This window comes from Amborella trichopoda, chromosome 2 (genome assembly GCF_054954075.1).
Source record: "Amborella trichopoda isolate Santa Cruz 75 chromosome 2, AtrichopodaSantaCruz75HAP2 v2.0, whole genome shotgun sequence".
Classification (NCBI taxonomy): Eukaryota; Viridiplantae; Streptophyta; class Magnoliopsida; order Amborellales; family Amborellaceae; genus Amborella; species Amborella trichopoda.
In genome coordinates, this window is record NC_142337.1 from 8,041,659 (window position 1) to 8,113,747 (window position 72,089).

Genomic DNA, 72,089 nt, shown 5'->3' on the forward strand with positions numbered 1-72,089 from the left:
AAGCATCGATGTGAATCGAACCCAAACATTATTTTGAATCTTTTCGATATGGGGTCAAAGAAAAAATATTAATAAATAGTTATAATAAAGATCCTGTGTGTTGTATTTGGAAGTTGATGCAGCAACTTGGCTCTGACACCATTGTTAGTCCCAATAGAAAAAAATAACACCAAAAATAATATTTAAAAATAAATAAATAATCAATGAACAACTTACTCGGATATGGTTTTAAATCACATAAGGGACATAAGGTTCCATACCAAATCCTATAAAATCGTGCCATCCAATGACATGCAACCTTGAGAGTTCCCTTTTTAATAGGTCTCAGTCACCTTACATATCTCTTTTATCCTTCATTTTCTCTTGTGGATTTCTTGAGGGGTTAACCTCTTTTTATAGAGAACACATTTCTTTTGTAACTCTCACATTCATGGTTTATAGGAGTTGAGATCCAAATGTAACTCTCACAATAATTCTCTTAAGTGCGCTAATTAGGCTTAACAAATTGTCACCAAATTGTTAATCCTATGTAATAAGTTAAATTTATCATTAGTCCACAAATAACTTACATAATAGGATGTCATCCAAAAACTTGTACAATTTGATAAAAAGATATTTAAAAATTAAATATACTAAAACAACAATTTTTACAAGGAACGTAAACATACCATTGAGTTTTTTCAAGTGACATTAAGTTTTCCCTTCGATGTTGCATCCTATTAAAGCTCCTAATATATGACATTGCCTCGTGTTATCATTAGCGGCCTTGGGATTGGGGCGTTGAGGTGGTAGCCTGTAAACTGTCAATGAAGTGTAAGTTGTGATGATGGTTTTGCAGTTTTCGCAGATTTATATCATTCATAGAAAGGAAGAATCCATGAATGCATGTTCTCTCATATGTGGTTGGGAGCTGCTTTACCTTTATACTGCCAGGCTTCTTTGACCATTAACCAATCTTCTTCTTCATCGTATTCCTTTTTTCTATTTGTTGTCTTATTCCTCATATTCAGGGGAAATTCATTGGTTTTCATGAGAAGGGCATCATGGATTTCAGTAAGGGAGAAACACAATATGAGAAATAACTGATCTTTTCTTCTTTGTTAAATTCATTCAAAGGAAATTAACTGGTTTTCAGGACAAGGCCATCCATGGAACTGCGGTTTGAGAGAGAGACCACGTGAGGAGGAATGGCGAAGAGAGAGAGAATTCAATATCTTGTAATAGACCGAAATATCAAGCTATTAGGATACCATGAAATGGAGATCATGAATATGAAAAAATAAATAATAATTAAAAATAATAATTATATTAAAAAAACATTTGGACTGCTAGTTTCAAATATTTTTAGATGGAGCACCTATTTGTATACATCTTTAATATAGATGATTTATACTTCTGGACTACATAAAATAATTATGCGGTCCACATTTAGACCATTAGTTTCGAATGTTCCAAGTGATTTATGCGGTCCAGCCCACATGAAACAATTAGCCAATGCATACTTTTATATTTTCCCTTCTTTTTAGATTATTTTTAAAATATCCCTGTCACAAATTTGATTTTTTCAAAATCCATTTTGACCTCATTTAGATGTGTTTTGTTTAATTTTATTTTAAACATATTATTCCTTCTTTTGAATTTTTTATTTTTTTAAATACTTTTTTGCTTGATAGGGACTTGGTTCGTACATGAGCGGAGTCCCAGCGCTGAAAACCACACACCGTGGTGATAAGGTATGGGGGTGCTACCACAATGACCTTAGTCGACTTTCCTATTGCTGGCACCACTGTCACATGGTCAAATAACTCGCTCACAATCGAGTTTTGGTAATGCCAACATGGGAATCCCGGTTCCCTAGGGCTATAGGAAGAGCGCTCCAAAAGTGGCTTCAGGTCATGTTCCCCTGTTAATGGATGTTGAAGGAGCAAACTTTGCTCACATTCATCATTTACAGGTAAATTTAAAGGAAAATATTTATATAAGGGTGAAGCTCTAAACAATCAAATTAAGGTGCGCATCAAAAATTCAGTAGAAAAAGTTGTTTCGATGCTACAAAATTATCAAATCAATCTTCTCGACCTTAAGATATATGGACATGAGAAACGATGCATTTCATGCCTTGAAAATAGTGTATATCATAATGTATTTTTTGGACTGTTAATTTTTAAAATTTTGAAGTCTTCATAAATCTGCTTGATCTACACTAGTTTTAAAGCTTTAAATTTTATAATTAGATATTAAAATAAATTTCCATGCCATCCCAAAGATTTCCAATACTGAAACCACATGTTTGGATACCATTTGAAGGTGCACCTTACTTTGATTGTTAGGGCTTTAGCCTTATACAAACCACACCCAAACTTAAAATATAGAAAAGTATACATTGCGGCCATTTACGTTTGGTACAAAGTGGTTACAATTAATCTTGACCATTGGATGTGAAATTGAGTGCCTGCATTTATTCTATTTACCAAGCTCAAAGTTCAAAAGAAAAGTTCTCGAACTTTGTGAAACGCCCTAGCTATAAGATTTTACATCATATAGTTATAAGTAATTGTGACTTTCTTGTATTAAAGGTAAATGGTCTTGTTATATACAATCCCTTAAAATATATTATTAATTTCTATTTATCTTAGGATATTTATTTATAATTCTATATATGAAATGTACATAAATCTACTAACAAAATAATTTTAAATAAGGGAAAAGTTTATATGTGGTTGAGGATGTAGCCTTATCAACCGTCCAATATTTCAGATGGTTCACATTACGCCTGGAACGTAAGACATCAATATTGTCAATTGGAAGTACCGTTTCCTCAAACTCTGCCATCTTGTACCTTTCTCTCTCTCCTCTCCCTCTCTCTTTCTCTCTCCTCCCTTCTCCACCCCTAGCTACTCTCTCTCTCGTCCCCTCTCCACCCATCACCATTCTCTATCTCTCTATCAGCCATCTTGTGCATCACTCTCTCTCCCCCCTTCTCCACCTCGTAGAAATATCAGCCATTGCCAAAAGAGAACTACTTAATTCTGCATCCCATATATTCAACATATTTGTAACATTTGCAACAACTTGGATTGAAGTGACAACAATTTGTGATAAATTTTCATGAGCCAAACCAGCACTTTGGAATATTTCTGATTCTTGCCGCTTGCATACGATACTCAAAGGCTTTTGTCTCAGATTATAGGCTACAATGGTAGCAGCCTGCGTTCTTGCCTAAGAAGTCGTGGCTAGGGCTTGCAGATGTGCTACACTTCTCCCTTTGTATTCAAAATCTGGCAATTATTTCCCTGCTCCATCCAATTGGGAAGAGAGTGAAGACTTCACCTTTGAACATTCAATCAAAGGAAAGAGGAAAGGAACTCCGCATATACGTGGTTCAGGTATTCACAACCTATATCCACAAGAAAGGGAAAATACGGTTTTTATTATGTTTATCTCTGATAGCCTCCTTACAATTTATAAGTTGATGAAAAGATCTCAAATATCTCAAAAATAAAATAAAATAAAAAATACCTAGGCACACGGTATTCTCAATATATCAGCTCTACACGGTATGCCAATTGTATACTATGTTAACACTCCCCCTCAAGTTGGTGCAAATAGATTCAAAGCACCCAACTTTTCAAGAATCTGTTTAAGCTTCCATTTTCCTACAGCTTTGGTAAAGATATATGTAAGTTGACTGTCACTGTTGATATATGGAGTTTGAATTACTTTAGCTTGAGCTTTGTCCCTGACGAAATGACAGTCAACTTTGATATGTTTCGTTTTTTTGTGAAAATTTGGATTGGAAGCGATGTGTATTGCAGCTTGATTGTCTCAATACATTGTGACTGGAGAACCACGTATAAAACCAAGTTCTTGGAGGAGAGCTTTAAGCCATATACTTTCACATACAGTGGAAGCCATAGCTCGATATTCTGCTTCATCACTAAAAAGAGCCACAACATTTTATTTCTTGCTTTTCCAAGTAACAATATTTTCACCAACAAATATGCAGAAACCAGTTGTCGATTTTCTATTTGATGGATTCCCAGCCCAATCAGCATCGCAATACCCAAGAATATCAACTTGACGATTTTTATGGATCCAAATTCCATTACCAAGAGAACCCTTGAAATATCTTAATATCATGTCGATATCTTCCATATAAGAAGTACGAAGAGCATGCATGAATTGATTCACCACACTTACAGCATAACTTATATCCTGTCTTGTGATGGTTAAATATATTAATTTTCCTACCAACCGTTGATACCTTCCAATATCTTTAAGAGGTTGACCGTCTTCAATAGTTAACTTAGAAGTTATTTCAATAGGGGTCTCACGAGGTTTAACTCCTAATTTTCCAATTTCTTTCAAAAGGTCAAGAGTATATTTCCTTTGGGAGAGAAAAACACCTTTTTTTTAATAAGCCACTTCAACTCCCAAAAGATACCTTAATTTGCCTAAATCCTTTAGGTCGAATACATGGTGGAGGTAATTTTTAAGATGAGTAAAACCTTGGGCATTATCCCCAGTGACAATGATATCAACGACATAGACAAGAACCACAACACTTTTATTTTCCCCTTTTCTTTTATAAACATAGACGAATCTGTAATACATCTTTTAAAAGTATATTTTTCCAAGGAAGAGCTTAATTTTGCGTACCAGACCCTAGGGGATTGCTTTAGGCCGTAAATAGCCTTTTTTAACTTGCACACAAGATTAGAATTTTCATGAGGAAGTCCTTGAGGAATTTTCAGATAAACTTCCTCCTCAAGGTCGCCTTGCAAGAATGCATTTTTAATGTCAAGTTGATATAGAGGTCAATCATAATTAGCAGCAATTGACAACAAAACCCTGACGGTATTCATTTTAACAACATGAGCAAATGTCTCCTTATAATATTCGTCGTAGGTTTAGGTGAACCCTTCAGCAACAAGTCGTGCCTTGTATCTCTCTATAGTTCCATTGCTATTGTATTTTATTTTATAAATCCATTTTTCCCAACCACTTTTTTCCCTTTGGATAATTCGATTAGTTCCCAAGTCTTATTTTTGTCGAGGGCCCAAAGCTCTTCTTCCATAGCTTTTTTCCAGACAGGATAGGAAGGCAGGTTCTTGAATGGCAGGTTCTTGAATGGTAGATATACAACAAAGATACGAACTATTCTTGAGAGATATTGGAATAGTTAACAAACTTTTGAATTGAGTAAATGGTGGAAGCATTAAAAATGTGAAAATCACGATACTTACTTGGGAGTTGAACGTTTCTTCGAGAATGACTAAGTCTTGCTGGGGGATCAGATGGTGAGGGATTGGTTTGAATGTTATGATTGAATTTGCTCTCCACAAAGTCTTCACTTGAAATCAAAGACATCACGTGATTCTCTCCCTGAACCTTAATTTCTTCATACATGGGAAGTTGAAGAAAATAAGGTTTATTCTCTTGAAAAATAACATCACGAGAGATAATAATAGTTTTTGAAAAATTATCATAGCATTTATATGCCTTTTGAGTGGGACTATATCCAAGAAACATGCATTTATTTGCCTTTGGACTTAACTTATCATAATTTTGATTGTGAACATAACATATACTACCAAAAATCTTCAAATGTGAGAGATAACCTTTCTTACCCTTCATCATTTCAATTCTCTTTTTTCTTGCAAAAATTTATTTGGCTATCTATTTATGAGATAGCAAGCAGTTAAAACAGCATCACTCCAAAACCGTTTAGGGACATTTCTTTTGAAATAAAAGAGACCTCGCAACTTCAAGTAAATGTCTATTATTGTGTTCTGCTATGCCATTTTGTTGAGGGGTACTAACACATGAGGTTTGGTGAATTATTCCATTCTCTTTGAAAAATTTAGAAAAGGAATTTTTGACATATTAAGTTCCATTATCAAACTGTAAATCTTAATTTTGACGTCATACTGAGTTTCACCATTTAAAAAAATTCTCTAAAGGTAAGAAACACTTGATCTTTAGAATGAAGTAAATAAACCCAAGTATATCTAGAAAAATCATCAATGAAGGTCAAGAAATATCGATGCCTGTGATATGAGTTAACAGGAGTAGAACCTCAAACATCAGAATGAATCAAATTAAAAATAGATGATGATTTTATGTTTGAAATTTTAAAAGGCAATCTGCTTTGCTTTGCATAACGGCAAATATCACAGTCTTTAGAATCCAAGTGTAAACTAGGAAATAATAAACCAAGAACTATGTTTGATGGGTGACCAAAATGGCGATGCCACATTTGACAATCAGTTACCTTCTCCTTTGAAGTCACCAAAGCCTTGTCATTTGTATTCAAAATATATAGACTTTGTTCCAACCGTCCCTCACCAATCTTTCTCCCCGTGGCTCGGTCCTGAAAAGTAACATTGGTCGGGGTAAAGATGACATCACAATTATGAGTATGAGTAATTTTACTAACTGAAAAAAGATTTGATGAAAATTTTGGTAAAAACAAAACATCTGAGTTGGAAGAATTCGTGAAAATTTGTATTTTTCCATGTCCTTTCACATCTACAGTAGAGCCATTGGCAATGGTGACAGAACCATCTTTTCGTGATTTATCAAAATTGAATAAAATTGTATCAGTACCATCCATGTGGTAGGTGGCACCTGAGTCAACAAATCCAAGAATCGAAAGACTGAGAAAGCAATGATGTATTGCCTAGAACATTGATGAAATCTTGTGAATTTGAAGCAACCGAAGCCTTGCCAAAATTTTGAACAAGTTGTGATTTTCAAGAATTTGTTGGGCATTATTTTCAACAATGTTGGAAACATTCGTTTTTCCAACAAATTGTTTTTTCTTTGAAGGGTGGAGTTTCCAACAATTATCTTTAGAGTGTCATTCTTTTCTGCATTCAGGACAGTAGGGATGATTTGAATTACGTCCCATACCACGAGTAATAAAAACCTTGGAACCATAAAAATTTTCAGCATCCTCATTAGCTTCAGATTTCAAGGCAGATCTGTCAAGATTATCTTTTGGAGTTTCAATCATAACTTCTCTTCGAGTTTCTACTCTTGACACAATATTGCAAACCGTGTTGAAATCAGGCATGGTGGATGTGAGGAGAATTTGACTCCTAAGATTTTCATATTCAGAACTAAGAGCTAACAAAAGAGAAAATGTCATCTCTTGATCTTTTCTTGTAGTAAGGGTTGCAAGGTCAGTAGTAGTAGGCAAATAGTATTTAAGTTGATCAAATAAACCATGCACAGTACCAATTAATTCTTCAAATGTTTGTTCACCCTTTTTTTAAAATTCATTATTTCTTGCCTAATTTGATAGATTTTGGAGGCATTATTTATCCTTGGCTTTATTCCAAACTGCAACAACCATAAGAAGAAATTGAAGTCCTGTGGCAATTTTTCTATCCATAGAATTTAATAACTAAGATTTGACTAAGTTATTATTGGTTTGCCAGTCTTCATATGATAATTCATTTTTTTCCGAGGGTTTTTTAGAGCCGGCCAAATACGCAACTTCCCTTTTCCACTTATAAATAATTGAGCTGAGTTTGACCAAAAAAGATAATTTATCCCTCTTTTTAAGACCTCAATAGTAATTCTGAGGTTTGGATTTGAGTCATTTTGATTTGAGTTTTCAGCCATGATGAAAAACTAAATAAAATCAAAATAAAGTCACTGACCTTCAAAGAGGAGCACAAAAAATAAGGTTAAGAGAATACCAGTTGCCGATCTCGTTAAACCTCCAATCAAATATGAAAGCTTTGCTCTAGTATACCTTTGATATAATATGGTCCCTACGAACCACTTTTTGCCGTTTAGTTTGTTTTCGAAAAAGCAGCCCTCTGAGTGTTTTGATGTATACATAAAGTAACACTGGAAACAAAACAAAGAACTTTTAGCGAGAGACAATATCCCGCCCTTCTCAACCCTAAAACCCTCCACTTAAGCATTTTCTACCCAGGAAAATCATGCTCGATAAGAAGGCCAGAGATAGGGCTTCGATTGAAAATAGTGCTCTAGGAAATGGAACGGGACCTTCATCGATGGAGGGAGGTCAGAAAACCCTAGATTCGAACCAGAAGGGCCTGCGCCAGATGATAGCTTCGTATTTGAAGAAACATGGATTCTCTAAGACGCTCTCTGCATTTCAATCGGAATCTCAGTAAGCAGCACGCATTGGACTCGTTATATTTCTCTGTTTCCTTTCGGACTCTCTGAACATGCAGAGCACTGCTCCTAGAGAGAGAAACAGAAGGTGAACATATAGAAGCTGAAATTTTAGTCTCTCTTTAAAGCAGACAGATGAGTGAATGCAGATGAGCGAAAGAGGTTAAACACTAGGTTGAGCGAAAACAGAGAATCAGGACGAAAATTGTAAAACCCTAGCCACCGCCTTCACAGATCTGCTTGCGTTCCGATCTGCCGTGATACCATGTTGAACATTCAATCACAAGAAAGAGGAAAGGAACTTTTCATATAGGAGTTCGGTTATTCACATACTACATCTATAAGAAAGAAAAAATACGGTTTTTATTATATTTATGTCTGATAGCTTCTTTCAAATTTATAAGTTAAACGATAAGATCTCAAAACTTATCCCAGGCACACAATGTTCACTTGGTATTATCAATATATTAGCTCTACACAGTATGCCAATTGTACAGGGCGTTAACATCACCTATGCACATATGCAACTTTAAAAGCATCAAACCGTCATTTTGCTTCATTGACACTTGGATCTGAAGTTGAAATCAGATAGCTCATCTCTTTTTCACACTAAAATTGACGAACCAAAAACCCTATGTTGGAATAATAAACGGTCGAAGAGCTCAAAATTTCTCTAAATTCAACCGCACATATATGCAACTTGAGATGAACCAAACCCTCTGTTTTGTTCACTGCATCTGAATTTGAGATCAAATGACTTCTCTCTCTCTCTAGAATTAAGGAACCAAACCCCAAGATTAAATCAAGCTCAAATTTGAACAACTCAAATTTGCCCTGATTTCAAAATTCAAGATGAAACAAACCCTCAATTCACTTCACTGAGGCAACAGAGATGAGATCAATCATCCCTAATTAGCAGCAGAGAAAACCCCAAATAAAATTCCAGCGAAAACCATGAGGATATGATTTCATAGCCAGCCCAATGCAACACTGTTTTTCCCGCAAAAACCATAAGGATATGATTTCATAACCAGCCCAATACAACACTGTTTTGAAGAAGAATGGCACCCCAACCACATTTGCACTCTGAATTTCAGATCTTCTCCACCTCTTCTCTCTCTTCTCACGTAAGTTCCTCGTATCTCTCTGAGCACATCTTCTCTCTGAGCCCATCGCACTATCTTGGGTACAGGGAAAGAAACCAGGGCATCAGTAAGTGCCGGTCTCCCCTTGGTCTTAGTGCGCAATTTGCACTGTTGAAATGCTTGAACGGAGACGATTGCTTGAACTTTAACTCCACGTCTAGGGATGCATCCGTATGCAAACCACACCATTTTAAAAATATTGCCCCTTTGAAGTGATTTATTTTTAAGGAAATTATTTTAACAATAAGTAAAGTCTCCCCCCCCCCCACTTGAAAATTCTCTTAAAATATAGTCCACCCCCCTCCCCACTTGAAAATTCTCTTAAATTATAGTCCCCCCCCCCCCCCCCCCAACCCCCACTTGAAAATTCTCTTAAATTATAGTCCACCCCCCTCCCCACTTGAAAATTCTCTTAAATTATAGTCCCCCCCCCCCCCCCCCCCCCCTCCCCACTTGAAAATTCTCTTAAATTATAGTTTTGACGTTGGAAAACCTTCAAATCGATTGTCTTAGCCTTGATCATGTGATTTTGAAAAAAAAAAAAAAGATTTCAAGCTCTAAAAATAATTTATATTAATTATAATACATTATTTAAATCATCTATTTCGCCAAGTGTAAAAAAAATCGAACTGAAACAGTTAACCAGACCTAGGGCCGGAAACAGTTCAACCAGTTGAGCCGATCTAACCAAGCAAGTCCACGGCGGCTAAAAAAGTGTTTAGTATATATATATATATGGGATTTTTTAGAGTTAACAAACCCCCAAATTAAATAGTTTCAAGTTAGAGACCAATGTGAACCCTATTTTTACTTTTACTGCCTCTATATTACTTAAAGACCAAATGATACAGAAGGACATTTTGAACTTTTTACTTCCAAACTTGAAAAATTTTGAATTTTGAAATTTAAAGGTCTTCTCCCTCTCGGATGCATTCCTATTCTTTCTTTCTCCTTGTTGTCCCCCATCTTCTCTCTTTATCTCTCTCCTTATTGTCACCCATCGTCTCTCTCCTTGTTGTCCCTCTTCCTATTATTTCTCTTTTCGTGCTATCATCCTTCCTATTATTTATCTTTTTCTCTCTCCTTGTGGTTTCTCATTTTCTCTCCTTATTGTCCCTTTTCCTATTCTCTTACTCTCTCTTGATCCCAAATGAGAGATTTCCGACTAAAAGAGAGCAGGGATGGGGGAGGGAAATGAGAGAGATAAAGAGAGAGAGGATGTGGACAGCAAGGAGAGAGAAAGAATAGGAATGCGTGTAAGAGATGAGCTTTAAATTTCAAGTAAAAAATCCAAAATGCCTTTTTATGTCCTTTGGTCCTAAGTAGTAACCTTAGAAAATCCATATATATATATATATATATAATGTAATAAAATATAAAAAATATATTTAAAGCATGATTAAACAAACATACTTTCAACAAAACTCATCCAAATGAAGTTGAAAATTAATAAAAAAAATGGATTTTAAAAAATCGATTTCTGCCCATGGGTATTTTTGAAAATTACCAAAAATGATGGAAAAATGTAAAAATAAGTATTAATGGCCAAAAAAATTTTCAATTTTTGCCAAAATGATGAAAAACATTAAAAAATACATTACAAACAAAATCACTTATTTTTTTGGATTATATATATATATATGATTTTTTCTAAAGTTAACAACCCCTCAAAATACAAAGGTTTAAGTTAGAAGGGGTTGTGATGGGTGTATTTATCAAAACAATCATTACTTTTTTATAAAAATTGGTAACTTTACCATCAAATAAGGACAAATTTGAAATTTTCACGAAAATACAATGGTATTTTGAAAATTAGTGTCTTGGAACTTTATTTGTAATTTCAACTTTATCCCTTATAGAAATGATAAAATTACTATTTGTCTTATAGTAATATTTACAAAATTACCCTACAAAAATAATTTTTTAAAAAAAATAGACTAAAAAATTAATAAATCCACCCTTCACAACTCTCTCTATCTTGAACCTTTTGTAATTTGAAAGGTTGCGAAGTTTAGATTATCCCTATATATATATATATATATATATATATATATATATATATATATATATATATATGGGGGAGGAAAATGAGAGAGATAAAGAGAGAGAAGATGGGAGACAACAAGGAGAGAGAAAGAATAGGAAGGCATGTGAGAGATGAGCTTTAAATTTCAACTAAAAAGTCTAAAATGCCTTTCTATGTCCTTTGGTCTTAAGTATTAACCCTAGAAAATTCGTATATATATATATATATTTCTAATAAAATATAAAAAATATATTTAAAGCATGATTAAACAAACATGCTTTAAATAAAGCTCATCCAAATGAAGTTGAAAATTAATGAAAAAAATAGATTTTAAAGAATCTATTTCTACCATGGGTATTTTGTAAAAATCACCAAAAATGATGGAAAAATGTAATAATAAGTATTAATGGCCAAAACAATTTTCAATTTTTGCCAAAATGATGAAAACATTAAAAAATACATTACAAACAAAATCACTTATTTCTTTGGATTATATATATATATATATATATATATTTCTAGAGTTAACAACCTCTCAAAATACAATGGTTTAAGTTAGAAGGGGTTGTGATGGATGTATTTATCAAAACAATCATTATTTTTTATTAAAAAATTATTTGAATAGGCAACTTTACTATCAAACAAAGACAAATTTGAAATTTTCACAAAAATACAATGGTATTTTGAAAATTAATGTTCTGAAACTTTATTTGTAATTTCAACTCTATCCCTTATAGAGATGACAAAAGTACCATTTGTTTTATAGTAATATTTACAAAATTGTTTTATAAAAATAACTTTTTTAAAAAAATAGACTACAAAATTAATAAATTCACCCTTCACAACTCTCTCTATCTTGAACCTTTGTAATTTGAAGGGTTGTGAAGTTTAGATTATCCCTATATATATATATATATATATATATATATATATATATATATATATATATATATATATATATATATATATATATATGGCACAAACCGAAACCGTTTTAATTAATCAAGCGGTTAGACTTCTAACCGCACATTTTTCCTATGCTAATCTCGCCCTAAAAATAAATGTTATGAATCCATAAGTTCTGTACCATTTATTGGGCTTTGGTGTTGAAAATTGATTATAAAGCCGTCATAAAGATTTCTTATGCCCAAATTGCTTTCAAGGTGAGGCTTTTGGGGTGCTTTATTTTTAAACCTAGTTATACTTGTGGATACCCTAAATAGAAAATTGTGGTTGGATACCATTACTTTTAATTTAAGCCCAGCCAGTCCAAACCTTTATATCAATGTTTTGAACTTTATCAACCTTTATCAACTTACATAAATGGAGTTGATGATTTCAAGTTCCAATGTCGGTGAGATAAACCTCAAAAGGACAGAAGACACAGGCTCTGATGCCTTCTGCAGTTTTAATTGGGTTACTTTTCCCCATGACTATGCTCTTTTAATTGGGCTACTCTTTCCCAAATTCATTTAGTACCTACCACAAATTCATTTGCGATGAGAATTGTAAGAGTTTCATGTACTGAACGACATGAATTTTGTTGTTATGACTTAATTTCTCATGTGCCTCTTTTGTCAGGAGTTTTTTATGGCTACTAGAAAGTCCATAGGAGAAATCAATGGTTTAAAAAACGGATCGGTGATCCGGATAGGATTCCCAAAAAATCGATCCGGATCGGCCATCCGGATCGAAAATCGGGTGAATTGGTCATAATAAAGCTTAAAATAAATTCGAAAAAATTATTAAAATTCATTATAAATATTTTTTTTTAGGAATTCAATAAGAAATGAGGGTACTCCATTAAGAATTTTCATGTTTTTGAATGAATATGCGAATATTGATACGTTCTTTCCCTGCATGAACCGTCATTCAGCATTTAATTTACATCACACAAAAGGATAAACATAGAATTATCATGGAATAAGTATATCAACATACATGGACTACAATAAAGCATAAAATTAGTAACATATGATCTAAAAATAAAATGATAGACGACGTTATTGTTCTTCTTGGTCACGCTGGTGCCATTGATTGAATTCGTTTAACAATTCATTGATTCGATCTAAAAACGAATCATCGATATTAGCAGGCATCTGACTATTCCCAAATCCCTGAGTGTTAGTGTTTTGTTGTGTTTCCAATCTAAAATCCCCGAAACTTGTCCATTCTTCATGCTCACCTGCACTGTCGTGCTCATCCCTACACTGTTGCTGTTGGGACTCGATATGTGAATAATATGGCTGGGATATGGTGGCCTCAGAATCATCATCTCTCTCATTTTCTCTTTGAATAATATGGACTAAAAAAAAAATTAACAAATTTTCAAAAAAATCGATCATGGATTAAAAAAAAAAAATCACAAAGTTTCAAAAGATTCTATCATGGATTACAAAAAAAAATTCGATCATGGATTAAAAAACAAAAATCACAAATTTTCAAAAAATTCTATCATGGATTACAAAAAAAAATTCAATCATGGATTAAGAAAAAAAAATCACAAATTCTCAAAAAATTCAATCATGGATTACAAAAAATTTGATCATGGATTACATAAAATTCGATCATGGATTACATAAAATTCGATCATGGATTACAAAAAACAACAAAAAAAAAAAAACAAAAAATTAAATTGTGGATTACAAAAAAAGAAAAAAACAATTCGATCATGGATTACAAAAAATTCAATCATGGATTACAAAAACTCTATCATGGGTTACAAAAAAAACAAAAAACAAAAAATTCGATCATGGATTACAAAAAAAGAAACAAACATTTTGATCATGGATTACAAAAAAAAAACAAACATTTCGATCATGGATTACAAAACATTCGATCATGGATTACAAAAAATTCTATCATGGGTTACAAAAAAAAAAAAAAAAACAAAAAATTCGATCATGGATTACAAGAAAAAAAACAAACATTTCGATCATGGATTACAAAAAATTCAATCATGGATTACAAAAAATTCTGTCATGGGTTACAAAAACAAAAAAAAAAAAACAAAAAATTCGATCATGGATTACAAAAAAAAAAAAAAACAATTCGATCATGGATTACAAAAAAATCGGTCAAGTATTACAAAAAAATCTATCATGGATTTAAAAAAAAAAAAAACCGTACGGGACTCGCCGATTCACTGTACGAAACTCACCGATTCCGTACAGTGAATCGGCGAGTCACTGTGCAGAATCGTCTGGTTCTCTCTAGAACCGGACGATTCTCGTTTTTTTCGCCGATTCGATCCGTCCATGGCGATTCCCGAGTCGAACCGGACGAGCGTTTTTTTAAACACTGGGAGAAATGATTGAAATACAACATAAACCCTCCAACCCTCTCTCCATCTCTCTTAATGCACAGCACTTTCTATAAAACCTATAGCCCCCATCCTCTCTCTCTCTCTCCTCCAACCCTCTCTCCATCTCTCTTAATGCACAGCACTTTCTATAAAATCTATAGCCCCCATCCTCTCTCTCTCTCTCTCTCTTTACACAGAGATACAGGATAGGCATCCACCTAGGTACTTCGACATGTTCATATTTATGTTACAATTATGGTATGGCTTGAGCTTTACAATAAAAAGTAAAGTCATACCTCATAGGGTGAGGTTTTTGTATAAGGTGCCCACCTTGTACTATACAAGTAGGACGCGTCGCTAAATATTGCCGAAAATGTAGTTCCAATATCTATGAAAGCTTTAAAATTTTGAAAATTGACGGTCCAAAAATGCATTACATGATGTACTACTTCCAAAACTTGAAATCTATTTTTTTCTCATGTCCATGCATCTTGATGTCGAAATGATCGATTTGAAGATACTTGGGCATCAAAACAACCTCTTCTAATGAAATTTTTGAGGTAGGCTGCAATTTGATTGTTTAGAGCCTCCGCTCTATATAAACTTTTTCCATATCGAAAATCCTATAACCGCTTGAAAATCTATGTTAAACCCTAACATTTGGCCCCCTTTAATGAAATGTACCTTTTGTCAACTCATATCTACCCTTTTTTTTTTCAAATTCATAATTGTTAATGTCGAAATAATTAACCTAAGGACTTTCTAAGCAACTTATTTGGGGTGTTTATTATAAAACTTGAGTCTTACATGGAATAATATGGCAAGATGTATTATTTTTAGGAGTTGAAAACCATTCTTTACGTTTACATATATCTCGAAGTTGAAATAATCTATAGGAGGCTCTTTTAGCATTGTGCTTCAATAGCATATATGGTTGAGGTCTTATATAACATTTTCATTTGTTTTTTTTTTTTCATTTTTTTTTGTCTCTTATGATGTACATGTACCTTTGTACACGGATGAGTGCATGCGTGTGCATAAATGCACACACATGTTCATTCTCTGTGAATATGCAGTCACATGGTTGCATATCTGGGAAACAATGAAATACGGCATGAAAGGAGCAAATGAGATGGGACAGTTCATGTGAAATAAATTTCTATATCCATTATTAACATTTTGGTTTTTTCCAATCCACTAGAACGTAATTTAATCAAATTAACATATCAAATTTAATGTAATCTAACCAAAAATATGTAATTTAATAAAATCTCTCTATCCTATCCTAAAATATACCCGTACATGTTCTTGTAGGAACTATTCTTAGTATTTACATTACAACTAATAACTACCCAAAACTAACTATTAAAACCATTGATTAAAAAAACCAAACAGTTACCCGGATTGGGTATAGGAAAAACTGGAATGCATCGGTGAATCAGCGATCCAAATCACCATTTTACTGTGCAGAAAAAATATTGAACTGGCAAACAAACAAGTGCAAAAATAGTGAATCGGCAAAAAACAACGGTGCAAAAACAGTGAACCGACCAAACATCCATCCGGATCGGTGAATCGGCATTTTTACTGTATCAAAACAACACTTTTACTATTGCAAAACACCTTTTAACTATATCAAATTACCGGTTCTCTTCTAGACCGGGACAATTTCTTATATATTGATAGAATCGGCATGGGTTGACCGATTCTCAGGTCGAACCAAGATATATCGTGCCGACCCAATGTTTTTTAAATCACTGATTAAAATTAATGAAATTGATATATATATATATATATATATATATATCCCTACATTCTTAAGGGTTAAGACCAACCTAATGAGAATGCATTATTGTTGATTTATATACTATAAAAGCCCCAAACATGTTTTGGGCGGTGAATCTCTTATTCCAAATTTTCTCTCTCTAGAATATTTCTTTTAGAAAATCTCTCTGTCTCTCTCTAGGTTTCCACTTGCAGGTGTTATTGTTGTTTGTAAAGGGCAAAGGGAAGGGTATCATGTGAAGTATTCTCTCATTATCCCCAGCGCCTTAACATCCCATGTGCCTTTCGAACATGCGCATCACTTTCTTAGAAAGAAATAATACTACTTCTATATCATAATAAATATATGTATACTGTGGAAAAATAAATCAATACATGTATATTGTATGATAAAATTAAGTTGGAAATGTATGAACGCGTATCATAAAGAATTTAAAGTCCCGATGAGGAGGGCGGATGAGATAATTTCTCTATCCTTTGGCAGAGCATTTTCCAGGAACAATGGCACGCGTTCAAAGGAAGATGCCATAAGAGAGAGAGAGAGGAAGATGTAGAGAGACATAAAGAGAGAGAGAGAGAGATTTGGTGTAGGTAGGGCTGGCAAGACTCAGATCGGGTCCGGGTTGGTCCTGCCCGCACCCGACCCCTGAGTAAGTATCACCTGGACCTGGGTTGGGTCGAAGTGAGTTGAGTAAGTATCACCTGGACCTGGGTTGGGTTGAAGTGAGTTGGATCTGAACTTGACACGGACCCAGGTTGGGAAATTAGAAAAATAGAAAACTATTTTATATATCGTTCGGTATAGATATTTTATATGTTTATATATTTTATATAGGACGTAGACCTAGATCTGGATCTAGACCAGAGTAAAAAATTACATAAAAAAAAAAAAAAAATACGTATTGTTCAATATAGATATGTTATGTCTTTTATATATTATACCAAACCCAGATTTGGACCCAACTTGGTTTGTGTCCAAGTCATTTGGACCCAAAACCAACCTGTCAGGTCCAAAACATAGACTCATACCCTGACCCTGAACCAATATGGAGAGAGAGAGAGAGAGGCTAATATGATGTGTAGACTTTGGGTCAGGGCGAAAGAATATTTGTATGATGGTTTTGGTTTGGAATGTGAGTTAAAAAAGGGAAGGATGTAGGGTTTAGTTCGAATCGCTTTTATCATGACTCTAGAGGTAGTTCCAACTAAACTAATACTAATAATCACTAACGTGTCCGTTAAATCAGGAAAATCCTGCATTATTTTATCATCTTAGAAAAAATTGGTGAAGTTGTGTGCAGGGGAGTAAATGCTCAAATAAGAAGTATTTTGGCGCAGGTATTCTGTTTATTTTAATTGTAAGGTTCATCCAGTAAACCGTACTATGGGAGTATACTATACCCATATTCCATGCGAAATAGCTATTTGAGAGGGTTTCTTGAATATGGAAATTTGGGATATACATTAACATGTAAATATATTTCTTAGGAAACAAAATTTGAACTTTGATTCAGTAAAGGCCAGTGTTTGTCGACTCCATCCGAGTGCGAGTACTCCAGCTCAGGACCCTGGCAAGCCCGAGTTACCCCGAGTTGGGTGTCCCACTTAGGGATGTTAGAAAAATTAAAAGAAATAAAATATGACTAAAATAGGGAATTTATTTGTGATATGTTTTTTTAATCATTTTGGCCATAAATACTTATTTTTATATTTTTCCTATTTCTTTTTAATTGTTTTGAAAATGCACCTAGTCACAATTTAATTTTAAAAAAATACATTTTTTACTACTTTTTTTCACTTCATTTTCATGTGTTTTATTTAATCTTATTTTAAACATATATTCCCTTTTTTTTTTTTTTTATAAAAAAATTTACCTTTTTTTTGTTGCTACAGTACTCGGCACCACATAGGCCAAGTTACTCCGACTGGGGCCGAGTAATCGGATCGGACATGGGCCCAGTACTCACCCAGAGTAGTGGTCTCCAACATTGATAAAGACTTAGATCAATTGTCCAAAATTCAAATGCCATTTATTAAATCTTCGGACAGTATTTCTCTAGGAACATATAAAGTGCATACAAAGGGTCTTGCTTGAGAGAGTGAAGGGACAATATGCTGGAGCACATAATCCTCTGACTTCATATAACCTTATTATCCAATTGATTACATATTTGTATAAGTAGTTTTCCTCGAGTCAATTTAATCATATTCTTTTTCCATTTCAAATAATGCTACTAAAATAACTGGAACATCCTTGATAATGTTGAAATGCTTGAAAGGAATTACACATTTTCCTTCTTTATTTCCTAAATAAAGAGTACCCCAAATTGGATAACTTTTATCTTCTTTCTCTTTGCTTGGTTCATGTCATTAGGATTAGAACCTCATATTACAAATTTTGTCGGCATTATGCCCTAATACTATATGTCCATGGATCCTTTTTAGTAGAAATGACAAAATAGAGCCTATTTATGACCCTCAGCCTTCAAATGTGAACTATCCACGGGACAAGGGTTAGACATAAGAAAAAAAATTTCGAATTTTCTGACATACCATTTGAACTATCCACGGGACAAGGGTTAGACATAAGAAAAAAAATTTCGAATTTTCTGACATACCTCTTTCTGTCAGATTTCATGGCAAACAGCTATTGGTGATTGTGACATTGTTTTTTTTACAAAAAGCGGCACCAGTAAGAGGTCTTATAGCATACAATCCCATTAAACTTAAGGGTAATATAAAATAGATATTTTGAGACTTGAACAAATTAAGCTACAATTTACATCTTCATGTTATCTTGTTTGACCCAAAGAAGAAGAAGGGAATCCTACATGATTAAAACCATGAGCATGTCATCTATTTCATTTTTTGGAAATTCTCCCATTCACATGTTGCGGATGATGGAAGGGTGCCTATGCACCCTTTTTGCGGTTCAGATTGAACCATACCACATCTATCGGTTTAATTTCATATTTAATTTTTTATTTTATTTAAAATTTTTTTTTACTTGAAATTTAAGATATGGATTCTTTTTTATAGGTCACAGCAAATAAAAATAATAAATATTTTATTTTTGATAAAATAATCAAGTAAAAATATCCTCCAAAGATTTAAGGGAATTTTAATCAATTTATTTCATGTAAATTTTTTATTATTTATATTTGATGCACAATTTTAAAATACATATATCCTAAATTTCAGGTAAAAATAATTTTAAAATTAAAAATAAATTAATTTTCGATCGTTTGCTGGGTATGGTTCAATATGAACTGATGAAAGGTACTTGTGCACCTTTCAAGCGGCCACAGCAGGTGTACACTATACCACCCCTTTTCTTTTTGAAAGAAGCAATATATTCAAACTTATACCATGAGGTGAAGGATTTTGAGCTTATTATCACTAAACTATGACTAGCTAAACTGATCAAGACCCAAAACATAAAGCAGTATTAGATAGTTCTGGCTTTGGAAATTTAATTTCCTTGTTTAATCAAATATATAATCGCATTGTATATCAAGAGTCAAAGTTTTCTACTACAGTCAATTTCTTTTGGATGGACCATGGTAGAGCCCCTAAGAAAATCTAATCATGAGTGCGACAATACCAGCACTAATGCACTGAATCTCATAAGAACTCCAAAGCTAAGCACGCAAAAGAGTAGTCCTGGGAAGTCCTTGTTCAGATTGACCTCCCTAAAAAATAAAAATAAAAGAATAATCTAATTGCTGAACAGCTGAGAAATATATAGTAAGATCGAGGGACAAAAGATCTCGTGTAGTCTCTCTCCCTTGATGTTATAAAATAGATCTCTTATGTAGTCTCTCTCTCTTGATGTTATAAAATATCAGTTGATATATTTTCATTTTAAGAAATAAATGAAAACTACATTCTTTTTCTGTTTTACTTTTTATAGGGACTATCAAATTTATTATATAACTCCTTGTACATGTTTTTTCCTTTTAAAGTTCTTTTGATGATAATCTCATGAAATAATTGCAATTTTTTATTTTTTGGAGAAATCAGCTCGATGGAAACATTCAACAAGAAAATTTGCAACTATCCAATAGTTGTTGGGTAAGCTTTGTATGTCTCCTCACACACATATAATTTATTTGTGTTTGGAGGTATCAAATCATCTTATCAGCATTAGATGGTTGACAACAAGCTGACAACAATGTCAAAAAGTTATTATGACCAACAAATACAATCAGCTTGAAATCATGACATCATTCTCAGCTTTCCAATCGAGATCTTAAGGCGATCTTCATATATAAAAATTATGGGTACAGTTGGCATACGGATGCATTCGTAGCTGTAGAGGTAACGTACACCTTCAAATTTTATCATGGTATATAATTTTGATGTAAAATGTTCTTAGGATTATCTCAAAATCTATTTTCATATCTAATTATAAAATTTTAAATTTCAAAAATGGTTAAAATCAACTATATCTATAAACATATGAAAATCTTGAAAATGGACGATGTAGATAATATGTTGTAAAATACACTATTTTTTAGACTTAAAATCTTTTTATTTTTCATAGTCATACATCTCGATGTTGAGAGATCAATCAAAGGGTTTTTCAACATTTAAACTATATTTTCCGATGGATTTTTGAGCTGCATCCGTAGCTGTCGAGATAAGGTTGCAACCTTATATAAACTTTTTCCAAAAATTATATATGTATAAGGACATGCATAAAGGTTTTCCATAGTTGGAAACCTGTAATAGAGGTTAGGTCTTTACTTAAAAACTAGATCATTCCATAATAGGGACAAAATGGCCCTGGTTATAGCTAATTCTCCTTGAATCTTCGAAATGCATTTCTCTCCATTTTCTGTGGAATTCTTTTAATGTGTGGATTCCAATTTCCTAAAAAGGGAAGTTTTAGCTTTCTTTAACTGGACGAAACCCAGTCTAGAAGCAACCAGATTCATCAAAATTTTCATTCTTGTCATCTTAGCAAGCCATAGCTAGACCCAATCAGAGATGCACATTGATGTTTGGTAACAATAGATCTTAACCGTCCATATCCTCCTTTTGCAGGTTGAAACTGCTCTCGATGCACCAATGTCATGAATCTTGTGAGGAAATAGCTGACTCTTGTGAAAGGCATCCTTCCTTCACATGCAAAAGTTTTTAGTGGAGACTTCTCCAAATTCCTTGAAGAGTAGGGCATCGATCCAGTTGCATCATTATTAACTTTTTGATTTACTCTTAGTAGGGCTGGCAATGGGTCGAGCGCCCTTCCTGGTCGGTCAGGTCTTTAAAAAATAGGGCATGGGCCAAAAACTGTGACCTAAAGGGCTAGGCTAGGGTGACTGCCGGCCCTAACAGGGCAAAGGCCAGTCTTGGTTGGGCCCTTGGAGACAATGGTCGGGCTGAGGCCCAAGGCTGGCGCAATTGCCACCCTTAACTCTTATCTTAGGAGCCAATGAATTAAGTGTTTGATGGTTAAGTCTAGTCTTTCCAATGAGTAGGTATCCATGTGAAAAAAAAAAAAAAGTTAAAATATGAAAAATATTTCAAGAAATAGGAAAGTGTACCATACACATCCTCCGTGTGTTGTGTACATCACACATTCATGTCCACTAGTATTTGTTCTCATGATGGTGGGATGTGAACCACGGTCTCGAAAGCGAAATCTCACCTTGGAGTTAGGGGTGATCTCTACCGTCCATCTTGATAAGGGAAGGTGGAAGGTGTTTTCTCAAGATTTTTGTTGTGTAGCATACACAAGAAGTATCTCTTAAACAGCCTTGTTAAAGGGCAAAACCTTTTTTTAATGTCAGGTGAGTCGGGAGTTAAGCTATCAAAGTCGCCGTTATTTTACTCTAAAGTTAAGGCTGGTAACTGTGCGGTGATTTCCTCTAATAAAGTTAAGAAAAGGTGTGGAGTTTACGTTTGTTTTCAGTAAGAGGAGGAGAGAAAGAGAGGGGGAAGGATGCCAAACAATACAATAAAGAAGAGAGAAACTGTTGGATATACAGACAGAGAAAAAGAGAAAGCCAAAAGATTTCCAGCTCTTTTTGGAGTACACTATCTATTTACTCCCTCATACAAAGCACATATTTGATATACCTTTAGATCTTATATTTTGGAGGTGTAATCTTTACCATGTATAAAATAATCTCAACAAAATAAACTATGTACTAGAAAAGAAAAAAAAACTAATGTTTCAATATTGAATAGAAACTGTTTAATTTCTGAAGGGCTGGATCTAAGTGTCCGAAAATTCAAAATCCAAATTATCAATTTTAAAAATAAGCTAAAGTGCCTTATATGGCTCTCAAAATTTTAGACTACAATCATTCTTCTAAACAGGTGTTTTGAGTGAGGGAATACCATAGTATAACCCTGAGGGAGCATAATATATGCATGCGCTTAGAAAAAATGGTAATGATCTTAATGGAGAGGGAGGAGATGTTTGGAGAGAGAGAGGGGGAGGGAATGAGAGAGAGAGAGAGAGAGAGAGAGGGGGAGGGAATGAGAGAGAGAGAGAGAGAGAGGGGGAGGGAATGAGAGAGAGAGAGAGAGAGAGAGGGGGGGGGGGGGAGAGGAGTGTTAACTATGTGCTAATTGGGACAAAGCCCTACAAATTTGAGTTAGGACAATATGAGTTAGGACAATAGGGTGAAGATTAAGAACTAAAAGGTGTTAGAACTTGGAGAGAGAAATGGGACAAGTAAAATTTAGAGAGATAAAGTGGAGACATTTAGAAAGATGAGAGAGAAAAACGGGGGCTATGAAAGAGAGGGAGGGGTCCATGTTACTTTGGCAAACGTTGAGTACAGACCAGATTCCAGCCAGCTAGAAAGAGAGGCTCGCAAGGTGTCAATGATTGGACAAATCCTAAAGGGGTGGCAATGACCCAGATCCAATCCGAAACCAGAGGAGTAGACTTGATTTGGGTCCGGGTATGGGTCGAAACAATGAAGCCGATAGGTCATGCTCAAGTCCAAATATTGGACCCAAACACTATACGGGTCCGGTCCAACACTCTAAAGCCAAAACGTAAATCAACAAAGGCACCATTGGGTCCGGGTCCACCACTCACAACTCAAACCTAAACCAACAAATGCTTGTTTGCTTTGCGTCGAGGGTGTTTGGAGAGGGCACACGCATTTAAACTTTGCCACGCTCGAGGAGGCATGGGGAGAGGTGGTGTCGGGCATCACCCCCATTTCTTTATTTCTCTCTCTCTAGGCCAAGTCGCGGTCCCCTTACCGTCTCCATCACTCTTAGGTGCCCACAAAAGCGACTCCCCTCTCTCTCTCTCTCTCCCTCTCCCTCTCTCTTCCCATAATCTAACCCCCTTTGCCAAGATACTTTATACTCCTGCAGGAGTACGCTGTCCACATATTCCCTCGAGTAAAACCCAATTTCAGAATAATTTATAGCATCAAATTTTATGGATGTAACCTCTTCAACATATAACCCAGTATCAATTAAATCATTTTCCAAATTTTTACTATCTAAAAAAACAAAATCATATTTCAAGATTGAACATTGACTGCACAATTTAAAAGAGTGAAATCTAGGAGTTAGAAAACTCAAAATTGAAATTTTTTTCTTGTGAAAATAATCATGTAGTAATTTTTAAGTACTTCCAAAAATTTCAGATAAAAAAAAAACATCCCAAGTAGGTCTTCTATGTGAGTTTTAGTATACTATGCTCTCAAAAAGGTATAATAGTATACTTGCATCTCAATTTCTTTCCACCCAACCCACCTTGCGCCTACTTTCATCTCTGTCTTCCATCCTTTTTCACGGCTTGCATATGTAGAAATGCGGGTTTTTTAATATATCTATTTTTAGATGGATTTTTGGACTTAATTTTTAAAGGCATATGATTTTTAAGATGAGATCATGAATATGAAAAAATAAATAAATTTTTAAAAATAAAAAATAATAATTTTAATAAGAAAACAGTTGAACCTTTAGTTTATGTTGTTTTTAGATGGAACACCTATCTGCATCCATCTTTAAGATGGACGCTGTAGACCGCATATGTAGTGATGCGGGCACGAAACAATTTTTCCTTGAGTGCTCCCACCATACATACATCTCTCTCTTCCAACCTGTACACTACCAAACACACATACATCTCAAACGACCCTCCTTTCCCTCTCCCTCTCCCTCTCCCTCTCCCTTTATAACGGCCTCCCCTCCCATTCTTGCCTTACCCGTTTCCTCCTCGATCGACGTGCCTTTCAATCCTCGCCTATCTCTGTAACCCCATTCTTCCCCCCTCCTCAGCCCATCTCTCAGTGCACAAAAATCATCTCTCTCTCTCTCTCTCTTGATCAGATCAAACTCATCTATCTCTAAAGCAATAAACCTCTCTCTCTCTCTCTCTCTCTCTCTCTCTCTCTCTCTCTCTTGGTTTTGTAGAAATCGAGTGGCTCCATCACTAAGACTTCGCAGCTCTGCATATTCACAAATGTCTGTAAAGGTGGAGAGCGTCGCCATGGACGCTGGTACACTCGACGTCGACTCCCGGCGCGTGTTGCAGCCCGCCTGCAACCGCGTGCCCACCCAAGTGCACCAGAACAACAATCTTAAGAAGAAATCCACCACCAAGCCACCAACTTCCCCTAAACCCCCTCAGTCCCCGTCTTCGCCCACTTCCACTCTCTCTCCTCTCTCCAAATACCCCACCCCTCCTCGGCCCCAACACAAGCGCTCTCCCTCTCTGGAATCCACTCCCATTTCACCGACCTCAAAGCCCTCAAACCATGACCAGAAGGAAGAGCACCACCCACAATTGTTTGTTCCGAAGGCCTCTTTCGGTTTGGCAGTCGGTCGCAAGAAATTGAGGAATTTGGGAGACATTGCAGAGGTGCCCGGTAGCATCGCTGCTGCAAGGAGAGAGGAAGCCAAGCAAATAAAGGCGCAGAGGAAGCAAAAGATCGCGCATTATGGGCGAGCCAAAAAGGCCGGGGTGGCTCCTCCTGCGGTGGTTGCCGAGGCTGTTGCGGTGCAGGAACAGAGGAGGTGTAGCTTTATTACTGCCAATTCTGGTATGTGGAATTGTTGGGTTCTGCTTTTCTTGGTTTTTGATGTTTAAAATTGCTGGTGATGGGTTTGGCAATGGGGTTTTCCTGGTTTTGAGTCTGGGTTTTCGATGATTTTGCAGACCCTGTATATGTTGTTTACCATGACGAGGAGTGGGGAGTTCCCGTCCACGATGACAGGTAAGTTTTAATTTCCATTTTAAAGAGAGAAAGATTCTAGTTATTCATTTTGTTGAGAGAGAAAGTGTTGTTGCTGCAGGATGTTATTCGAGCTTCTAGTGCTGAGTGGAGCTCAGGTGGGCTTGGATTGGACTACCATGCTCAAGAAACGCGAGACCTTCAGGTACATCAAATCAACCACATATAATTCGCATCTCTCTCTAAATGTTCATCGAAGTTTTTACAATTTTAATCTCTCCTTCTCTCAAATGTTTATAGAATTTTATTTTATTTTTTTGTTTTTTTTTTAAGTATGAAGGCCATGAGAAAATCGAACTGCATTCTCTCTCTATCTCTCTCTTAATTATCTTGGTTTCAAGTTTCAGCTTTGGAGTGAAAAATTGGTGGTTTTGGGTTGTTACAGTGAGGTGTGTAATATTTCAGGGCCACATTCTGTGCGTTTGAGGCTGAAGCAGTATCACAATTGAGCGAGAGGCAGATGGCTTCAATAAGTGCTCAATGCGGACTGGACCTCACCAAGGTTCGAGGAGCCGTCGATAACGCCAAAGTAATTTTACAGGTCAGTCGCTATTTAATCGTATTACGGAAAAAGGTGTATTTGAGGTTGGCGCCGTGTAGAATTATGGTAACACCTCAATAATAAGCTATGGAAAAATTAAATTAAATTTTAAAAATCGATATCTTTTAATACAAACGCCAATTTTCATTATTTTCATGGGTATAGATTTTTTTTTTATTTGATATATTTTTGCAGTTTAAAAGTTTATTACTAGGGATGAAAATATATTCCATGGCTATCTTAAGAATTTTGGATCCCAAAATTGCATCTGATGAAAAAATTTTGTAGCGGCTTACTTGGATTGTTTAAGGTTGCAACCTTACACAAACCACACCCTTATATTAAAGTTGCTCGTATTTTACATTTTTCTTTTTTTTTTTGACCGCATTCAAACTTTATTAAAAGCCGCTCATGTTTTCTATAAAATTTAATCAAAGTCAATAGTTCATTAGTAAGAATAAAAAAAGACTGCTCTATAAAACTTGAGTGAATTTTTTTTTTTTCCTTTCTTCTAATTGAGCCCATTTTTTCAACAGTGAAAATTTCAAACAAAATATGCTCTTTAAATATGGGTCCATTTTTTGCTTCTCTATGCATAAGTATACCTTAGAGGGTAATGTTACTATCAAAAAAACCAATAATAATAATAATAATAAAAAGTTTACCTCAGGTTATGACAATAGAGAGGTAAGGATAGGCTTACAATAAGAAAATATAGTCAAACTTAAAAATGAAACGAAAAACATTGGGCACGGTATAATTAGGTGATGGAGTTTTCACACGAATTGTCTCAAACTTAATCGAGAGAGTTTTTTCAAGTGAAAATATTTTTTGAGATGTAACCAAACATGCCCTCGGTGGTTTTTATAGTTTCCTCATTAATCTTTGTGAGTAACTTTTCCTTTCCAAGAAAATCTATAAAGCAAAATGCAAAAATAAACATCTGCCCTAAAAAACAATTAAAACTTTCACAAACTTATGTAGTTTGAAAAAATCTAAGTTGTCCATAAATTTAGTCCAATAACCATTATCCCAACACACAACAAAAAAAATTGTTTTTTTTGGGCCAATCTTTTGTCTGTTTTTCTACTATTTTTCATTGTTATTTTTTTTTATGTGGTCCATTTTGTACAGATAAAAAGAGAGTTCGGGAGTTTGGAGCAGTACATTTGGGGGTTCGTTAGCAAGAAGCCGATCATAACAGAGTACAAATCGGCGAGGAAAATCCCCGTTAAAACGTCGAAATCAGAGAGCGTTAGCAAAGACATGGTGAAAAGAGGGTTCAGGTCTGTGGGTCCCACCGTCATCCACTCTTTCATGCAAGCGGCCGGCCTCACCAATGACCACCTCCTCTCCTGCCCACGTCACCCCCACCATAACACACCCTCCTCCTCTTCATAAAACCAGTGTTTCTCACTCATCAAATGGTGTAATAGTATATAACTATATACAGAAGAGAGAGAGAGAGAAAGAAGAGATAAAAAGTGCGTTTGGTTTATAGCTGTGATTTTGGTGATTTTTCTAACTTATGTAGGGGTTTTAGGGGAAGGAAACGTGCTATGTGTGGTGTTTTTGGTGAGATTTGGGTTTGTTTGTTGGTGATTTAATAGTTGGATGAGTTGTGATTTGATGAGAGAGAGAGAGGGAGAGGAGAGTTTTAGAGAGAGAAAGAGGGGTATTTTTATTTGGTGGGGGACTGGAAGCATGTGCTTGTTGGCAGGCAATGCATGTGTTGGTTGTCAGAGGGCACTATCCCATGTGAGCCCCCACCCTCTCTCTCTCATCATTCATTCCTTTAACAGGAGGACCACCCCACCCTTTCTCTCTCTAAAACCTCCCCCCCCTCTCTCTCTCTCTCTCTCTCTCTCTATAGCTTTCGAGTCAATAATGATTCTGATGTTCTCACTTTCATTGTACAATGCAATGTAACCCACAATGTATTCTGATTTGCTCATCTTTTCTCAAGGGAAGGAGAGGAAATATTCCAATTCCTTCCCCCATTCTAACTTTTTAGAGAGAGACTACCTTTTTATCCCTTGCTTCTCTCCCTCCCATGCCAACCAACTGGCTGGCTGGCTGGCTGGAGGATAAGCACTCTCTTTACATCCCTTCTTTTTGCCTCGCCCTTTTTTTACTCTTGTAATTTCCAAATGTGTGTTTATTAATGAATGAATTATAAGTTTGGCTCTCTAGACACCCTCTCTCTCGTTCAATTTTTTAAGAACCTAGATCGGTGACCTCGATTGGCCAGCACCCGTAAAATCAATCCTGGTCGCTGATTCAGATCGGTTAATTGGTTAGCCAGATCCTATCTTGAAAAAAATTCAAAAAATAATGAAGTGCCATTATGAATATTGTTTTTTGGGTTTTCAAAGAAAATGGTTGTAGTATATTCATCATCATCGTCAAAGCATTTTTTCAACTAATTAGACATGAATTCTGGTCTGCTGTATTAAGGGTCATACCCTCAATGATGTTATATTGCCAAAAGAATATGGTTGGATGTAATGAAAAAATATAAGGGGACTTAAAGTGTCATTGAGGATATGGCCCTTAGAAGAGCAGAACGATGGATTAGGATTCATATGTCCGACCCAAGGCTTATTTTTTACCTTTTTCAGCCAAAAAGATATGGTTGGATGTAGTGAGAAAATATAGGGGGACATAGGGCCTCACTGAGGATATGGCCCTTAGTATAGCAGAACGATAGATTATGATTCATGTGGCCGACCCCAATTAGTTGGAAAAAGTCTTTGACGATGATGATGAATATACTACAACTATTTTTCCTTAAAATAGGGTATTACATTACGAATTTTTATTAGGGAAAATAGCAAAAACCCCCACCAAAATGGGCTTTTTATCGCAGTTTACCCACCCAACTGTTCCTAACAACTTCCCATAAAAAATCATGTTTCCTAACAAATACCCTTATACAAAAAGTTAATTTTTTTTAATGAAAATATCCTTCCCTCATGTAACAAATCATTTTCGGATCCCAATAAAAGGAAACGTCGGACTGCTCACTTCAAAACGTTGGACCGCCACTTCTCACTTCAAAATACCGAACCGCCATATCAAAACACCGAACCGGATTGCCCTTTCAAAACGTCGAACTGCAACTTCAAAATGCCGGACTGCCTATTCCATCAAAAAATAATCGTCAAGCCGCCACCATGAAACTCTCCACCGACCATTCCAGTAAAAATAATCGTCGAACTGCTTGTTTAAAATGTCGTACAGGTCCCCTCCAACAAAAATAATTTCTTATATGAGGGAAAGGTATTTTCGTTCAAAAAAATACTTTTGTATGGAGGTATTTGCTAAGAAAAGTTTGGTGGGGGATAAAGTGCCTAAAGAGTCCATTTGGGGGGGAGTTTGCAATTTTCCTTTTCATTATCTTACAAATAAGTGAAATATTTCGAAGTTGTTTGCTCTTTGAATTTATATTGATTATTACATTCACATCACAAAAGTAAAAAAAAGAATACAATCATCATTAATATGAATACATATATAAAAAGTGATTGTATACTATGACACCATTTATCATTATTATAAGGAGGTCAAAATCACTCCTAGCAATTATATGTTAAGTCGGATTGCTTGGGGTATGTCACTGATTATTTTTTAACTTTAAATCTAATTAATGATATATTAACAACCACTCAATTTAAAATCTGAAGGACAATAGTGATTGTGACCTCATCTTATTAAAAGAACAATATTTTTGTATACTTTTTCTAGAAAAATACAACCTCACAGTGAACAAAAATCCGGCCACCTAGGCAGTGGGTTTTGGGCAAGAATGCCTAAGGCAGGTTCCTAGGTGGTTTGGGCGCCCACTTAGTGCCATCCCTTAAACTAAAAAAAAAAAAAAAGAAAAAAATTAATTTCAAATCCATCCAAACAAAAATAATGCTTGGTATTGCCCTTCTCGCTCTATCTCTCTCTTGGATCCATATGCTCTATCTACATATGAGAAAAACAAGAAGAAGAAGATGGACTCTAGGTGTTTGATGTATGGCCTCTCTCTCTCTCACACACACGTACAAAGATACACATGGACCCATATGCTGATATTTACATCTATGAAGAAGAAAAGGAAGATGATGACATCCAAGTGTTCAATGAGAGGTCCCTCTCTGTCATAGACTCTCTCTCTCTCTCTCTCTCTCGACATATCTTCTAAGTGTTCGAGGCACCTCTCTCACAAATACAGATCCAAAAGAAAAAAAGAGGATGATTTTTAAGAATTTCATGCGAGATATCATACACACACATATGTGTACATTCACACACACACAAAACACAAACATATAGCCCCCACTCCAACCCCTTCTCTTAAGACCGCCTTTGTGTTTGGGCGCCTAGGCGGGCCAAACCTTAGCCTCTTAGGCGGCCACCTCCACCTTTTCTAACATCGCAACCTAACATTAAGAGAGTAGTTTTTATAGATGAAATTTATACATTCTTTGGAAAAGATATTTGAGTTGTATAGATATAACTATATTTTAAAATATTCATTTTTTTAAAAAATATCTCCATACCCATGTTTTTAATTTCTATTAAATATGACAATAACATGTCGTCCCGTGTTTTTCATGGGCCAGGAGAACGCCACCCAAATGACCCCATTTGTATTTATAAATAATTCCATTCCGTAGTCCCCCAACGCGGATTGCCAAGGACATTGGGAGGCAACACCGTATGAAGAAGAGGCAAGGTGAGGTGGCTCGGGTGTTAATTGCTGTTTAAAACAAAAACATCGGCTAATTAAGGTATTTTAATAGATGATCCTACAATTTATTATCATCATTATAGTTTTTTTTTAATTAATTGGGGTCCGCTACACGATTCTTAATCCGCGTAGGTGATTCCTAAATTAAATTCCTACTAAAGACTGACTATAAAGTGTCAATTTGAAAAGATATATTGTTTCAGGATTCCAGCACTTCTTTAGCTGAATTGTTCAAAAAGTTAATAAAATCTTATTTGAAATTTTTTAGATAGAAAATCCCTATACATATGTTTCTTTGGGGGTAGGGCACATAGTTATGTGGTCGTGCGAGATCACATGATTGTCTTCCATAAGTAGAATTGGCGCAAAGAAAGCCGAAAGTTTGACTATCTTTTGGTAGAGAATGCAAAAACACACAAAGAATCATCCATCATAAAGTTTATAAAGATTCAAAATATAAGATAGGAAAATAGACACGAGTGTTTGTAGCTCACATGAGAGTATACTGTATACTGACTCCCTCGGATAAAAGAGATATCGTCGAAGTTATTTTTTTAAATTGATTTTTTGAATCCAATTAAGAATGCTTAGATAATTATTTTCAAAAAAAAATAAAAAAAAAGAAAAGAAAAAAAAAGGTCCATTTTGGGTTCTTAAATACTTAGATCTTGCCCTCCAAAAATTAGGCATCCTTTGTTCATTCCTTGAAAATAATTTTTCTTAAAGCACATAGAGCATGCAATTTGAAATTTTCGCTTTTGAGCTTGATCTCTGCACTCAAGAGGTTATATCTCAAAATTTGGGCACCTAAAAGTATTCTTAGGTTGAGATTTACCCGAGGGAGCAAATGGACAGTGTGCTCCCACGGGAGCATCATATCTTTTGGGAATGGAGAGCTTCCCATTGTCGTGGTTCTTTTCATATAGTTTTTTAACATTAGGAAGATAAAAGTAGCATTACTACAAGCTTTAAAGAAGGGAATCAATTGGTTTAGAGTTTAGACCATGATGGACATAAATATAAGAGAGAGAGAGGAGACTACTTTTTTCTCCTTTTGATTTCTTGCAAAACAAGGTCAGACCATTGGAGGAGTAGACTTATATGAAACAAAGATAGAAACCCATGGATGGTGACTTTTGAGGGAATACTAAAATTAAAATCCACTCTTTAACTTAAGGTGCAGTTTCTATAAGGTTGAAATCTTAAACAATCCAATTGAGGCGCACCTGCAAATTTTATAATTTTGGGTTAAAAAACTTTTAAGTATATGTGAAGGAAAATTGTTTCATGCAGGCTGGACCGCATTTCTACATATGTGGTCTAGAAAGTGTAAAGCATCCATCTTAAAGATGGATGCAAGTAGGTGTTCCATTTGAAAACAATAGAAACTAACGGTCCAAATATTTTCTTATTAGAATTATTATTTTTAGTTTTTAAACTTTATTTATTTTTTATATTCATGATCTCGATGTTAGAGATTACATGTCCTTAAAAATTAAGTCGTAAAATCCATCTCAAAATAAATTTAGTAAGAGGCTAGCATTTCTACATATGCGGGCTTTGCCACATAGAAACCGGGTCCTTATCTGAAAATCTATTTTTATCTCTAATTATAAAATTTTAAACTCCAAAAAGGGTTAAAATCAAGTAGTTCTATAAACATATGAAAATCTTGAAAATAGATGGTCCAGATAATGTGTTGCAAGATGCACTATTTATAGGACTCAATATATATATATATATATATATATATATATATATATATATATATATATATATATATGTCGAGATGATCAATTAGAGGGATTTTCAACATTAAAACAACCTTTTTCAATGGATTTTTGAGGTGCATCTTTAATTATGCATTTTAAGGTTGCAACCTTATATAAACTTTTCCTTTTTAACTTATATTTACTAAATTAAAATTCACTATTTTAACTTATATTTTAGGATTCTTTGTCGAATTTTATATATTGGGTGCAGTTGGCATACGGATGCATCCGTAGCTGGAGAGGTATGGTGTGCACCTTCAAATTTTATCATGGTATATAATTTTTATGTAAAATGTTCTTAGGATTATCTCAAAATCTATTTTTATAACTAATTATAAAATTTTAAATTTCAAAAATGGTTAAAATCAAGTAGATCTTGAAAATGGACGATGTAGATAATACGTTGTAAAATACACTATTTTTTAGACTTAAAATCTTTTTATTTTTCATGGTCATACATCTCGATGTCGAAATGATTAATCAAAGGGTTTTTCAACATTAAAACTACATTTTCCGATGGATTTTTTAGGTGTATCTGTAGTTCTACATTATAAGGTTGCATCCTTATATGAACTTTTTCCTTATATATTTCTTTTGAACCGGCATGTTTCTTGTCCTACTTTAGATGTCGATTAATTTTATAAAACGTGGGTTTGGTCCCAAGATATCCCCAACTAAGCTGTTCTTAATAAAAAATAAAAAAAATTAAGTATTTGACCACATTGCCTAAGAACATTTTAGCTCAATTTACATGGGCACGTTACGCAAAACCTGGATCATACCTAAAAGAGGGAGGTTGTCTAGGGCGCCATGCCTGCCTGTGAACTAATATCAACAACTGCAATCCCACCACTCACCTCTAGGGATTTTTGGGCATCTTAAAATGCATTCAAATAAATAAATAAGTGGTTTTTATCTCACACAATCCCACTACTTCTGTCGAAGAAGAGGGGATTATATGAGCAACCTAAAACATATTAACGGTTAGGATTTAAGAACCTTTTTAGACTTGGATTTAAGAACCTTCTTAAATGTGAAAGTAGAATCCAAAAAATTAGATCCCATCAAGATTGTATACTTAACGCACTAAAACCAAAATAGGGGAGTGAAACCATAATGCGAGCATGAGAAATAAAAAATAAAAACACACACTACAATAACATAGAAATTAATATGGTTCAACCTAAAAAGATACATCAATAGGTATGACACATTGAAATCTGCTTTACCAATAAAAATTACATCATAGCTTTTAGAACATATAGTTACATCTCGAGCCGTTGATAAAACCCAATCGATAAACCCTTTTAGACTCACTTTTCCAACCGATCTCACCTGCTGATCTCACATCTTTAAACCATAGCTAAGCCATTGTCCATAAAGGGAAGCAATACGGACTATTTGTCATTAAACGGGGATATCTCCCAAAATCTTTGTGGAAACTACCTATATATAAGAAACACATCTCTCACTCTACATGACGCACTATCACAGCATTTCTCTTTCAAGAAAGTCCACTACTCTCTATAAGAAGGTCTTGCCTCTTAATGGAAGAGGTCCTTGCCCCTCTCTCTCTTTTTAGACGAAGTCACATTTCCTATATGGCGACCCCAAACAACGCATGCATGTCTTTTTCTCTCTCATTTTTTATAAGGTTAAGAATCATGTACTAGATGTGGAGCTTCCAATAAATATTACATATATCTCAAAACCTAAGAAATGCAATGATGAGTCCAAATCTAATTGGGCTTCTACTTTCTTACCCAATTTTACTCTACTTATGGTAAGATTTGTCTGAGATAGTGATTTTACCTTTCACTATCTCTAATACCACTAATAATTTAATCCAAAATTACTTTAAAAAGCAATTCAACCACACTTATTAATTAACTTATTACTCACATTGAAGTTAAGATATTTTTTTGTTCTTTTTTTAATTGGGGTTACTTTTCCATTACTTCTAAAAATGATGCACCAATACACTCGATGTAAAACTCAAAAATTGCGTCAGATATGCAAAAAGTTAATGCTTTTTGTTTTCTTTTCCATGTAGATGTGCTCAAATTGTAGAAAAAGCAAGAGCCGTAACTTTATTGCAAATTTGGTTCAGGGACCAAGGGGCTTCTTGGCCCTTCTCTACTCCGTTCTATAATGTTTGTTGAATCTCCTTCAACAATAGAAAAAACAATAGGTTTCTATTGGGCGGTGAAGCCATGATTCAAGGGAAAAAAAATTGTGATTACCATACCTCTTAAAGGAAAAAGTTTATATAAGGATGCAACCTTATAATGTTGAACTACGAATGCCCCTCAAAAATCCATCGGAAAAGGTAGTTTTAATGTTGAAAAACCTTTTGATTGATCATCTCACCATCGAGATATATGACTATGAAAAATAAAAAAGATTTTAAGTCTCAGAACTAGGGCATTTTACAACATATTATCTACACCTTCCATTTTCAAGATTTTCATATGTTTATAGATCTACTTGATTTTAACTATTTTAAATTCAAAATTTTATAATTAGAAATAAAAATAGGTTTTGAGATAATCCTAAGAACATTTTACATCAAAATTATATTCCACGATAAAATTTGAACATGCACCTTACTTCTACACCTACGGATGCATCCGTATGCCAACTGCACCCCCTCTTAAAAGCTCTCCTCTTTTTATAGGTGACATCCTTTAGTTTGGGGAGTTATATGTTTCTTATTTGGATGAGTATCTTTAAGCCTAGAAAGTAGGAGGTTGAGTTTTTGATATAGGCCTCATGTGGGTTTTATCTATGGGGTTTTTCTTTATGAAAGATGTATGACTACAAAAAATAAAACGATTTTAAGTCTCAAAAATAGTACATTTTACAATATATTATCTACACTGTGTATTTTCAAGATTTTCATATGTTTATAGATCTACTTGATTTTAACCATTTTTAAAATTTAAAATATTATAATTAGATATAAAAATAGATTTTGAGATAATCTTAAGAACATTTTACATCAAAATTATATACCACAATAAAATTTGCAGGTGCAATTTACCTCTACACCTACGGATGCATTCGTATGCCAACTGCACCCCTTTTAAAAGCTCTCCTCTTTTTATAGGTGACATCCTTTAGTTTGTGGAGTTGTGTTTCCTATTTGGATGAGTATCTTTAAGCCTAGAAAGTAGGAGAGTTGAGTTTTTGATATAGGCCTCATGTGGGTTTTATCTATGCGGTTTCTTCTTATGAAAGGTGTTTCATTGACCAAGAAAGTAAGTGTATAAAAAATTAGAGAGAAAAGGGTAAGCTCTTGTGGTAGTCTTTTGGGTGGGGGTTTCAAAGAGAGAAAATTTTTGTTTTAGGGCTTACGACAATGCATTCTCTATGCTTATATGGTATTTTTTTTTATCAGGGGAAGAGCATTTTATTACCCCATGAACTTAGGCAATTCTTTAACCATACAAATCTTGGTTTTTTTTTGCTTCTTTTATTCTACGCACTATTTTTCCTTTTACTTTTTCTAAACGTTGGTTTTTTATCTTCTGTAGTTGGTATCAAACCTTGTGATTGATCATAGATCTTTAGAGATGGCAGGAGGAAGTTCAACTAAATATAAAACCCCAAAATTTGATGGTTCAAATTACCAACCTGAAAGTTGAAGATGCATGCAATGTTAGTGAAAGATGGTCGTGTAATAGATTTAAATGGTTAAAAACAGAAACCTGCAAAGATGGATGATGATGAATTTAATTAGATAAATGAGTAAGCAAGGCAGATATTTATTTGTCTTAGGCAAATCCATTTTATTTAATGTCTCCTTAGAAACTATGGTAATAGATTTATAGAGCAAGCTGAAAAATACATGAATGTAAATCTCTTTGTAATAAAATTTGTCTTCATTGGCAACTTATAATCTCGTGATAAGTGCTGCTGCTCCTTTCCAAGGGAACTTAAATGAGTAAAATTCTCTTATTAGTAAGTTGGTGCTATTAGATGTGAATTGGTGGCACTAGAAGTGAAAATGGATAAAAAAAGATAAGGAGGCCATATTACTTTGTTCTATGCCAAAATCATGAGATGGGCAGATCATGAATCTTAGTAGTGTGAAGTCTTTTGACTTTGATTCTATTATTTCATCATTTCTAATAGAGGAATCCAGGCCAAAGTCTTGTTAGGATTTTTCCAAAATATGTTATTAGCATACGATAGATCGATGGAGAGAACTACATGAAATAGTCAAGATTCAAATCGAGAGGGCATACGAAAGTAAAGTATTAGGACTATGAAAAATTAAGTCATATGAAAAAATAACCACAAAAAAGAGACCAAGAAACCCTAGATCTAATCTTAATGAAAAGTCTAGTTCAAGTGAGTCTCAAGGAAACCTAGCAGCAAAAATTGAGTTTTTTGACGATGAAGAAGTTTTATTTGTGAACATGTAGGAAATTTTGTATTATTTGCTACTTGATTCAGGTGCATCATTTTCACCTAACTCTATATAAAGATCGTTTTACAAATACCAACCATATAATGGAGACATAGAAAATAATGACTTATGTAAAATTGTGGGAGTTAGAGATGTAAGAATCAAATATGTTCAATGGCATAACATGCACAATCCCAGGTGTCATATATGTTCCAAATCTCAGAAGAAGTCTCTCATCCTTCAACACAAAAAAAAAATTGATGAACAAGGTTTCAAGTTTACAGGTAGTAATAGATGTCCGAAAATTTAAAAGGGACCACTAATAGTTGCAAAACAAGAGTTAGCATGTAATTTGTATAGACTTATTGAAGATAAGGTTTTGGGAAAGACTAATATCGTACAGGTGGACACTATCATGACATGGCATGTGCATTTAGGTCACATGAGCGAGCAATACAAGGTAAGCCTCTTCTTTGATTTAAAATATCTTGATTTAGATTTCTATGAGTCAAGCTCATTTAGAAAGTAAAATAAATTGTACTTTATCCACCATTAAAGTAATGATTTTTTAAGAATCAAGTACATAGAATCACATGTTGTCTTTATAGGGGTATTGCATATTTCGTCATTTTTATTGACGAATTTTTTCAAGAATGTTATGAATTTATATGTTGAAAAAGAAAGTGGATATCTTCAATTGTTTAAAAAAAATCAAGGCTTTGGTAGAAAATCAGAATGACGAGAGCATCAAATGTCTAAGAACTGATAATAGGGAGAATTATGTTCTGATGATTTAATAATTTTTGTAGTGAGTATAATATTGTTAGGCGGTTGACAGTTTCTGAAATACCTCAGCAAAATAGTATTGCTAAGAAGATGAATCGTATTATTGTGGAGCATACCAAGTATGTTAAGTGTTGCAAGATTAGGGCATTGTTTTTATGTAGAAGTAGTTTATACCAAAGTAGGAAAAATCGAACTTGGAAGTTTTAACGGTACATGGGACTAGAAACAGCTCAAGGGGCCTAACCGAGCAAGTCCCTAGCAGTCAAAAAAGGGTTAAAAAAAATAAAAAAATACAAAATCAAATCGAATAAAATATAAAAATTATATTTAAAGAATGATTAAACAAAGTACATCCTAAGAAGTTTAAAATTAAATAATCGATTTGTGCCCAAAGGTATTTTTAAAAAATTTCAAAAAGATTGAAAAATGTACAAATAAGCATTAATGGCCAAAAAAAATTTCAATATTTTTCAAAATAATTAAAATATAAAAAATACATTACAAATACAATCCCTTATTTTTGGGATTTTATATATTTTTTTTATAATTTTTTTAAAATGCCTAACTACTTTACCAAAATCAGCCAAAACCAGAACCGACCAGTTCCGATCTAATCGGGCAGTTAGAATTTGAACCGCCCGATTTTTCCTACCCTGGTTTGTACATATTATTTTCTAATTAACATATCTCCCAATATTGCTATTGACTATAAAGCACCAAAAGAGGTTTCGACTGGTGAAACAATTGATTGTTCTTTTTTCCACAATTTTGGATGTGATGCATATTCTTTGATTCCAAAAGTGAAGATTTATTTCTTCTATAATTTTGGATGTGATGCATATTCTTTGATTCCAAAGGAGAATAGAACTAGCAGGAAAGGGGCTTAGTTCGTGGTGGTAGCATCCCACACTTTAGTCACCATATTGTGGTTTCCATTTCCACCACTAATACCAACCCCCTAATACATTCAAAAAGCTAACTCCTAATCTACTTGAAAAAAAAAAGGTAATGACCTATCTTCCCCACTGAATTACCCAAAAAAAAAAAAAGAGAATAGAACTAAGTTGGATTAAAATCCAAAAAATACACCTTTCTTGGCTATGCAAATGGTACAAAGGGGACACATTGTGGAATCCTACTGACCGTAAAAAATTATGGAAGAAAAGAAAGATGAGCTAGATACAAAAATTATTGAAGTAGAATGCCTTCATGAGAACCAGCGAGATGGTGGTCAGGAAAAAAGACTGAAATTATCCAAAAGCTTAAAGAATATTTAAGCGGTGTTGAATGAGAAGATCTGAAAGACCTTAAAAAGTTCCAGTAATGCTTAATGACTATATCTTATCTTATGCTTGCCTAATAAATGAGGGTGAGCCACTTTCTTAGCATGAGGCATGTGAGGTCAATGAAGTGGAGAGTATCTGTAGAAGAGTAGATGGAGACCTTGTGAAAAAATAAAATATGGGACCTCGTCAAATTGCCAGAGGTGCGAAAAGCAATTTGTTACAGGTATATTTTTAAGAAAAAAAAAAAAAGGTCATGATGATTTTGTTGAAAAATACAAGGCTCGATTGGTTGTGAAAGGTTATACTCAAAGTATTCATTTTGATGAAATTTTCTTATTTTTTGAGCGCATGACCACTATTAGAGTGTTTTAGCCTTAATTTAGAGTTCGAACAATTAGATGTGAAAACTACTTTCTTGCATGATAAATTTAAAAAAGTAGAGAGGACACAGATATTTCTAGTATCATATTCATTAGCAGTAGAGAGCCTCATATTTGCGATGGTTAGCACTAGATCTAACATAGTATCAGTAGTGGGATTTGTAATCATTTTACTACTATGAAGTGGATTTTTTGTTATTCGAAGGGATCTTATAATGCTAGTATTTGTTACATCATATAAGTCGCCGATTATATTGATGGAGATTTTATAGGTGACTTGGATCACATAAGGTCTATTACTGGGTACGTATTTTCTTTGGGAGGTGTTGCAATTAGTTGGTTATATAGGTCGCAGTTTGTAGTTTGAATTATGACAATGGTTGGCCTTTACAAGGAAAGAGGTAGGACCTCCATGGGAGAGAATAATGATCTCTTGCAGAGAGAAGCATGACCTCCAAGAATTAGATATGGTTTTTCCTTGAGTTTAGGATTTGTCCAGCTTTCACTTTTAGAGAGAAGACTCTCAAGGTTCTCTGTTCAGTTAATATAGCAATGAAAAAGAAGAAGATATATCGGCAATATGTTTTTGGTCAGTGCTGCAAGTTAAGAAGGAAAATTGGTCAAAGCTTTGTTGATGCTTAGAAAGTAAGATATATCACTTGTAACCTAAAACTTTAATATTCATTCATAATGGATTTCGACCTTTTTTTTTTAAGGCCAAGCCACCTTGAGGTGAACCTTGCTAATACGTGTTGTTGTTGTGCCCTTTTTGGTTTTGATTTATTTCTAGGAGTTGTTTTCTTGTTGAATTCACTTGTTTCGTATTATTGGTATGTGTATGACTTTGGGTGACATCCCGATATTTTGGGTTCTTTCTAGAAAAATTGTTTCATGCGGGCTGGACCGCATTTTTACATAAGCGGTCCTGTCCAAAAATTGTTAAGGCATCCATCTTAAAGATGGATGCAAGTAGGTGTTCATCTAAAAACAATAGAAACTAACGGTCCAAATGTTTTTTTACTAAAATTATTATTTGTAGTTTTTAAAACTTCTTTATTTTTTCATATTCATGATCTCCATGTTAGAGATTACGCGTCCTTAAAAATTAAGTCTTAAAATCCTTCTCAAAAATAGATTTATTAAGAAGCCCGCATTTCTACATATGCGGGCTTAGACGCATAGAAACCGGGTCCTCCTTTTTTTTTGTGAGGGTTTCTGGAGGAACCTACAAACTAGGAGCTCAAATGGATCATTCCTATGACACTTTTGCATAGAGAATGATCAGATTTGTGTTGAAGATATCTCCTCCTCTAAATTTGCCCACTTTTAACTGATAAAAAAGGGGTCTAACGCCTTGTCCGACCTATGCTAATGAGCTCATTTGTAGACATGAAGACTATGATTTTGCTTACTTGTCTTAACCAAAAAATTTATCTCATGGGAGGGTTTAGACTTTAATGGGAGAAGATATTAAGATGGAGAATTTATTTGTGATGCATTGCCATATGCTTCAGTGGAGATGAATGGTTATTTGATGAGCCAATGCATTGATTGAATTTGTCAGTTAGGATTTTGGTTGCTTTGGCTTTTGCTTTCTTGGCCTATGATCTTCAGAACCAGAAATTATTTCAGGAGATGATTTATACATAAAAACAGAAGATGTTGAGATAGAAAATTTGTTTGTGCTGTTTTGCCCCTATGCTTTAGTGGGAACCAAGGGTGACTTCATAAGCCAATGCATTTATTGAATTTGTGGCTGATAGAGCTCTTTGGGGTGTGAGAAAATCTAGGAGGTTAAAAACCCCATTTGATTGGATGGAGGGAGCTCATATCTTTTGCATGGAAATATCAAGATGTTATACAGTTTCTATTTCCTTTTTTTGCCTTATTTTTTCTATCTTTGGTGTTATACAGTTTATGATGAATGAATTAGTAAAGGGTTTTTTGTGATCTCGCCTATTCAATATGGGTTTGGATCACGTGATGAATGGTAATCCAATCTTCCAAGTCTCTTTCGATCGAAACTAGACTTTTTAAATATTATGTGAAACACTGAAGAAATGGGGATAGATTAATTCCATTCCAGTTTTCTACTATTGATAAAGGGTGTGGTTTGCGTAACGTTGCAACCTTAAACAATCAAATTAAGGTGGACCTCCAAACTTTATTGTGAAATAGCAAATTTTGGTATGAAAAATTACAATCAAATTAAGGTGGGCCTCCAAATTTTTTTGTGAGATGGCAATTTTGGTATCAAAAATTCTTAGGATGGTGTGAGAATCTATTTTTATCTTTAGTTATAAAGCTCTAAACTCCAAAATGGTTCAAATCAAACGCATCTATAAACTCATGAAAACCTTGAAAATAGACGGTCCAAATAATGTATTACAAGATGTGCTATTGTTAGAACTTAAAATCTCTTTTTTTTCTCCATATCTATGTATCTCAGATGTCAAGATGATCAATTAGATGCTTTCTAAGATAAAAAAATACCTTTTCCGAAAGATTTTAGAGGTCCACCTTAATTATACATGTTAAAATGTCAACCTTACACTTTTTCCTTTGATAAATGACAACATGCTCGTTGTTATATAGACGAAAGCGAGAACAGAGTCATAACTCATAACCACTGATATGAGTGATTATCACTAGAATTGTGACTTGTGAGTACATGCAAGAAATGAGTCATAAACCTAACTACCGGGGTCGATGTTTGGCAACAGTACCCAAAAGTTAGCAAAAAAAATTTGAGGTTAAAGAATCCTACTTAAGGTGTTTTAGTGGAGCTGCAATAGTTCATGGTCTGTGCACACAGTATAATCTGGGGCTGCATTGGTGTTCAGCCCAGTCCTGTTTCGAATAGCACTACAACTTATTAAGGTACATTTTCCTCAAATGATGTCATATACATTTGGGACTTATGTTTTTCATACAACCGGGTCAAAAAGTGGACATGCATAAATATTTTGCCGACCAGTTCCCTGTACCACCATCATCATATCATCATCTGAGTATTATCCCAATTATTTGAAGCCTTCTAGTACTCCGTACTACCATGTTTACAATAATAAAATTAAATGCATTCAGTATTCCAATCAAGGAGGCCTTGATCTCAATGTTTGAAGAAAGCACAATGTACACATGACTCTGCTTTGGATACGAATGAGGCCTAAAAAGATTAAAAACATCGTGTTAAAACCAAAGGTAAGGCAGAGACACAGGAACCAGGTCTGACTTCTTTATCCACACTATAGCTAAACGAATGAACTACAAATAAACTCCAAGAACACAATTCAATGTACCATGAAATCGAAGTCTCATTGTTATTGCTTACAAATGACCACTCGAGGCTGTACAGAAGAAATTTTAGCATATTAATAGCCCTTCACATGTACAAGTCAACAACTAACCAAGGCTGCATTATCCAAATTATTTGTCAAGAAAAATTTTCATTTGAAACACACTCCCTTAATTCACATTTCATTGCACTCCCTTTAACACATATTTCAACTGCATAGACCACTCACAAAGATTATTACTTCTGGCTTGACAGCCCCTCCACTACCAGTCCCAAAGTTCGATGAATTTTCATTATTTAGCAAATTTGGATAGCTCCTTAAAACTTACAGTGCCCTCCAAAACCAATTATGCAGACATCAGATATGCTCAATTGAGGTGTTCATGCTCCAAATCAACACATGCATATATGTTTGGAACAAATTTCCCTTCTAATTTACTGCCATCATGAAATATTATGCCAAAATTTCAAGCCACAATGAATACATTCCGGAAGCATTGAGCTTCCAAAAATTCTCAAAAAAAAAAAAAAAACCCAGAATGTGTTACTATTATACAGAACACGACCTCATATACTATACAGAATAAATATCAGAGCCCATAGGAAGGCAAAGCTCCCCAGCTGACCGTTAGGGAGTGTGGTATAACCGTGAACATATCACTCTACTCTAACTCGGAGTATAAGGTGCACATCTCTCTTGAAGATGGACCTCAATTCTTCATTGGCTTCGATTCCAATTCTCCTGCATTATCACACAAAGACAGCACATGCATGGAAAGTTTGAGGGGACAGTTTATAAAAGTAGCTCAACAAAATAAAACGAGAATAAAAAATATATGAAACAAATAAAAATAAAAAAGGGAAATGATTTGGTGGTCCTGCTAGACTAGCAGCAGTATATGGTTTGTCGCCCAAAACACAGTTCGGGAGATCTTTTTTTAGCCCAAAATTTTCACACCAACTTTACTCATCCCTATGATCAATTTAAAAACAATGATTCACAGCTCAAACAAAAATGTCCCAAATTAAAATCCCCCTCAAACATTTAACTCAGAATCATCTATTTAGAGTGTATCATGTTGAGGATTTTAGGGGCTAAAAATCTTTTTCTTTTCCTTTTTTTGAAATTGCTCACAAGGTGAATCAAGGATGATTGGAGAAAGGGTGTATAAGCGCACTCCTACTGGAGAGGATTTTACACTTACTCCTTGGGCAAAGACATACTTAAAAGGATTTTTTTTTATGAAATTTCAAGATCCATTTTAGAATCAACAGACAAGTATTTCTTAAAAGTTAAAAAAAAAAAAAAAAGGATTTTAAGTATCAACACTTTCATCTGAGCACCAAAAATTGGATGTCTTTGTTCAATCCTAAGATGCAATTTTATTCAGAATATATAAAGAGCATATCAAAATTTTCTTTTTCTAGGTTAAGTAGGTTATGTACACCACAATTTGGGGCCGAAGGGAGTAAATGTACATTTTGCTACTTTAGGAGCATATAACTTTTCGCTCTGCAAATTCCAGATAAAAAAGATCCCTTCAGCTGTGTGTTTAGTGCGGAAGAACATCTGCTTGGGTGGTCGCTATCAGCGACAGAAAAAACAAAGTCATCATGCACACTTCTGCAATCAATAATTAAAGTGACAACATTGTAAAGCAAGGTTTAAAAAATGGTCCGCCCGATGCCTAGGTGCCCAAGACGCCTCTGGCCATACGCTTAGATCTAAACACCCCATTCTAGGCATATGTACCTGGGTGGGCACCTAGGCAGGTGTCCAGGGATGTGTGGGCCTTTTTTCAATTTTTTAAAGATGCCCAAATGGGAAAAAAGGGTAATTTTGACCCCAAAAACATTTAAACAGGTTATGGGGGGTATTTTCATCCCCCTAAAGTTAAAAGAATATTTTCATAAGCCCTCAATCTCTTAATAGACATGTAGATGTTAGATATTTCGCCTTTTTGGATTATTTGTTGTTTGGTTTTATACTTTTTTAAGTTTGTTGAAGACTTTGAGAGTTGGAGTCTTGGAGTCCATGTTATTATGGAATATGGAGAGTTTGAGACTATTACTAATACAGAGTATATTAAACATTTAAATTTTGTATGGTTTGAATTTTGAAACTTTAAACAAGTTTATTCTCTAACATGCGATATGTCATATGTTTGTATACAGTATGTTACAATATTTTCAAATGCAATAAATTACAACATTGACACAGCATATATGTGTGTTTGGACAACACATATATGTATATATCTAAAGAATTTGTACTACAGGACGCCTGAGGTTCTGGATGCCTGCCTGGGCATTGGGCGACAGGCCGGCCGCCTAGCCTTTTTTTAAACCCTGTTGTAAAGTAATAAAATATTGTGATTGACAAAATAGAAAACTCCATTCTGATGAAAAAGTTCTTCAACGTAATTTTATACTCTGTTAACTGTGAAATGTGGAGGCAGACTGCACGAGTTTCAAGTGAGATAAAGACTTCCCAGCTTTCCAATTGATCAGAACAACTTCAAAACAGTTTGTTACAGATATGCAGAGTACCATCGATACCAAATCAAAATTATTCATGGCAAAAGCTCATGGCTGATATTTAATAGAAAGTTAAGGGGTGGCAATGCTAAATAGGTAAGTCATTAATTCTTTTTTTGACAAAAAAAAAAAGAAGAAATTCTCAACTGCAACCAAAAAAAAAACCATACGGGAATTCAAGCAGAGGCAAAAATGATACAGCTGTCAACTTAATCTACTATAAAACCCGTCAAACTTTCCTACATTTCACATGCATGATACACAATGAAAAATGCTTTCTTTTATGACAAGTGACATTTATTAGGAGTAAGAGAAAATATACATCAGTTGCATTCAGGTTATAACAACTCCAAATCACATGCAAGCTGCTGAGGTCCTTTAAACTAACCCATCTGCATGCAATATGAAAATGGGAAGCATATGAAAATCCACTGGACAATGGACAGTAATAACCTATCATCTGTGATTCATGTATACTTCAATCGATAGCATAGGAAGATGCGATTGTTTGTTGATATATTGAAGTCCACAGTTAGATTCAGCATAGTTAACTAGCGTAAATCAATCAATTCATATATGAAAAAGGTAACAAATATAAATATCGTCTGTGATTCATGTATACTTCAATCGATAGCATAGGAAGATGCGATTGTTTGTTGATATATTGAAGTCCACAGTTAGATTCAGCATAGTTAACTAGCGTAAACCGATCAATTTATATATGAAAAAGGTAACAAATATAAATATCGTCTGTGATTCATGTATACTTCAATCGATAGCATAGGAAAATGCGATTGTTTGTTGATATATTGAAGTCCACAGTTAGATTCGGCATAGTTAACTAGCGTAAATCAATCAATTTATATATGAAAAAGGCAACAAATATAAATAAATAAAATCATACCCAATTTTGGAGCCATTCTTTCCGACAATAATTTTCCGGTGGCCTTGCTTTTGTGCGATGAAATGCTGTTCGACTCGTAGCGAACCATCTCTCAAATCCTTCCAATCAACTAAGCGATGGTCTAAAGCATATGGTATTTCCTAAAGCATAAAAGATATCACACCACGAGTCACACTCATATGCACGAGGACAGAATCAAACTTACATATTTTTCCTATCACTTACAACTAATAATTAGAGTTAAATAATACCTGATGAATATGATCTAACATCTTCTCACGGACAACTTCTAATGATACACTTTTCAGAAAGTCTTCACTCAAGCGCGTAGGATCTTCATCCCATGGTCTTTTAACTGCCTAAATATAAAAAATTCAGAGGAGCACCACTAGTCATTGCTACCATAGATGAGATCAGAATTTGTTAGGTGATAAACATTGGAGATATGAATGTGGAGTATACCAGGTTGTAATTCATCAGACAAAAAAGTTTAGAAACCAATGCCACGTTTTGTTATTGTAGACATGGTTCATGGAAGAATTGAATAAGCAAATTTAAATGTTAGCCTATTCAGAATATAAGTAACAAATTGTGCAAACTATTAGTGGTAGTGTATTGCGCATTAGAAAGCACAGTAGCAATGATAAGAGAAAAAGACAGTTCTTATGTTTAAAACAACTCTTACCACCATTTACCCCAAAAGCAAAAAAGTCAAAAAAAAAGAAAAAAAGAAAAGAAAAAAAAAGAAGAATACTCCAAAACCCAAAAAGCATAAAAATGGGTCCCTGAAGCTACATTAGATTTATTAGTAGAACATAGGAAAGGTTATTATATAAAGGGTAATATATATGAATTAAACTTGGCGTAATAACGTAAGATTTAGAAAGGAAACATGCCTGCTCCGTCAGGTAATCTACAAGGTCTTTCACTCCTGAACCTTGCAGCCCCGATATCATAAAGAACCTACAGAACTCAAACACAAAAATAATTTTTTAAAAAAAAAGGGCAAAAATTACAGTGAGTGCTTCAACATAAATAGAAGTAAATCGGTAATTAAAATAAACAGCAACTATCAGGATATAGAAGGACATCACACAAACAATATTACTGACCTCTCATAACCAGGAAGCTCACCGAATTCCTTAGCAACCTTCAATAAATCTTTCTTCACTTCAACCAGATCAACTTTATTCATGCATAACACACGCTTTTGTTTGGGATGGACTTCTTCACCCAAATGTTTAATCAACCTTGTGACCCTCTTGTCTGGTCTGAATTAAGTTCAGACACATTAGACATAAGAAATTATTCAGAGGCAAACAACTTATGCATTGCACTAGTTAGCAAACAGGTCGATATTTGGGAAAGGATATTTAAGGGCACAAAAATTGATGGATATTCAGACTGTGGCTTTGGATAAGGTGTTAACAGTGTTACAAGTACATCCGAAGCACGAACCCTACTGCTGAACTACCAATAAAGGAAAAAAAAACTGATGGAGATCCTCTTGTTGGTACCATTCAAACATAATTGTTGAACAAAGAGAAATATTACAGCAAAAATGTTAAATTAAATGGAATACTGGGACTACAGAAATGTCAAAAGAAAACTAAATAGGAATAATGTAGACACAACAGCCTTCCATTCTTACTGCTAAAGAAATTAGATCTTGTCCTGTTTCTTGATCATTAAGTTTCACCAAAGAATAATTGGCTGGTGGTATAAGCTCTACTACTAAATTCAGAGCCCTGTTTTCCTTCATAAATAACTAAAATTACACACATGAATTATGGATACTAAAAGTGGTAAGCAGATAGCACCATACAATGTGTCACATTCATAAATAACTAAAATTACACGCATGAATTATGGACACCAACAGTGATAAGCAGATAGCGCCATACAATGTGTGACATTGTTGATCATCCTCTACAAGAATACAACCAATGTGTTTAACAAGCCTATTCTCAAGTAAGGGCCAGGCATGGTTTAGGGATACCTAGCAGTGTTCAAAAACACGGACCGCCCAACGCCTAGGCGATCCAGAAGGCTTGGGCGCATCGCCCAAGCCTAGGTGGCCAAACTGGGCGGTGGTCCCTGGGCGGCCGCCTAGGAGGCCGCCCAGCGCCTAGCCCTGGCCGGCTGTCTAGGACCTGCACCCCGCCCAGAGGCGGAATTATTATTATTATTATTTTTATTTATTTTTTTTTTTTAAAAGATATAAAAGGTTAGAAGGAGAATTATTTTTTTATTTTTTATTTTTTTTTTTATTTTTTTATTTTTTTTTAAAAGATATAAAAGGTTAGAAGGAGGGATTTTAGGTTCATTTGAAACCTGAAGCCACAATATTTTTAGAGATAAAGAAACCTCCAGAAAACTACATTTCATTGGATTGAAGTGTTTCTCAAAGTTTGGAATTCGAACAATCAAAGTAAGTGCAAAACTTTATTTTTTAGATTGCTTGTTTTATTTTGAGATGTATTCTTCAAGAGTTAGTCGGAGTAGAGATCTGGGTTGGAAATATGGATACAACTCGAATCCAAATGACAAAAAATGCGTTCGATGCAATTTTTGTGAAAAAGATACAAAAGGCGGCATAAACCGGTTTAAAAAAACATCTTGCCGGTATCAAGGGGGATGTTGCCCCTTGTAAAAATATTCCTGAAGCTATCAGAGAGGAGATTAAGCAATATATAAGTTATGTAAAACAAAAACAAGAACAAAATCCTTGTCGTAGATCTATTTCTGCTACTTTTAGAAGAAGTGATCCGTGTTGGAAGTATGGGTACAACCCAAAACCAAATGATAAAAAATGTATAAGGTGTAATTTTTGTGAAAAAGATACCAATGGGGGTATTAGCCGATTCAAAAAACACATTGCTGGTGCTAGCGGGTACATTGCTGGTGTTAGAAGTAATGTTGCTTCTTGTACAAAGGTTCCTGAAGCAGTTCGGGATGAGAATAAACATCTTCTGAATTTAGAAGAGTCAGAAAAAGATGAAAATAAGCCTTGTTCTATGGAAGCATCTTCTCCAGGTTCTCGTCGGGGTGGTGACTCGGGTTGGAAGTATGGTTATAACCTGAATCCAAGCGATAAAAATCCTATTTAAATGTAATTATTGTGAAAAGGATACTAATGAGGGCATTTACCGGTTTAAAAAACACCTTGCCGATTAAGGGGGATGTTGCCCCGTGTAAAAATGTTCTTGAGGCTACCAGGGAGGAAATTATACAATATTTGAGTTTAGAAAAATACAAAGAAAATGGTAGAGCAACCAAGACTCTTAGGGCCTCATTTGCATAGACTGCACATACTAGTAAGAGGAAGGTAGAAGAAGAGGCAGATTCAGAAGAAACAGAGGAGGACGAGCGTTATATTGAAGAGGGAGATGACTCTGATGATGATGGCCTCGACTCTGATGCATATGATGAGGCTTGCCCTATTGATATTTCTTCTGATGATGCTGATGGTGACTGAAGACTCTTGCCTCTTGGTGCTGAGTGTTGAGTGTTGACTTCTGTGTTGAGTCATGAGTGTTGACTTTTGTTAGACTGTATATTTTCTAAATTTCCGTACATTTCTGTTGTGTTGAGTGTTGACTTTTATATCCTACACTTGTATGATTTTACAGTATATTGTTTTAACAATATAGATTATCAAAATTCTCTTCTCGACGTCTATCTCTTTTTTTTTTCAACTTGGAATATGGTATATTGGTATGTCTTTTTCAACTGGGCTCCCGCCTAGCGCTTTTTGATGATACACTGATACCTAGTGAAGTATGTTTTGTATACCCTGTGCAATCACAAGCTAAGCGGGGTTAGATCGGGGTGTCCATTAGGCAAGGTGCATAGGGAGAACATGGTTAGCTAAGTATGTATGCACTTAAAGAAAGCAAGTTATTTATTTTGAGTTAGTGAGGGTGAAATAGGTGCTTAAGATTTACCACGAAGACGCTAGGCCAATGGGATTTTAACACCATAGCGGTGTTTTGATTAATGTAAGGTACAAAAGAGAACGATCCATATGAAGAATTTCAAAAGGACAGAGTAGGTAAAAAATACACATTTTAAACTTTCTTAAAATAAACAAGGCACAGCAAGGAAGAAAGAACAAGTATAAACCAATATAAAAGGGATATAAAACAGAGCAAAAATTTGAGTCCAAAGGTATCGTTGTGTACGAACTTACATTTCAAGATGCCTATGAACATCAAACAGAACTATCAGAAGATCATAGAGGTCAACTGAACTCCATGCACTTTCCACTCTAACCCTCACATCAGTTCTGTAGGGATATCCATCACGTTTGAGCATAAGTCCTGGGGTGTCATATAAACACTGTATGCAGCCAATCAGAACCACATCAAAAGTTAATGAAAATAGAAAGATTTCCATTACCTAATGCAACAAAAGTATCAGACAATGGTTACTTCACACAGTACATTTTCCTATAATTAATCACAATTAATGGACAAGGGCAAAAAATACAAAGGGAGGACACCATAAACTAGTGTATGAAACATTATGGAATATCGAGTACAAAAAGAAGTCAAGCATACTGCTTTGAACATTAAATACTGTGACCTAGTTGACAATAATTTTTGCAAATTTTAAGCCTTAAGATGGACTATGATGGCAAGGTATAAAAACATATGGAAAACTTGCAGAAAGACTAAATGCCCCATACCTAGGAATTAAAGGTTTAATAAATTTGAGTTAAGGATAGGCATAAATTATCCCTAACTCGTCATTGAAAATTATAACCACAATCACTAACTCGTCATTGAAAATTATAACCCATGTAAGCCTCCTATTCAAAAAATCGACTTTCAAATGACAGTTTCAGGAAGCAACAGTTGACGAAAAATATAAACAGTGAGAGCGGTACAAAAATATTTTCAGAACTTCAAAAGAACAAAAGAACATAGAAGCAGCGGCAACACAAAGTTTTAACGATGAAGATGGTGTTCGAGTAACCCAATTCCTAATATAGAAGGACAACACCAATTCAAGCCACGATGCAAACACATGTAGGGTTCATCAATTGGAGAAAAAAGCACATTTAGTATCAGAAAAATAGAAGAAAAGTGGGAACTAACAACATCACTGGATTTCATTTCACTATCTAGCAATTATGCAACTCAATGTCACCATTTCAAAAATAAATAAAAAATTATGAAACTCAATCATCATCATGATCATCATCAAGCTTTTTCCCAACTATTTGAGGTTGGCAACACGAAACCTGGTCCGTCATTTTGCTCTATCAAAGACCATACCCTCAGTGAGCCCATAAGTCACTCTATAAGTTTTCACTATTTCCAACAATGTCCTTTTGGGCATACCCCTTACCCTTTTTAAGCCTTCCACTTGAACTAACTCGCACCTCCTAACAAGTGTCGTACTGGGTCTGCGCTGCACATGACCAACCCACCTAAGTCTAATTTCTCTCATATTATCACCTATTGGAGCCCCACCTAAGTTCTCCCGAATGTATTCATTTTGAATTTTATCCCTTCTTGTCTTGCCACTCATCCATATTAACATCTTTATCTTAGCTACACTCATCCTATGGGTATATTGTTTCTTGACCACCCAACATTCTACCCCATAAAGCAAAGTTGGTCTCACAATTGTCCTATAGAACTTCCCCTATAACTTCATTGATATGCGGCGATCACATAAAACTCTGGTTGCACATCTCTACTTTGCCCGCCCAGCCCTAATTCTATGTCTGATAGCTTTCTCAATCTCTCAATTTTCCAAGATTATCAACCCAGGATATCGAAAGTGCACTCTTTTTGGTACTTCTTCACCATCAATCTTAACTACTTCCTCGTTTCGACTCCTATTATTACTAAACTTGCATTTCATATACTCTGTCTTAGTCCGGCTAACTTTAGATTTTAGAACATCTCTCCAAAGTTCTAACTTTGTGTTGACATCGCTTCAAGTCTCATCAATCAAAACCGTCACTTGCAAAAAACATACACTACAGTACCTCATCTTGTAGGTGCCTAGTTAAGTCATCCATAAATAAAACAAAGGCATGGGCCTACTTAAGTCATCCATAAATAAAACAGAGGTATGGGCTCTCTCTCTCTCTCTCTCTCTCTCTCTCTCTCATTTTGGTCTCTCAAAGCTCTAGTATGTTCACTATAATCAAATCCTTCTCCCTTCAATCCTTTTATAGGTCCCATAAGCAAAACCTAGTTATGCATGAAATCCTGGCTATATAAATTCTAGCATATGCAAAACCACGTTTTAGTAACAATGTCGTTTCAGTAGCTTATAGATGAACCCAATATATAACAACTTGCTCTGTTTGGGTCATCTAAATGTAAAACCGGTTTTGAGCAGGTTTTTGTTAAACCATGTTAACCATTCATTTTAAAGATTGTTGACAATATATTGGTGTCTTTCCATTTAAAACGATTTCTTAGATATTAGCCATCTATAATATGAGAATCAAATTGGATGGCCCATACCTTATTTTGTAGACCGTTTCTCTCGCTCTCTCTCTCTCTCACACACACACACACAATGGATTTCATACATATAGCTTTTCCTAACAAAATCTTATGTACAAATCATACCCTTTACATCATCTCATCATTATGGTCACGTTGTCCCCCCCCCCACCTCTCTCTCTCTCTCTCTCTCTCTCTCTCTCTCTACATGCACACACACATATCACTCTTTCATATTATTTCCAAACAATAGAAAAGGAAACAACAAGCAAATAAACTCCATAAATCTAGATATTAGACTCGTACCAAGGGAAGTCAAAACCACCCCAAGACATATCTAAGATCTTTCGACCATATCAGTGAGCAACGAATGCCTTGCTAAAGGATCTAACACATATCATCACGAAATAATTTTATCAAGAAGAAGACAATACATACCTGCCTAGGCTAAGGATAAAGCACCGCTAGAAGAAGGCTGAGCTTGGTGCCTAAAATGGATCAATGACTCAGAGACTTCTAATTTCTCATCGAACATGAGGCCATAGAGGTGATGATCCTAAGCTCTTCTCTATATAAAACACCGCAAAAATGGTGTCGAAAATAACACTCACAAATAGGTGCACGGTTTTAAGGTGGTAGCAAAGGGTTCTAGAGATGATGGTGGATGGTGATGAGTTACAGAGAATGGGGAAGAATTGGGTAGAGAGAGGAGAATATAGAAAGAGGACAAAAGGTTTAATAGACGATTGCAGTCCTAAGAAAAAACGAGTTTTTGCCAAAGCTAGGATATGCTTGTTCTAGGTTCTTTTTTTTTGGAATGAGCATGTGTAGGTTTTAAGGGCTTTTTGGGATATACACAACTTGGGCTCCATTCTTACATCCAAACACCCAAAGCCGACTTGTATCCTGGTTATGCAAAACTAGTATTTGGGTATGTTAGATCCCAAAAGACCTATTATCGTTTGTAGAGAGATAGATGGTGGTATTTGCAATTGCCAAAAGTTGGTCGAGATGGACAAACGTCCCTATTCTGCGGGCCTTATGCCCCTATTTCGCATTTGATGTTGAACATCCACTACATTTTGATTTTGAATTTATTTATTACAGTTTGTGTCATGTCACCTTAAGGAAAAAAAGTCAATGTTGATCTTATATTAAGTGTTTCAATTAGCAAACATGTGTTTGTTTTTTTCTTCCATTGCTATTAAGATGTTAAACTGTTTAGAATTTGTAAATATACAACATCTTTTTCAATAAAGGCAATTTGGCTACAAAAACTCCTCAAACATGCCCGAGTAGACTACATACAATGCGTTCATTGCCATCATGCACTTGGTATAAAAACCCTCAGACATGCATGAATACATACAAGGCTTTAGTTGCCATTATGCACTTGGATACAAAAGCCCTTCAAACCAATCACGTCCTCGCCACAGCGAAGCAATTAGCTATTTGAAGTATATACTAACCCACTTAAACAGCTAGCCTTGTTTTGGATGACAACATGACATTAGGGGTCTGATCTATGTTGACCTAGAGACCCCTCATGTGGGCAGACAATATCACAGATATGGACCACACCTGCTGGCTGGGAATCTAAGATAAGAACAGTAGATAATCAAACATCCTCCATCCTTAAGGCTTTGTGTGCATTTTTGCGAGCCTTTGTCATTTGGCTGGGTGATGAATTGGCCTTTTTTGAAATGGGACCTCAGAATCTCACCTTAATCATTAAATCTGAATCCAATTGACATACTTAGTATCCCAATTGAAGCCACCATTGGCATAAGAGTTATTAGCCTTAAAGACGATGTCAATGTTCGGCTATGAAGCTATATTCAAAGGAACCTCCATAACTTCTATTAAAATTGTAGAAAGCCTTGTAACAGCCAAGGGCTTGGCACGGACTGCAGTTAAGTGGCTCCTTCCCATCACGAAAATTTCAGTATTACAGGCATTAAAGAACATGGCAGGGACAGACCTACAGGTGGCTGGAATTGGAGCACTAGCCTTCTCCATCAGTTAATGGCCATAAGCATACTCAATAGGGATTTGTCAGAACCCTAATAGGTTGTTTGGGACCTGTCATATCCAAATATTGGTTTTACATAACCAGGATACCATCAGCTTGGGGTGTAGGATATAGGAATGGAGCCCAAATTCAGGTTATGCACATCCCAAAAAGCTTTAAAACCAAGATACATTCATTCCAAAAAAACAGTTGGAATGAGCATATCCCAAAAAGCTTGATTTTCCCTCGAGATTGCAGCCATTCATTAAACCCTATCTCCTCTTTCTACATTCTTCTCTCTGTACCCAATTCTTCACAATTCTTTGTTACTTCAATCTCTACCACCCTCTACCATCCTCTCTATAAGGTTCATGAGAAGCTCTACCACCACCTTAAAAATGTGCCTATCCATAAGCATTATTTCCCACACCATTTTTGTAGTGCTTTATGCAGAGAATAACTTCGACCAACACCTGTATGGCCCTAATGTTCTCCGAAAAAGCTCTATGAATCGTTTTTTATCCATCCTAGGCCTCAAACCCTGTCTTCTTCCAATGACACTTCATCCTAAGCCTAAGTAGGTATCCATTATCTTCCTAATGAAGGTATTTCATAATGCATGGCATCATTTAAACTGAACCAAGATGTTATGTGTTTGATCCTTATTTGTGGATTATTATGACGTTTCTCAAGATATTTTGTGAATTTCCCCTTCATTTTTTCGGATCCTTATCTTTCCATTAAATGACATAGATACAGGTCTCAGTGGAGTACGAGTTATCATATCATGGGATCAATTCCCCTCAGCATCTTAACAAGTCCCCCCTCCTCCATTGCCTCAGATCTAGCGTTTCAGTGAAGCTTTATTTAAGTAGAAAAAAAAGGTAACATTATAATCCCCTTTTTGCTTAGAAATGGTTTTATAAGTGCTGGCATATTTTTTTATCGAAGTGAATGTTTCATGTCAACATGAAACAATTTTTGTCACTTAAATATTGTTGCATCTTGCTAAACAAGGTTGAATCTTAATATTATCCATGTTAAGGACCTGGTAAATCTTAGAAATCTCTCTAAGAAGGTTTCACAACAAACTGCCAAAACCTAGTCTTACATTTAGATGACCCAAACAGGTGATTTATTTATATACTGGGTTCATCCTAAAGCTACCCAAACAACATTGTTCCTAAAACCTGGTTTTGCTTATAATAGAATCTGCATGCCTAGGATTTGATGCATTACCAAGTTTTGCATGTACCATGTCCCAAGCAACCTATAATAGAGTCGTCGAATTTGTGGCGGGTTTGAGATTTTGTTACGCCTCTCTATCTTTCATCCTTTCTTTTTTTCATTCTCTCTTTATCCACATTTCTCTATCAATGGAGAAATTAAAGTATCCAACCTAAGAGAAACAAAACCTCTCTCTCTCTCTCTCTCTCTCTCTCTCTCTCTCTCTCCTCATATTTTATAGAGGAAAGTTTCAGTTGGTTTTAGTTTCACACCCACATGCCTCTCTTGTGGGCTCTCCTTCCTACGTTAGTCAAAATGTCGTGAAAGGAAGATAGAGAGAAATATTATGAGGTTTGTCCCACTTCCTCCGTTGATATTATATATATATATATAACTTTTTTTTTTTTTTTTTTTTCTTTTTAGAGAGAGAATGGAATGGAGGGTGTCTCTCTTTCTTGCATGTGACAGTGTAGAGAGAGATAGGGTCAGATTGTTCCCCCATTTTTAGGATATCAAAGGAAGAGAGAGTACAGAATGATGGGCACACCTGATTCTTAGGAAGATAAGAAAGAACGTGGGCTGTAGAGAGAGAGAGATTTGAAAGTGGAGCGGTGGTTTGCCCCTTCTTACGGAACATGGGGCATGTACCCCTCTTTCTCATCTTTCCTTCAATTTTCTTTTTCTTTTTTTTTCTTTTTTAATTGGAACTTTTTATCTCTTCCCTTTTTTGACAAAATCCATGAGAAAAATGATGCAAACATGTATACACTAATGGCCAAGGACTCCATATCAGCTTCAGACAGTAAATAATTCACAAGTGAGAAAATTCTCTTTAAGTCTATGGAAAGAGACCTGATCAATTCTTGTCACAATTGAATCAGAAATATCACTTGTCCAAGTAGAACATAAACTTCTATAGGTAAATCAACAAGTGCAATATCCATGATATAAAGTGACAATTTTTTATTCATAATTTGCATCCTAACATCCCAATTTTCCTCATAGGTAAATCTAGTTGCGTACAATCCCACTAAAAACACCACAAAACACACCACATGCTCCTTATGAAATTCAGCTCCTCTTGAAGTTCTTCTCTATCATTGGCCCACAACACCCTAAAACACCTATAAACGCCGTCAATGCCCCCCCCCCCCCCCCCCCATCCCCACATTTAACCAATTAAGAGTAACTCACATCAAAACCAGTTTCTCAACTAGAACATTGTTGAATGTGACCTTGTTTTGCACCCCTTTTTAACACCCTAAAAAAATCCCATTGTTGAATGTGCGAGTCCGGCAAATGCTTGTCTTTCTTCAAATATGGAATCAACTGGAACATTGTTGATGTGTGAGACAGGCATATGCTTCATCTTTAACTAGAACATTGTTGAATGTGTGAACCAGGCATATACTTGCACATATTTGCACATGTTGCACATGATAGAACTTCACACAATTGTAACGTATATTTAAGTTACAACAGTAGCGTATATTTAAGTCATTTTTCCCCATGTAGCTTATATTTAAGTAGGAGTTAATTACTCATCAAAGAGGATTATTTAATTTATTGTTCTCAGACAACTGCCATGTATTCGTCTTGATGCCCTAGTGTGACCTACACAAAAAAGAACTGGTGTTTGCATTACGCCAGCAAATTCCGCATAGACATACGCGGTCACATCATTCACATGGAACTGAAGATACAATGTAGCAACAGTGTATTTGAAACTACCATGTGGTGCCAGCTGGTGAGCACACCCAGACATTTTACCTGAAGAAGGTGGATGATGATTTTAAAACCTTTTTTTATCATAAAAATGGTGAAAACTTACTATTACATTTGTAAAAAAATAAGAAAAAAAAAATGATAAAAAAATTTACACATGCTCAGTACTTTTTTGAAAGATCAAACCCTCCATTAACGATCAAGTAGACATACACACACTGCACACTAATACTAATCTCGTGCTTGAATAAATGATTATTAGGTGTTGGGAGTTTTTTATTCAGTATTTTTAGTGTAAGCAGTTTTCACTCCATGGTATCGAACTTTCTTCATAATTTCCAACTTTTTTCAAGGTTTGCCACAAAATGCATTCTCAGCTACAACCACTCATAACTATGACTGATAGGCAATCATATAATTTTGTTGGCAAAGAAGAACCATTGCATTAAATCAGGAATTCCACAAGTCACAACAATCACAACATACATGTTACAAATCTAAAAAGACACTTCAGGGGCACAGTTTATATATAGACACATACGCATGCATGCACATACACACAGACACACGCACGCGCACACACACGCACTCACACACAGAGACACACACGCATGCACGCACACACCCAGAGACACACACACATGCACACACGCACGCGCACACACACGTATATTATATATATATAAATATATAATAATATGTCTATTATTATATATTATATATGGTGCAACTTTTGGATTCTTATGGCCATCACACAATAAATAATGAGAGAAACATCCAACATAGTGTTCGCATGCGCGTGAGAGAGAGACAGAGAGAGAACCTTACAATCTGAGTATTGCCTTTGGTCATCACTCCTAGAACTTCATGGCATGTTGTATTTGTCTTTCTTGAAACAGCAGCCACTTTAGTTCCAACCTAAAAAAGTGTAAAGGAACGAAATTCAAGGAGTCAATACTTGCCAAACATGCAAGTTGTAAGTTCTTATTCACACTAGAACACAAAAATACAACACATTGAAACTTACGCTCACAATGTAGCTTAAATTCAAACCTCAAAGGGCAACTCTTAATTCCATTGTTTATCCCACTAACTGCTAAATGAAAATTTAAGGGAAAAAGGTCAACTGTCATGACAATAGAGGCAAAATGGAAAATATTTCACAGCCAACAGACAAACAACTGCGCATTCATATATATAAATCCTCTTGATATGATCACAAAACCAATCATATAAAATGAATCCCCCAAGAATATTCTAGGATTTCCTTCAAGTAAATCCATGAAATATGCAACAAACCAAAATGAACATAAAAATTCAATGAATACAACTTTTATTGTCACAGGGATTCTAAGATATACAGTATCTTCCCCCAGTCTATTTCTGATATTGTCATTTTATTAAAGTTACTTTTCTTGGCATTGCCCATGTTGATCCTATTGAGCTGAGCGTACTACATCCACTCCAATGCCTCTGGTAAAAGCCAGGAATATTTTATGCCTCCTCCATACAAAGATGTGAATGCCGTGTGGAATACTAAATTGCCATCTGAGAGAAGAGCATCTGTGGCTGTTGAGTGAGCACTCGAAAGAGATGACGATTGTACAAAAACAATTAGAGTGGGTTTGAAAAGGCTTGCTACTGGTGAACAGGAGGAAAAGGCAAGCCACTAGAATTGGTTTCCTACAGAATGAAGTCCAAGGATCCATGGACAGGCCAAAGTCGCCCCGCTGCACTAGAATGGCATCTCTTTGATAAGCCAATCTGACTTCTAAGTATTCATAATGCACTAGATGGACACGTCTTCCACCCTTCATGTTAACAAAAGCTGGGGATAAGTGTTTAGGTATTACAATGATGAGTACCCACCATCTGGAGGTAGGTTGTAATAGAAGCATATATGAGAGTAATACCAACTGCAGGCCTTTTTGATGTAAACGTCTTTGTTTGTCCGTACCCATGGATTCACTTACATATATTTTATTTTATGGAAAATTTAGAGTCCCTTTAAAGAAAGAGAAAAACCTGAGAAGTAGTTTTTTTTTCCCCTTTTTTGAAAATTGACCAATGAAACCGTCTACAGCCAGTCCATTGAGTTCCTAATAGATTAGTCACAAGAAAACATCTGACTAAGTAGAACATGAATAAACGTAGCTGAATTTAGAAAGGGAAAAATACAAGGCATAGTTCCGAACTTGTGAGCACTCTTTTCATTTAGTGTAAAAAAAACCCACCTATTATAAGTACAAATTGCTTGGAATGAACAAGATATCGCATATTATATTGAAATTGCGCACTATAATTTGATTGTTTAGAGCCTCGGCTCTATAAAAACTTTTCCCTTGTTCATTTCTACTTTAGAATTGGTCTCCATGATTGAAATGAAATGACACTTATTTATTTTTTGTAACTTACATAAATTAGGCCTTTAAGTCTTTTGTATTCAATATTTATCAAAAAAGTCTTTTGTATTTAAATGAAATGTGTTCAGAAGTTCAGAAGCAAGACAAACAAGGTAGAAATTACAAAGATAAACAAAAGCAGAGGATTGAAATTCAACTGAGAAAGTACCCAATATCACACAATTTCATCAAAGGAATGAACAGAAGAATAACTAACCAAGAAATTGGTGAGTGCTGACTTTCCAGAATTAGGAGCGCCAATGATACCCACACTTAGCGATCGCTGGTCCTCCAACTTCACAACCCCATATCCCATTTCCTCTTCCTCTTCATCATCGGGCCTCGCCAATGCCGCTTGCAAAAGAGCCTTAGCAAGACTCGAAGCCCTTATATCCTCCTCCGTTTCTCTCTCTTCTTCCTCTTCTACAACCCCCACTTCTCTTTCTTCTCCTTCAACTTCTGATTCTTCTCTCTCTTCTTCCACATCAACTTGTGCTGCCTCCAAGTGTAAGGCGTCTTTCTTTCTCTTCTGAGAACGTTGAGCCCCAAAAATGGCTTTGTCGACCCTTTCACGATAAGCCTGGTTCCATCTAGGTTGAGAAGAGGTGGTGCTTGCAATGTTGTGGAGGTCCTTGTAATCTTCACTGTCGAAGGTATCATTGGTGGTGGCCATGGAGGCGGAATTGTGTTCGGGCTGAGCTCCATAGCTTCGCAAAAGAAGAGGAAGAGGGGGTGGAGATGGAAGAGAGAGGCGACGAAGTAAGCGAAAGATTGCTCTTCTTGATAGCATTTTAGGGCATAAAAAATGCGGCGGAGACGGGGGTTGGCAATGGTTTCACAGTAGGAGGGGCGGATAAACAGCTTAGGGCAACTTTCTCGCACTAGGAATCAGTACAGTAGTAGTTAATGGAGAGCGTGGGTTTAGAGAGAGAGACATAAACCCTCTCAAGAGCGATTAAACCCCCTCCGGGGCACCCCACTTGTTAAAAGATTTAAATTTGCAGGTTTAGTAGGAGCACTAATGATCATAGATGATTATTTCTTAAGGAAAAAAAGTTTATATAAGGTCTCAACGCACCTCAAAAATCTACCAGAAACTATCATTTTAATGCTGAAAAGCCTCTAATTGATGATCTTCACATGCATGAATATGAAAAAAAAAATTTCAGAATTCTAAGCGAGAAATACATTATCTTGACCGTTTATTTTCAAAAAATTTATATGTTTATAGATATGTTTAATTTTAATCATTTTTAGAGTTTAAAATTCATAATTAGTTATGAAAATAGATTTTTAAATAATCTTTATAATTTTTTACAACAAAATTACATGTTTTAATAAAATTTGGAGGTGCGCCTTGGATTGTTTAAGGTTGCAACCTTATAGAAACTACACCCTTTTCTTAATGATGTTTTAATACTTAGATCTTACCCTGGCGGTTTGTTCAATACTCTATTTTTTCCAAGTTCATTGCAATTTGGAATTATGTTTTATTGAATTTAGTCCATGTTTTGAAGGGTTACATCCCAAAATTTAAGGTTCTAAAATTATTCCTAAATTATAGTTTACTCGAGGAAGTTAGTAGGCTGCCTTGGGAGTATGAACACACCTATCTAAACAAGTGAAATATTCCCCTTTGGGTAATTATAATCTCCATTAGAAAATGGAAAACTATCGAAGTCCGAAGTTGGGATGTCCAGAAAAAACATTAATAAATGGAGAAAGCGAGTATGTATAAAGATAATATCCGTAATTTATTGAGGAATTTTCTAATAAAAGTAGATAAAAAGGTTTTTACATACTCGTCTCTCTAAATTATAACATATCTTTGTCCTTTTAGATGTAATTTTTATAAGGCCTAGGCCTCGTGAAAAAAAAGTAAAGCCTCACCTTAAAATCTTATTTGAAAGAAGCATTGTGTATGGGAAATCCCAAAATGATTTTAAAATCTATTTCTAGCACTACTTATGAAATTTGTAGCTCAACAAATAGTACAAATCTTGTAGATCCATGAACACTTGAAATTAAGCAGTATAGGTAATGTGTTATAATATACAGTAATTTTAGAGCTTTAAATCCTAAAGTTTTTTCATAACCATGATGAGTAAGGTCGAAATGATAGATTTGAAAAGTTTCGAGGTGAAGCTTTATTTGTTTTCATGAAGACCTTTTGTGCGTTGTTGTTACGGTAGGGATCTCGAGAACCTCTAGCTTGCGGAACCGAGAATCCCAAATACTGGGATCCAACCCAAGATTATTGACATGATTGGTTAAATGAGAAGTAGATGAATATAACTATAAATCAATTGCGAGAAATAGAACAAATATAAAAAACACATTACAACAACACACGATTTACGTGATTCACCCCGTAAGGCTACATCCACGGCCTCAGCAACTAGAATTCCACTATCACAATGAATATTATAGTTTTGAGTTACAAGAGATAGTATATATTTCTAAAAATCGGTAAAAGACCCTCACCGATCTTCCCTTCTAAACCCGCTCTCCAGACTGAGCAACACCCCCGATCAACATCTTCTTTCTTACCGCAATACCGCTACTGGAAAGATAATATCGAGAATAACATAGAGATTTTTTCTCTCTAGAAGTGAAGTTAACCAATCCAAAACTCATTGGAATATTGCCCATCTCTCAGAGGTCATCTCTCTCTCTTGAAGACCCATCTCCATATTGGAAATCTATTCCCATAACCTCCAAAGGGGGTGACCCTCAAATGTTGGGTATTATGTCATCATTCACTCTTTTATAAAGATATTACTTTCTTGCTCATCAAGAAAGTTAATTTACTATTTCCCATAATACCCTAATCTTTCGAAGAAAATATGAGTATAGTGATTTAATTATCACCAAACCCAACAATCTCCACATTGATAGCAAAATCACCATAATTGCCTTGACAATCTTCATTGAATAGATTTCTTGATTTCTTCATATTTGCCTCCATTGTGAAATTTTCACAAACACTTTGTCTTCATATTTCTCGACCTCAAACCATGGATATTTCTTGATTTCTTCTTATTTGCCTCCATTGTGGATTTTTCACAAACATTTTGCCTCCATATTTCTCCACCTCAAACAATATATCCATCAAACTCCACTATTCATCATTTCTCTTAATGCAAGTCTTAGCCCTCGTAGATACCTTGTGCTCTGATATCAATTGTAGGGATCTCGAAAATCTCTAGCTTGCAGAACCGAGAATCCTAAATACCGGGATCTCACCCAAGATCATGTACATGATTAGCTAAACATGAAGTAGATGCATATAACTATAAATCGATTGAGAGAAATAGAGCAAACATAGAAAACATACCACAACAACACACGATTTACATGATTCACCCCGTAGGGCTACATCCACGGCCTCGGTAATTAGAAATCCACTATCACAATGATGATTACAGTTTTGGGTTACAAGAGATAACACATATCTCTAAACATCGGTAAAAGAACATCACCATCTATCAACATCTTCTTTCCCACTGCAATACCGCTACTAGAAGATAACCTCGAGAGTAACATAGAGATTTTCTCTCTAAAAAAGTGAAAGTTAACCAATCTAAAACTCATGGGAATATTGCCTCTCTCTCATATGCCATATATCTCTCTTTATTGGAGACCCGTCTCCATATTCGAGATCCATTCCCATAAACCAAATGCTCTTATAAAAATACTACTTTTTTGCTTCCCAACTCTTAAATGCTCTTGTAAATATATCACTTTTTTGCTTCCCAATAAAGTCAAATTTTTATTTTCCATAATACCCTAATCTTTAGAAGAAAATATGAGTATGGTGATTTAGCTATTACCAAACCCAACAGATACAAGATTAAATACAGATACGAGCGTTCCAAGGAGGTTGAGAAGGAGAGAGAAAGGGAAGAAGGGGTTTACGAATGAGGAAGAGAGGGAGTGGATGATCGTGAGTTATCAAAAAAATAAAAAGGATAAAATTAAATATTGTAATTTGAATAATAAAAAAAAAAAATAGAGACAGTTAAACTTCATAAACAACCTTCTAAGTTGAAAGAAAATGAAGTTTAACTGTCACTATTTTTTTTTTTTATTATTCAAATTACAATATTTAATTTTATCCTTTTTATTTTTTTGATAACTCACGATCATTCACTCCCTCTCTTCCTCATTCGTAAACCCCTTCTTCCCTTTCTCTCTCCTTCTCAACCTCCTTGGAACACTCGTATCTGTATCTAATCTTGTATCTGTTGGTTTTGGTAATAACTAAATCACCATACTCATATTTTCTTCTAAAGATTAGGGTATTATGGAAAAAAAAAATTTGACTTTATTGGGAAGCAAAAAAGTGGTATATTTACAAGAGCATTTAAGAGTTGGGAAGCAAAAAAGTGGTATTTTTATAAGAGCATTTGGTTTATGGGAATGGATCTCGAATATGGAGACGGGTCTCCAATAAAGAGAGATATATGGCATCTGAGAGAGAGGCAATATTCCCATGAGTTTTAGATTGGTTAACTTTCACTATTTTAGAGAGAAAATCTCTATGTTACTCTCGAGGTTATCTTCTAGTAGCGGTATTGCAGTGGGAAAGAAGATGTTGATAGATGGTGATGTTCTTTTACCGATGTTTAGAGATATGTGTTATCTCTTGTAACCCAAAACTGTAATCATAATTGTGATAGTGGATTTCTAATTACCGAGGCCGTGGATGTAGCCCTACAGGGTGAATCATGTAAATCGTGTGTTGTTGTGGTATGTTTTCTATGTTTGCTCTATTTCTTTCAATCGATTTATAGTTATATGCATCTACTTCATGTTTAGCTAATCATGTACATGATCTTGGGTGAGATCCCTGTATTTAGGATTCTCGGTTCTGCAAGCTAGAGATTTTCGAGATCCCTACAATTGATATCAGAGCACAAGGTATCTACGAGAGCTAAGACTTGCATTAAGAGAAATGATGAATAGTGGAGTTTGATGGATATATTGTTTGAGGTGGAGAAATATGGAGGCAAAATGTTTGTGAAAAATCCACAATGGAGGCAAATAAGAAGAAATCAAGAAATATCCATGGTTTGAGGTCGAGAAATATGAAGACAAAGTGTTTGTGAAAATTTCACAATGGAGGCAAATATGAAGAAATCAAGAAATCTATTCAATGAAGATTGTCAAGGCAATTATGGTGATTTTGCTATCAATGTGGAGATTGTTGGGTTTGGTGATAATTAAATCACTATACTCATATTTTCTTCGAAAGATTAGGGTATTATGGGAAATAGTAAATTAACTTTCTTGATGAGCAAGAAAGTAATATCTTTATAAAAGAGTGAATGATGACATAATACCCAACATTTGAGGGTCACCCCCTTTGGAGGTTATGGGAATAGATTTCCAATATGGAGATGGGTCTCCAAGAGAGAGAGATGACCTCTGAGAGAGGGGCAATATTCCAATGAGTTTTGGATTGGTTAACTTCACTTCTAGAGAGAAAAAATCTCTATGTTATTCTCGATATTATCTTTCCAGTAGCGGTATTGCGGTAAGAAAGAAGATGTTGATCGGGGGTGTTGCTCAATCTGGAGAGCGGGTTTAGAAGGGAAGATCGGTGAGGGTCTTTTACTGATTTTTAGAAATATATATTATCTCTTGTAACTCAAAACTATAATATTCATTGTGATAGTGGAATTCTAGTTGCTGAGGCCGTGGATGTAGCCTTACGGGGTGAATCACGTAAATCGTGTGTTGTTGTAATGTGTTTTTTATATTTGTTCTATTTCTCGCAATTGATTTATAATTATATTCATCTACTTCTCATTTAACCAATCATGTAAATAATCTTGGGTTGGATCCCAGTATTTGGGATTCTCGGTTCCGCAAGCTAGAGGTTCTCGAGATCCGTACCGTAACAACAACGCACAAAAGGTCTTTATGAAAACAAATAAAGATTCACCTCAAAACTTTTCAAATCTATCATTTCGACCTTACTCATCATGGTTATGAAAAAACTTTAGGATTTAAAGCTCTAAAATTACTGTATATTATAACACATTACCTATACTGCTTAATTTCAAGTGTTCATGGATCTACAAGATTTGTACTATTTGTTGAGCTACAAATTTCATAAGTAGTGGTAGAAATAGATTTTAAAATCATTTTGGGATTTCCAATACACAATGCGTCTTTCAAATAAGATTTTAAGGTGAGGCTTTACTTTTTTTTCACGAGGCCTAGGCCTTATAAAAATTACATCTAAAAGGACAAAGATATGTTATAATTTAGAGAGACGAGTATGTAAAAACCCTTTTATCTACTTTTATTAGAAAATTCCTCAATAAGTTACGGATATTATCTTTATGCATACCCGCTTTATCCATTTATTAATGTTTTTTCTGGACATCCCAACTTCGGACTTCGATAGTTCTCCATTTTTTAATGTTTCTTCTGGACATATCCCAACTTTGGACTTCAAAGTGGCCTTCCTTCAAAAGAAAAACTTAAGATTTTTAAAACCTCAAGTAGTTTGTTTATTGTTATTAACAAAAACTTCGGGATTTGAAATTCCAAAGTTGTTCCTTCATCAGAAAAAGTTTGAATTTTTTAAAATCAAACATTTTTGGTCCTCAATGGTTCCTAGTATTTTAGCCCTCGAAGGCATCTAAGGGACTTTGATAAACTACAAAGTTTCGAAATCAAATTATGGGCATTTTGTCAGTTTTAAAATACAGCGAAGAAATTGAGTATCAGTATAATAAGGTAAAAAAAAAAAAGGGACTTTTGAAACAAGGGTACTTTAGAGGGATATACGTGTTAATTACTCTAATTAGATAATGAAAATGGTAGGTAGGAGGTTAAATGTTTCTTTTAATTTGAAGTGGTCCATTAACTTTATATAAATCTGAAGATTTATTTGAGACATTTATAGAGGGGTAGATACATTTTTTCCCATAAATTACAAATCACAACAAATGCGACATGCTGATTGCTAGATCTTCACTAAAGACCATGAATATCCTCCAAAAACAAAACCCTGCTAGAAATAAACCTTTCACATACTAAAAAAGATCTAGAGAAGTGGATTGAATAGATTATGGACATTAAATAAGAAGTCGAGAGACTATGTGATTTTTTATGAAATAAGTATTTTAGGAGAAAATTTGTTTATTTTTCTCGGCTCAAAAAAAAAAAAGTATTTTAGGAGAATTTTAGCATGGGACAGAATTAAGTAATTGTGATATTTTAAAGGTGAGAATTTAAAAACTTCCTATATCTTAATATCAGTTTAGGAGAGCATATTAGTATTTTAGGAGAATTTTAGCACGGGACAGAATTAAGTAATTGTGATATTTTAAAGGTGAGAATTTAAAAACTTCCTACATCTTAATATCAGTTGAGAGAGTATATTCTTTCAATGTTATCCATCTTTCAGGTCCTAAAATAGATCTAGAGAAGTGGATTGAATAGATTGGTTACATCAAATTAGAAACTTCAGAGTTCAGAGTTGAGAGAGAGAGAGAGGGAGAAGATGCCATTTTTACCCTGAACTCCTCTTTCACAGTCATCTGCCTTACGTTATCTCCAGAAATAAGAGTGCCCTTTGTGCCCCAGCTTTAACTGTGGCCTAATATATATAGAATACAAGCAAGGCAATAGCAGCCAACATCATAGGGATGCATCTAAGAGAGAATAAAATGAAGCATGAAAATTCACATGACCAATAGTGTATCATCATCCAATGAAGCATGAAAACTATAGATGGAAAAGAGCATCCACTTCACATTCCTGATAAAAATTCACATGAAAAATGGTGTACCATCATCCAATGGAGCATGAAAAACGATATATGAAAGAAGCATCCACTTTCCATTCCCGATGCCAGAGAGTGGAGGCTAGTCATAGCAGGACACCTCCGGGCATTCAACGAGGTACATCCTCATCTCTATAATTTATCTTCTTCTTCTCCCCTCCCACCTTTTTCTTTTCTTCCCCTTTTTCTTAATGAGTAGAAAACCGACACTATCCCAGTCTGATACAAACTAGGTTCATTCCAGTCATCTATCACCATAAATTGGTGTGCTCCGCTTTTGAGCATCAGATAGTACCCTCGAATAAACTAAGGGATTGCAACCCAGCAATCATGGTATATCTACCTTCTCGGACTACACACTATGTGGGACATTCGCATGAGCGTGATCATGTAGAGTTAGACATCTGAGCTCAACCCTCCTATTACTATTTCTTGATGGGAGTAAAGTACCGAGCAATTCCCGATCCTGTACCAGCCTTTTTAGCACGCTTTTGTGGCTGAAGATTGCGTCGAACTTCTTCTTGGATTTCCAAGGGCAGCTCTTTGAGCACAGATGAATCTATCTCATCATACTTGTATACCCAACCACCACTGGATGAAGGCTGGTGCAAACCACCCGTGTCTTTGTCTCCTGAATGGATAGTCTCCTCATTTGATGAACTTGGTTGTCCCAGTTCTTGATCCATATCCAACGTGTGATCCATATCCAACGTGGCGGCCTCACATCCTGTATAATGACTGTTTAGATTAAAACATGGAGTTCAGGAACATGATCGATTTCCTAAATCTGCAGCTCGCAAGCATGGTGCTATCTTAAGAAAGCCCAATCTTTCTCACTCAAAAAAAAAAAAAAAAGCATCGAAGAGGGAAAGTACACGGAAAGTACACCCATACGACAATGTTGTATGGCATAACATACACCATGGGGAAATCTACTATTTTTGCCCCATGAATGGTGGATAATAACTGTAGTTTTTGGTAACAAGACGTTCATCTGGGTATGATTAATCTTCACCACATGTCATCAGGACAGGCCAGGCCGTGGATGTCCCATTGGTGTATGATAATACCCTGTACCACTCTTGTATAGTAAAATTTTCCCAAAGAAAAAGATCCATCTCTTGTTTAAATTTTTGGCAGGCAAGCAGGGTAAGACAAAAAGGCACAAGAGGTCAGCCCTCTTAGAATTTCAGAGACACTTAGGAGAGGTCTCAGAATATAGGGCACCAGGTCTGTTAATATGCCCCAACGTCACGTTTTCTTTTCTTTTTTTTACTTGTTTTTTTTTTGACATTTATACTCAACTTAGATGGGAAAGCACACTAAAGTCTGATGGACTTCGGAAAAAATAAAGTTCAATATTCATCAAAATCTAAGGGACTAATGAATAGCAATGGAGAGTGGGACCAAGCAGAAAATAACCCTAATGGATTATGTTTTTCCATGATCCAATGGAGACTATAACTATTCTAAAATTACAGAAAAAGTATACCTGAAGGAGTTGAGAATGAAATACTTTCTTGGATATTCCTGTCACACTCCAGACTTGATGAAGAAGGTGGATTGGAGGTAGAAAAGAACTTCGTTATTGAGGTTACACCCTGTCATGGTAGCCTCTCGTCACATCACACGCTATTGACATGAGAACCAACCATCCATTCCATCCAAAATGCACTAAAATTTATCAAGTACAAACATTAAAGAGTAGAAATATTGCACCCTTTCAAAGTTTTAGGTAAGGGTTGGGTTTAGGTGAGTCCACCCACGCAAAATCCATCCTACAGATGGATTTTGAATCCAAAAAAATACAGCTCTATCAACCAGACCACCACTATCATAAATCTAAGAACAAATAAATAAATGAGCCATAAAAAGGTCTACTCTGTTTTTTTTTGTTTTTTTGGATTCATGTCAATTCTTCAAAAATCATCAAATCTTTACTGTTTTTGGAGCTCCAAATTCATGGATCTGAAGCAGAAATGGATTTACAGTGATTGTGATGTATTTCAGGCCGTAAATCCCTTGAAAACCATGGGGAATTCGAGTCGGCTGACTAAATAAATACTTTTCCGTCAGTCAAGTAGTAATCTTTTATTTTGAATGTTTACAGCAGAAATAGACTAGGAAACATATAACCGAAACCAAACTTTATTATCCTCCCATCTTTATTTTCGTATATATCATGCTCTTGTCGGTTTTCCAGTATATCTATAATAATTAAAATATATTCTTCGACATGAAACCTTTTGTACTCTAGGATCCGAAAGTAGCATCGAGAATCCAATATCGTTTTCCAAATATGGAAGGACCACCATTACTCATAAAACAACCGAACAAGTAGATAGATAAGCATGCAACTAGACTATTGGATATGGTCCCCCAAACTATATCCGCTGTCCATTCCCACCTGATGGATGGTTAGAATAGACAATACCCACGTGAAACGTTCTTGCCGGTGCCACCTATCTAATCACCAACATCTATCAATGGTCATAGACAGTGGTTGTAGCCTTGGAGTACCATGGTCCATTGGACTATGGAATACTTTCCCTGTGAAGTATGAACAGCCATGGCCCAATTGGTTCATACTTACTTGTGGTGTGGCCAGTATATTAGTTGCAGCCACAGAGAGACCTATTATTCTCCAATTGTTCCCTCCGGCAACAGCTTGCTTGTCGGTTCCATAAATGCCCATATATTCACGTAATGCAGACTCGAAAAGTTTACGAGCATCTTCATGCAATTTCGCTGACCCATACCTTAAGGGGCAGGACTTGGAAGGAAATTTCTTCTGAGATTCTGAATCATCTACCTGGGATTACCAAAGGGTAGACCCCCGAGTATTAAAGAAGCTGAACTCAGAACATTTCAAAAAGGTTAGTATATTATAGTCCACTTGATTATGGAATCACAACCCATTGTGGTAATGACCATCCAATGAAGCAATGGAGAGTGATGGAGAAAGATTAGTATCCCACAGGACAGGATATGACCAGAATAGTGGGTCCCACTCTCTTTCCAACCTTGTCCAATGCTCAACATGGTAATGGATGATGATGACCCAAATGAAGAAATAATTTTCCATATGCCACCATATGCCTATAGCATACTTTTTCTCTCAAATATTTGAAAAGCATAAAACAAACCCATCTTAGAGAACCAAATAGATCATGAATAATTTAGATTTACTAAGAACCTTGTAGGCTCTAGCATGAAGAGTCAGTGTTTGGGCAACCCGCTTATTTTGCTTTAGGTCAGACTCAACACGATCACTCAATTCTTCACATAGCGCACCAAGCCAGTGTTCAACCTACATAAGGTGATCAGTCATTAAAGAAAATATCTCAACATATATTAGTATCTAAAATATGATTACAAAAACCCACAAGTTGTGGGTCTAGGCAGCCTACATACCGAGTGCTCAGACCTGTACAATCAAAAAACCATATAAAGGAAAGCGTTATTTGACCAATTGAATTAATAGCAAATACCCAACCAAAAATGTAACCTAATAGAATTGATATGAATAGTAGGGGCTGGAAATGGGTTGGATTAACCAGTTGCCCCTGGTCCGGGACTAGACATGGGCAATGGGGCCGACAGGTCAGGTTTGGGTTTGCTTAATTTGGACCTGACATGTGTGAGGTCCAGATCCTGTCCAGCTTCAACCATATCAGGTTGGGTCTGAGTTTGGGTCAACCAGACCCAGTATATCATAACATTTTAATAGTTTTTTTGGTCTCAACCTGGTCTTGGACCCGATTAACCCCAGTCTGACTCCCACTTGAACCCTGTTGGATCAGGTTGGGTTGGGGTCGACTAGGACCCAACTGGACCTATTACATCCCTACAAATAGATTTGTTGCTAATTACAAAGATCTTCATAGAAGTACTTAAACACAAGGAGGGCCTGCTGGTTTTCAAAAGGAAAAGTGAATAAGTGAAAATTCTTACAGATTCAATTGTTCTCAAGGCCCGAGGGCCAGGAAATGTTTTCCCACAGCCTTGACTTTTAGGAAGAATGCGACCTTTAACTTCTTCCCCGCTCATTCCTCTTGCAACATTCCACAGCCATGTACTGGCATGACAATTGAATGAATGAGAAAACGACGTGGTACATAAAATTCCTTTTCAGTCAGCTGTAGCTCCTAA

General features: G+C 35.3%; 3 protein-coding genes and 1 long non-coding RNA gene across 30 annotated transcripts in view; 1 reads left to right on the plus strand and 3 right to left on the minus strand.

The window, feature by feature from the left end:
* Positions 1–5,207: 5,207 nt before the first annotated feature.
* LOC148783074 (uncharacterized) lies at positions 5,208–9,483 on the minus strand. Of its 2 annotated transcripts, XR_016049020.1 has the most exons (3): positions 8,026–9,483; positions 6,275–7,863; positions 5,208–5,399 (listed from the first exon to the last, which is right to left on the minus strand). It is a non-coding gene; the product is annotated as an uncharacterized LOC148783074 (long non-coding RNA). The 2 variants fall into 2 exon arrangements; XR_016049019.1 differs by lacking the exon at positions 5,208–5,399 and having other exon boundaries at positions 6,093–7,863.
* Positions 9,484–24,818: 15,335 nt separating this feature from the next.
* On the plus strand, positions 24,819–27,755 carry LOC18443232 (DNA glycosylase superfamily protein). The gene is made up of 5 exons (XM_006853424.4): positions 24,819–25,443; positions 25,560–25,617; positions 25,697–25,780; positions 26,041–26,176; positions 27,311–27,755. The coding sequence occupies exons 1-5, from the start codon at positions 24,864–24,866 to the stop codon at positions 27,575–27,577; spliced, it is 1,125 nt and encodes a 374-aa protein (XP_006853486.1). The 5' UTR covers positions 24,819–24,863; the 3' UTR covers positions 27,578–27,755.
* A 14,685-nt stretch (positions 27,756–42,440) lies between these two features.
* Positions 42,441–61,216, minus strand: LOC18443233 (GTP-binding family protein). Of its 8 annotated transcripts, none has more exons than XR_016049022.1 (8): positions 60,351–61,216; positions 58,560–58,649; positions 50,488–50,636; positions 47,408–47,566; positions 47,192–47,258; positions 46,547–46,650; positions 46,296–46,435; positions 42,441–42,724 (listed from the first exon to the last, which is right to left on the minus strand). XR_016049022.1 is itself a non-coding variant. In XM_088857796.1 (8 exons), exons 1-8 carry the CDS (start codon positions 60,921–60,923, stop codon positions 42,559–42,561), a joined length of 1,452 nt encoding a protein of 483 aa, XP_088713922.1. In that variant the 5' UTR covers positions 60,924–61,216; the 3' UTR covers positions 42,441–42,558. The 8 variants fall into 8 exon arrangements, 5 of the variants coding, with proteins under 5 accessions (XP_088713922.1, XP_088713926.1, XP_088713923.1 ...); XM_088857796.1 differs by having other exon boundaries at positions 47,188–47,258; XM_088857800.1 differs by having other exon boundaries at positions 47,188–47,258; positions 58,555–58,649; positions 60,351–61,090.
* Positions 61,217–67,884: 6,668 nt separating this feature from the next.
* The window catches only part of POLH (Y-family DNA polymerase H), an 11,416-nt gene continuing 7,211 nt past the window's right edge, over positions 67,885–72,089 (minus strand). For 3 of the 19 annotated variants that reach the window (XR_016049030.1, XM_006853426.4, XM_088857802.1), the window contains exons 8-12: positions 71,892–72,015; positions 71,134–71,247; positions 70,531–70,749; positions 69,430–69,538; positions 67,885–68,664 (exon numbers count right to left, since the gene is read on the minus strand). Coding sequence is in view for 5 of the 19 variants with exons in the window: in XM_006853426.4 (XP_006853488.2) it covers positions 68,363–68,664; positions 69,430–69,538; positions 70,531–70,749; positions 71,134–71,247; positions 71,892–72,015 (868 nt within the window). In the remaining 14 variants the exon portion in view is untranslated. Of the gene's footprint in view, positions 68,676–69,429; positions 69,539–70,530; positions 70,790–71,062; positions 71,248–71,891; positions 72,016–72,089 lie in introns of those variants that run through there. The other 16 variants (XR_016049032.1, XM_020672752.2, XM_088857803.1 and 13 more) reach the window with 8 other exon arrangements.

Bases quoted from the DNA above. Each gene is read 5' to 3' on its own strand.
- LOC18443232 (XM_006853424.4), top strand. From the start codon at position 24,864: ATGTCTGTAAAGGTGGAGAGCGTCGCCATGGACGCTGGTACACTCGAC. The intron at 25,444-25,559 runs GTATGTGGAATT...ATGATTTTGCAG, and splicing joins CTTTATTACTGCCAATTCTG to ACCCTGTATATGTTGTTTAC. The intron at 26,177-27,310 runs GTCAGTCGCTAT...CATTTTGTACAG, and splicing joins ACGCCAAAGTAATTTTACAG to ATAAAAAGAGAGTTCGGGAG.
- LOC18443233 (XM_088857796.1), bottom strand. From the start codon at position 60,923: ATGCTATCAAGAAGAGCAATCTTTCGCTTACTTCGTCGCCTCTCTCTT. The intron at 50,637-58,559 runs GTAAGGTTCTCT...GGCTGCATACAG, and splicing joins CCAAAGGCAATACTCAGATT to TGTTTATATGACACCCCAGG. The intron at 47,259-47,407 runs GTCAGTAATATT...TGAGTTCTGTAG, and splicing joins GAGCTTCCTGGTTATGAGAG to GTTCTTTATGATATCGGGGC.